The sequence below is a fragment of the Salmo trutta genome, chromosome 31, assembly GCF_901001165.1.
Source record: "Salmo trutta chromosome 31, fSalTru1.1, whole genome shotgun sequence".
NCBI classification, from domain to species: Eukaryota; Metazoa; Chordata; class Actinopteri; order Salmoniformes; family Salmonidae; genus Salmo; species Salmo trutta.
The window spans coordinates 282774-352146 of NC_042987.1; the positions used below are offsets into that span (position 1 = coordinate 282774).

General features: G+C 41.2%; 1 pseudogene; it reads right to left on the reverse strand.

Annotated features, from left to right (window-relative positions):
• Nucleotides 1-12509: 12509 nt before the first annotated feature.
• Nucleotides 12510-46710, reverse strand: LOC115169149 (epidermal growth factor receptor substrate 15-like 1; annotated as a pseudogene).
• Nucleotides 46711-69373: the final 22663 nt, after the last annotated feature.

The window sequence follows — 69373 nt, forward strand, 5'->3', positions numbered from 1 at the left end:
GTCTCATCACTACGACAACCGTGACATACAGATTGCTCAGGATTTCTCAATTTTAAAGCTCGACTGCTCTGGGAAACTTACTGAGAACTATTGCGGTCTTCAAGGACAAAAAAACATTGCTCTGCCTGCTGAGAGAAGCAGGCCCAAGATCTTCTCATTGAAGTGCAGGTATAGTTTGAAAAGACCCTGCTGGTGGTGCCTCAGATGCTAATACATTTTTTACCTGAAACAATCAAGTTATTCACTAAACATTATTCTCTCCAGACACACAAGGTGACATCGCTTTGAGACTTTTGCCAGTGGTCCTCCCAACACCAGTCTACAAGCTAGGTAGGAAGACATTCCGACCCACCTTCGAAGAGACCAGAAAGTCCTTCAAGTCCTCATATTCTGTAAGTTTAAATAGTGAATAGGCATAAGGAGATTGATGGCGAAATTAGATGATAACATTTGTAAACTTAGAATGAAAGGAACAGCTTTCTGAAATTGGTTATTCATAACCGCACACTCCAAGAGAGAGTTGTGTAAATGCACCTCATCCCCAAATGAATTGAAGATGTAGGCATCAAACAGGGATTAGGTGTTTTATATTGATATAAATGGTATACACAAAATATACACAATACATTTTGTGTGATGGCATTGTCAGTGTGCCTCCATGCTTTGCACAAGTCCTCATATTCTGAAATCTAAAAGGTTGAGACCAACATTGTTGAGTACCTGTGCTAGGTGGAAGTGACCAGACCCTACCCATTTGTGTTGGCTCTTGGGGACTGCTGACAGGTGCTTACAGTCATTAGTGGACAGGCATTGGAGCAAGGTGCATTGCTTGGGGCACTGGATGTTTGCTTCAAGTCCTATTATGTGTTTGATATCAACTTTCCTACAGAGCACAGTTTATCAGCTGCCAGGAGCAGAATCTCTTGCAGTAAGACTGTTGCGAGCATTTCCCCTTTATATTATAATGCTCATATGCTCTTAAGGCACTATTTATAGATCTGTTAATGAACTTTTGGTTTATTTTAATGCATGTGTGCCTGCTTTTTGCCTACTGTACTTGCTTGTTTACCTTTACTTCAACTACTGTTGCACAAATATTTGTATGATTAATATATATTACATTTTTTGTTCAAGATGGGCTAAGCTTTCATTATATTGCAACAATTCATTTTTAAAACAAATGTTACATCTTGGGAATTCTGAAAAGTGCTTTGAGTGAAATACAGTTGTTACTTAATGACAGTCATTAGTCTATGTCCTTAGTAGTGACCTTCAACCGTAATATTTGACACTTTCTCTATGTAACAATGTTTTGACTCGACCCAAATGTAGACCATTATTGTATGGCAAAACAGCATGGTGTGTGTGTGTGTGTGTGCTGTCCCCTACAATAGCCGAAGATGGCTGAAGTGTGGCAGTAAATGTGAATATCTACTGATTTGCTCTGGCACTGTCTGATAGACAGACCTGTGTTAATACCACTTAAGAAACACATCGTCACACACGCATGCTTTATTTTTATCAGATTGCAATCTGAGTGTGCACATCAAGTTTAGCTGAGGCCTTAGTCGGATGTTTGGACTGTTTGATTCATGAAATAATAGAAATCAATTTTAAGATGCCATAAAAAAGGATTGGTTATTTTATGAAATAACACATACTTAGACAATGTCTTTGTTTCATTGTGCTATTTAAAAAAATATATATTTTCTTGTTCGATGTGATGTATATTCCGAAATGCAGGCAATACAAAACAATTATTAGAAATGTAACATTGTATCTTGATTGTGTGTAGGGAGGGGTGGGATGGTAGGGAAGGCAATTGAAATTAGGATTAACTGAAAATATCCCAAGGATTACATTTTTTTTTTTAATTACCCAGCTGCTGGGTCAATCCCCCAACCCAACACACTGGGTTGTTTTAACACAGCGATATAGTCTAATTTACCCTGCAGCTGGGTCAAGTGGTCAACCCAAGGTGCTGGGTGTTCAATATTGACCTAGCGTATGGGTTGTTGAAATGACTCAAATTGGGCTATTTTTTAACCCAGCATTTTAAATTAAAAAAATTCAGTAACTATTTTCAGTTTCCAAATGTTTGTTTTGTCTTTTCTGATTGTTTCAGTGCATGCATTCAACAAGCTTTAGACGAAGGACTTCCATAGGGCCACCACCTCCAGAGCTCACTCAAAAAGGCAATAGTTCTGAACTGGGTTTGATTTAGTTGTTGTTAATTATCTTTAACTTCCATTGGTTGAAATCTATTGCTCGGTTATCATGTACATAATTCTGTAGTTGCCCCTTTAAACAGCCTAAGGTCAACATCGCCATAGTATTCACATTTCTCTGATGTAAATCTTGTAGCTACATACAAAGATTAAATAAACAATTTGCGAAATATCCAGTCGTTGCTCTTTTCTTCATTACCATGCTGATGATTTCAAGTTGTATTGGATTTATTTTTATCTGTTAAGACATTGAATACATGTTTAGTATATTTAATGTTTGTTTTTTTCCTCTAAGAAGTAAGTTCATGTAGATACAACTGTTAAAATGCATTAACCAAAAACTGGATCTAATTTGCATATTCAAATTGAGTTTGCAGAAAAATAGCCACAAAAAAAATGAGCTTCCCGCAAATTTGCGGCCAATTGGCCAGAAGCCTGTTTTTTTTGGTAAGGGATACTATATTTAACAACTATTTTTTTTACCTTTAACTAGGCAAGTCAGTTAAAAACAAATTCTTAAATTCAATGAAGGCTTAGGAACAGTGGACTAACTGCCTTGTTCAGAGGCAGAAAGACAGATTTTTACCTTGTCAGCTCAGGGATTCGATCTTGCAACCTTTCAGTTACTGGTCCAACGCGCTAACCACTAGGCTACTTGGCGCCCCAGTAAACATTGGATTTATTAACTAAAAAAAGGTAAGATGTGTTTTTATTGTAATTCTGGTGCTGCTCCGCAAAAAATAATGAACAGAAAGAATCGATATAAACCGTTACTTTTCTATGTTCGAATTGGTTCAGAACTTTATTTTGCTGGTTGGAACAATGGAAAGGAATGAAGATAATAATGGTTCTCTTCAGAACCAAATTATTGGAAAATTATTTTGGTCCCAACACCTGGTCACAACCATAAACTCCATCTCCCTGATACATTAAGACAGGATATGCACTTTGGTTTCAATATGTTTATTTTAATTAGGTTTTAGAGTCATAAAGCAACTGAGGAAAAATAAAATGCTACTTTTTATACCACTTGACCGAAGACGAAAAAATTATATTTTGTCAACTCCGTAAAACATTAACTCCATCAGAGTGCTGAAAAAACAATGTTGAAGCTATTCAAGTATTTTCTGTGCTAGATATAAGTATGTATACTTATAAATGTTTTATTTTCTGAATCTAGAAAAGCATGCCAAATTGAAATATGCCCTGGAGCTTTCTGAAGCGCTATAAAATAAAGTTTGGAGATTTTTATTACACATTTTAATAATCTAATGTAAGAATTCAACAATAAACACCTTTAAACACTTGTTGGACAATAAACATGGAGTCAACATCAATTAATTTGGTTGCATTTTATGGAAAGATTAAAGAATGAACAGGTTTCTTCTTTACATGGTGTGATAGCTGACACTTTGGTCTATGAAAATATATATTTAAAATGTTAATACTAAGAAAAATATTTGTGGGAAAAATGTTCAGGTTGTCCCATCTTTCAAGAATCTCTTACCTAAATTATTTACTTTAACATGCAGTACATTGGAGTCCTGTAAAAAAATATATGTTTTTGAATTGAACAACATTACCAGAAATTAGAAATACACGTATTGTTTTAGAAACATAAAGCATGCTCATCCATTATTTGTAATTTTTGGTGTATTTATGGCAAAACATATTTTGGCTGGTAAACAATGTGAGTAGCTAGTAGATTTTTCCATCTACCTGCCACAGTGGCTGGTGGACCAAAAAGTACATTTCCCACCCTATACCCAACCCTGCTTACCTGTAGGCTTGGGGCTGGGCCAGGGGCTGTGGGAGGTGAAGAGATCACTGCTATCAAATGGACTGCCACTGGGCTGAGACAGAGACAATGAAAGGAAGATAAAAACACAAAGGCCCAGTGCAGTCAAAAATGTGATTATCCTGTGTGTTATAAACACTCACCAGACAGTTTATTAGGTACACAACCCCATTCACAAAAATGGATCGCTCCTACATATGTGGTTTGCTATATAAAGCAAGCAGACAGGAATCAAGGCATTCAGTTTCAGTCCGATTGAACGTAAAATGACCTAAGCAACTTTGAGCGTGGTATGATTAGGGCTGTGGCGGTCATGCATTTTGTCAACTGGTGATTGTCATGCAAATAACTGCCGGTCTCATGGTAACTGACCGATAATTAACATAAACACGTTTAGCATCTCCTGGTTTCCATGCATAGCCTACAAGCCACTGATGCAGACCTTTGGAACATCTACATTAAAAAAAAAGTAAAGCCATTTAATATAGCCAACACCATCACAATAAATCCATTATTTATTTTAGACAGTTGTAAAGAAACATGATATGAAGAAAATGTAGCCTATTTCAGAAGAGCAGAATAGCATATTCTGAATTGTCCTTATGTTAGGCCCTGATCTGGCTATGCCATGGGCTACACTAGTTCATTTAGCAGACAATAATTACTTAGAATTCCGTGGCATTATTTTATAGCATGAAGAATACAATTGAACAAAGCTGAATAAAATAGAAAGGATATTTTCCCCAAACGATTTCCGAGGGAGTGCTCACATGGGCAATTGTGTTGAGCAGTTAACAAAGAAACAGGTCTTCCCTATATGCTTAATTTAGAGTTATTTATCCAACTTTAGTTTTGATACAAACGTTAGGCTACATGTTTTGATTTTTAATACGATGCGACAAATGATGATTTGAAAAAAGTCGCATGAAAGGCATGAGCTCTGCTGTTTCTTGCACAGGCTGCACATATTTCATCTCATTCACAATTTGACAAGTACTTGATAACATTTTCATCCATCAGACTATTCTTCATTTAATCTAGTCTTTAAATATTGCCTACTAAAATATATATATATGGAATTATTTTTAATTTTTAATTTCCCACAAAAAAAAATTCATCTGTAGCCTGCACTTGAATAGCGAATGGAGGTTACGAGCATTTACGTTTTTAATATGCAAGCATAGGCACCACGTCTATAGGGTTAGGGGAAGCTTTCCCTGAAGTAAATTTGATAAAAATTGCATAAAATCGACTACTCCTGTCTATACAGACATAATTCAAATCATTCAAAATAGGCTACTATAGCATGATTAGCTTCTTTATTTTAAAATAAGTTGTGGATTGTTTTAAATCACATTGCCTACAGTGAAAGGAAAGGCAGTGCGTGCAATTTGGGCAGATTATTGTTGAGTTGCGACTGTCTCTGAAAAGTAAAGAGGCCATGCCAAGCATTTCGCAATATTTCAAAATACAATCGCTGAAATACATAGTTTTTGAAAGCAAATGGTTATTGCTGTAAAGATAATATAATCAAACAAATAACCAGTCTTTTAGTTCTCAAAATTCTCAATTTAACTGCGCGAACAACATTATAGCATACCTTATTGGCACCAGTAGAGAGCATCAGCAAAATCCTCGGTGTGTGCGCACTGCACATATTCACTATTTATAATTGTTGGGTCAGTGCTACTTAAACGTTTTTGGAAAATAATTTCCTTCTCCGGTTTAGATGGACGTCATATTTTATTTGTGTCTCCCCATCTCGTAGGCCTATTATATGGACAACGCTGTTTTTATTGATCTATGTGTCAGTGTCAGCATAGTAGGCTACCCTGTAATTTGTCATATTAAAAAAGATTCTGCTAATGTCTCCAGTCATATAACATGTAGTAGAATTGCATGAAATGTGTTTAAATAAGATGACATTTTTCCCATGAAAAGAAAGAAGAAACTTATCCAATATAGCCTATCGCAGGGATCATCAACTATATAGAGACAGCCGCGGGCCGTTTTTTTTCTTGTCTGGATAGTCGGGGGGACGGAACATAACTAAAAATAATTTTTAGACCGCAAATTGACCGCAGCAAGAAGGCCAAAAATATACAATATTTGACTAAAACATAATCCTTTCAAATTATGCTTACATTTGTATACATCTGTTTTGTGTGGGAATACTTGGGAACAGATTTCCTAAATTAAAATCACTTGAAGCTGATTTCCTGGTGTTTTTACAGTCTATTATGTCCAACAATAAATATATATATATATATATATTTTTTTATCGAATTAAAATATGTTCAGAAAACTTGGGTGGCCAGATAAAACCACCTCCGGGCCAAATTCGACCCGTGGGCCACCAGTTGGGGAACCCTGGCCTATAGCCTAGGCCTACTCTACTCTACTCTATACAGTGGGGGAAAAAAGTATTTGATTCCCTGCTGATTTTGTACGTTTGCCCACTTACAAAGAAATGATCAGTCTATAATTTTAATAGTAGGTTCATTTGAACAGTGAGAGACAGAATAACAACAAAAAAAACCAGAAAAACGCATGTCAAAAATGTTATAAAATGATTTGCATTTTAATGAGGGAAATAAGTATTTGACCCCTCTGCAAAACATGACTTAGTACTTGGTGGCAAAACCCTTGTTGGCAATCACAGAGGTCAGACGTTTCTTGTAGTTGGCCACCAGGTTTGCACACATCTCAGGAGGGATTTTGTCCCACTCCTCTTTGCAGATCTTCTCCAAGTCATTAAGGTTTCGAGGCTGATGTGTGGCAACTCGAACCTTCAGCACCCTCCACAGATTTTCTATGGGATTATGGTCTGGAGACTGGCTAGGCCGATCCAGGACCTTAATGTGCTTCTTCTTGAGCCACTCCTTTGTTGCCTTGGCCGTGTGTTTGGGGTCATTGTCATACTGGAATACCCATCCACGACCCATTTTCAATGCCCTGGCTGAGGGAAGGAGGTTCTCACCCAAGATTTGACAGTACATGGCCCCGTCAAATGATGCGGTGAAGTTGTCCTGTCCCCTTAGCAGAAAAACACCCCCAAAGCATAATGTTTCCACCTCCATGTTTGACGGTGGAGATGGTGTTCTTGGGTTCATAGGCAGCATTCATCCTCCTCCAAACACGGCAAGTTGAGTTGATGTCAAAGAGCTCCATTTTGGTCTCATCTGACCACAACACTTTCACCAGTTGTCCTCTGAGTCATTCAGATGTTCATTGGCAAACTTCAGACGGGCATGTATATGTATTCTTGAGCAGGGGGACCTTGCGGGCGCTGCAAGATTTCAGTCCTTCACGGCGTAGTGTGTTACCAATTGTTTTCTTGGTGACTATGGTCCCAGCTACCTTGAGATCATTGACAAGATCCTCCCGTGTAGTTCTGGGCTGATTCCTCACCGTTCTCATGATCATTGCAACTCCACGAGGTGAGATCTTGCATGGAGCCCCAGGCCAAGGGATATTGGCAGTTCTTTTGTGTTTCTTCCATTCATACCAAATGTTGTCACCTTCTCACCAAGCTGCTTGGCGATGGTCTTGCAGCCCATTCCAGCCTTGTGTAGGTCTACAATCTTGTCCCTGACATCCTTGGAGAGCTCTTTGGTCTTGGCCATGGTGGAGAGTTTGGAATCTGACTGATTGATTGCTTCTGTGGACAGGTGTCTTTTATACAGGTAACAAACTGAGATTAGGAGCACTCCCTTTAAGAGTGTGCTCCTAATCTCAGCTCGTTACCTGTATAAGACACCTGGGAGCCAGAAATCTTTCTGATTGAGAGGGGGTCAAATACTTATTTCCCTCACTAAAATGCTAATCAATTCATAACATTTTTGACATGCGTTTTTCTGGATTTTTTTGTTCTTATTCTGTCTCTCACTGTTCAAATACACCTACCATTAAAATGTTAGACTGATCCTTTCTTTGTCAGTGGGCAAACGTACAAAATCAGCAGGGGATCAAATACTTTTTTCCCCCACTGTACATCAGGGGTCGTCAACTGGCGGCCGTGGGATAAATTTGGCCCGTGGGTGGTTTTATTTGACCCCAAGTTTTCTGAGCAAAAAAAACAAACTTTTTTGATGGGGGGGGATTTTCATTGTTGGACATAAAAGATTGTAAAGACACCAATAAATCAGCTCCAAGTTATTTTAATTTAAGAAATCTGTTCCCAACTAGTCTCACGTCAATTAGCCTATCAGAAGCTTCTAAAGCCATGACATCATTTTTGACATCATTTGGTGTATGTAAACTTCTGACACATTGGAATTGCGATTCAGTGAATTATAAGTGAAATAATCTGTGTCATGCACAAAGTAGATGTCCTAACCGACTTGCCAAACTATAGTTTGTTAACAAAAAATGTGTGGATTGGTTGAAAAACGAGTTTTAACTTTTTATGGATAGGGGGCAGTATTTTCACGGCCGGATAAAAAACGTACCCGATTTAATCTGGTTATTACTCCTGCCCAGAAACTATAATATGCATATAATTAGTAGCTTTGGATAGAGAACACTCCAAAGTTTCTAAAACTGTTTGAATGGTGTCTGTGAGTATAACAGAACTCAAATGGCAGGCCAAAACCTGAGAAGATTCTGTACAGGAAGTACCCTGTCTGACCATTTCTTGGCCTTCTTTGTCATCTCTATCCAAAACAGAGGATCTCTGCTGTAACGTGACACTTTCTAAGGCTCCCATAGGCTCTCAGAAGGCGCCAGAATGTTGAATGATGACTCTGCAGTCTCTGGCTGAAAAACAGTAGCGCATTTGGATAGTGGTCGATCTGAGAACAATGAGACGGGTGTGCGCGTGCACGTGAAGAGTCCATTTTACATTTTCAGTCTTTGAACGAAAACAACGACTCCCAGTTGGAATATTATCGCTATTTTACGAGAAAAATTGCATAAAAATTGATTTTAAACAGCGTTTGACATGCTTCGAAGTACTGTAATGGAATATTTTGAATTTTTTTTCACGAAACTCGCCGGCGCGTCACCCTTCGTTACCCTTCGGATAGTGTCTTGAACGCACAAACAAAACGCCGCTATTTGGATATAGCTATGGATTATTTGGAACCAAACCAACATTTGTTGTTGAAGTAGAAGTCCTGGGAGTGATTTTAAATAGCGTTTGACATGCTTCGAAGTACGGTAATGGAATATTTTGAATTTTTTTGTCACGAAATGCGCCGGCGCGTCGTTACCCTTCGGATAGTGTCTTGAACGCACGAACAAAACGCCGCTATTTGGATATAACTATGAATTATTTGGAACCAAACCAACATTTGTTGTTGAAGTAGAAGTCCTGGGAGTACATTCTGATGAAGAACAGCAAAGGTAATCCAATTTTTCTTATAGTAAATCTGAGTTTGGTGAGTACCAAACTTGGTGGGTGTCAAAATAGCTAGCCTGTGATGGCCGGGCTATCTACTCAGAATATTGCAAAATGTGCTTTCACCGAAAAGCTATTTTAAAGTCGGACACCGCGATTGCATAAAGGAGTTCTGTATCTATAATTCTTAAAATAATTGTTATGTTTTTTGCGAACGTTTATCGTGAGTAATTTAGTAAATTCACTGGAAGTGTTCGGTGGGAATGCTAGTTCTGAACGTCACATGCTAATGTAAAAAGCTGTTTTTTGATATAAATATGAACTTGATTGAACAAAACATGCATGCATTGTGTAACATAATGTCCTAGGAGTGTCATCTGATGAAGATCATCAAAGGTTAGTGCTGCATTTAGCTGTGGTTTTGTTTTTTTGTGACATTATATGCTAGCTTGAAAAATGGGTATCTGATTATTTCTGGCTGGGTACTCTCCTGGCATAATCTAATGTTTTGCTTTCGTTGTAAAGCCTTTTTGAAATCGGACAGTGTGCCCTATCATTGGATATTGGAGCGGTGTTCCGCTAGCGGAACGTATAGATGTAATTAATGACTCCAACCTAAGTGTATGTAAACTTTCGACTTCAACTGTAAGAGCGACTTCAACTTACTAACATTACGACCAGGAATACGATATTCCCGAAGCGGATCCTCTGTTGGGACCACCACCCTGGACAATGGATCTAATCCCAGAAGCCAACGGCGCCGTAGAAGGGGCAGACAGAGCGGCCTCCTGGTCAGGCTCCGTAGACGTAAACATAGCACACTGCTCCCGAGTATACTACTTGCCAATGTCCAGTCTCTTGACAACAAGGTAGATGAAATTCGAGTAAGGGTTGCCTTCCAGAGAGACATCAGAGATTTAACATTCTCTGTTTCACGGAAACGTGGCTTTCTCGGGATATGTTGTTGGAATCAGTTCAGCCACCGGCATCGCGCCGACAGAGATAAACACCTCTCTGGGAAGAGGAAGGGCGGGGGTGTATGTTTCATGATTAACGACTCATGGTGTAATCATAACAGCATACTTCTGCTCAACCGGCCTTGAATTCCTCACGATCAAATGCCGGCCATATTATCTTCCAAGAGAATTATTGTCAGTTATCGTCACAGCTTTGTACATTCCCCCTCAAGCAGACACCAAGATGGGCCAAAAGGAACTTCACTTGACTTTCTGTAATATGGAAACCATATATCCTGAGGCTGCGTTTATAGTAGCTGGGGATTTTAACAAAGCAAATTGGAAAACAAGGCTACCTAAATTCTATCAGCATATTGATTGCACTACCCCTGGGGTAATACACTCGACCACTGCTACTCTCACATAAAGCCCTCCCCCACCCTCCCTTCGACAAATCTGAACACGACGCCATCTTTCGCCTTCCGTCTTATAGGGAGAAACTCAAACAGGATGTACCAGTGACTAGAACCATTCGACGCTGGTCTGACCAATCGGAATCAACACTTCAAGATTGTTTTGATCACGAGGACTGGGATATGTTCCAGTCAGCCTATTTATAAGGAAATACATTGGAGATGTTGTACCCACTGTGACTATTAAAACCTACCCTAACCAGAAACTGTGGATGGATGGCGGCATTTGCGCAAAACTGAAAGCATGAACTATCGCATTTAACCATGGAAAGAGGTCTGGGAATATGGCTGAATAATAAAATTGTGTAGTTATTCCCTCTGCAAGGCAATCAAACAAGCAAAATACCGGTACAGGGACAAAGTATAGTCGCATTTCAACGGCTCAGACACGAGACGAATGTGGCAGGGTCAACAGGAAATCACAGACTACAAAAAGAAAACCATTCATGTCACAGACACCGACGTCTCGTTTCCAGACAAACTAAACACCTTCTTTGCCCGCTTTGAGAATAATAAAGTGCCACCATCGCGGCCCAATAACAAGAACTGTGCCCCCTCCCTCTCCGTGGCCGACATGAGTAAAACATTTAAAAACTTGTTAAACCTCGCAAGGCATCCCTAGCCGCGTCCTCAGAGCATGCTCAGACCAGCTGGCTGGTGTGTTTATGGACATATTCAATCGCTCCCTATCCCAGTCTGCTGTCTCCACATGCTTCTAAATGGCCACCATTGTTCCTGTACTCAAGAAGGCAAAGATAACTGAACTAAATGACTACCGTCATCTCCTTCACCCCTAGCACTCACGTCTGTCACCAAGTGCTTTGAGAGACTAGTCAAGGATCATATTACCTCCACCTTACCGGCCACCCTAGACCCACTTCAGTTTGCATACCACCCTAACAGGTCCACAGACGATACAATTGCCATCACACTGCCCTATCCCATCTGGACAAGAGGAATACCTATGTAAGAACGCTGTTCATTGACTACAGCTCAGCATTCAACACCATAATACCCTCCAAGCTCATCATCAGGCTGGAGGCCCTGGGCCTCAACCCCGCCCTGTGCAATTGGGTCCTGGACTTTGACGGGCCACCCCCAGGTGGTGAAGGTAGGAAACAACATCTCCACCTCGCTGACCCTCAACACTGGGGCCCCACAAGGGTGCGTGCTCAGCCCCCTCCTGTACTCCTTGTTCACCCACGACTGTGTGGCCATGCACACCTCCAACTCAATCATCAAGTTTGCAGATGACACAACAGTAGTGTGCTTGATTACCAACAACGATGAGACAGCCTACAGGGAGGAGGTGAGGGCACTCGGAGTGTGGTGTCAGGAAAACAACCTCTCACTCAACGTCAACAAAATAAAGGAGATCATCGTGGACTTCAGGAAACAGCAGAGGGAGCACCCCCCTATCCATTGAAGGGACAGCAGTGGAGAAAGTGGAAAGTTTTATGTTCCTCGGCGTACACATCAACGACAAACTGAAATGGTCCACCCACACAGACAGTGTGGTGAAGAAGCTCAGGAGGCTGAAGAAATGTGGCTTGTCACCCAAAACCCTGAATAACTTTTACAGACCCACAATCGAGAGCATCCTGTTGTGCTGCATCACAGCCTGGTACGGCAACTGCTCCGCCCTCAACTGCAAGGCTCTCCAGAGGGTGGTGAGGTCTGCAAAACGTATCACCGGGGGCAAACTATCTGCCCTCATGACACCTATAGCACAGGAAGGAAAAAAAGATCATCAAAGACAACAACCACCTGAGCCACTGCCTGTTCACACCGCTACCATCCAGAAGGCGAGGTCAGTACAGGTGCATCAAAGCTGGGACCGAGAGACTGAAGAACAGCTTCTATCTCAAGGCCATCAGACTGCTAAACAGCAATCAGTAACTCAGAGAGACTGCTGCATACATGGAGACCCAATCACTGGCCACTTTAACAAATGGATCACTTGTCACTTTAAACAATGCCACTTTAAATAATGTTTACATATCTTACATTACTCATATCATATGAATATACTGTATTTTATACCATCTATTGCACCTTGCCTACAGTATGCTGCTCAGCCATATATTTATATGTACATACTCTCCTTCACCCCTTTTAGACTTGTGTGTATATTAGGTAGTTGTTGGGGAACTCTTAGATTACTTGTTAGATATTACTGCACTGTCGGAGCCAGAAGCACAAGCATTTCGCTACACTCACATTAACATCTGATAACCATGTGTATGTGACAAAAACATTTTTGATTTGAATTTGATTTGATTATTTATTTTTTATACTTGAAGGGGTTTAAATTCTAAATCAAATAGCAAAATTATCCTTGGTATGGTCTTACTAAACCCCCCCCCCCCCATAGAAATGTTGTGCAACATGAGCCGATGGGCTCTCATGAAGTGTTTACATTGATGTCAGAGTAATTAGAGGGACAATAGAGTGCTGAGTACCAGGCCATTAGCGACTGGCAATTAGCAAGTTCAGTAGACTACTAATTACCATCTGCGTCATCAGAGCACAGTTTTGGAGAAGCCTAGTTACCGTGACTAAATGGTCACGTGGAATTTGAATCGTGACCGCTGGTGTGGAGGTAATATGGTCACCGTAACAGCCCTGGGTGTGATCGTCGGTGGTAGGCGCGGTGGATCCAGTATCTCAGAAATGTTCTGGGCTTTTCACGCACGACTATGTCTAGGGTTTACTAAGAATGGTGCAACAAACAAAAAACAACCATTCAGTGGCAGTCGGCAGTCCTGTGATAATGTCCTTTTAGTGTAGGAGCTGTATGAAAAGACTGCTTGAAATTTCTGCCTGTTTTGGTGGGATGGAGCTTTGGCCAGGCTGGTGACATCAACAGGTGGTAAATTGGTTAATAGACCAATACGAATGAGAGTTCCAAACATCTCTGCCAATAATAGCTAGTTTTCCCCTCCCCACTCAGACCACTCCCAGACAGTCCTAGCAAAATTATTGCCTGGGAAAATGCTCTTCGCTAAGAAGCTATTTTTGTTTCTTTTTGACCATTTTAATTGAAAGCAATCACAGTAAGGTACTTAATGGTTACCCAGAAATGATTTGATATTGAGATAAAAAGAGCTGCATTGGACCTTTAATATCATCAAAATCGATAAATTAAACTGATAACAGGAGGATGTCATTTCAGTACCAACATATTAAATAATTACAATAAAAAAACATAAATTATATATATTACCATTGCATATAATATATTGAATAATTCTGTTAGTATTTACCTTGATGGGAGGAGTAGGTTTTTTACTGAAGGGGTCTGCTGATGAAAACAGATCTGTCTTGGTCATCTTCTTGAAGAAGTCTTCAGACGCAGCATCCTTGAATGGATCACTCTCTTTGAAGGCATCACATCTACACCAAATGGATCAGAGGGGAGAATGGAGAAGTGCTTAGCTGGATCTGAATGATCACTAGGCAGATCTTGACAAGTGTGGCATACAGGTATAGAATGTTGAGCCTCTGGAACAAACTCTATGTCCAGTTTATTAGGTAGACCACCCCGTTCACAAAAATGGTTCGCTCCTAAAGGCAGTGAGTCACATAGCTGTGGCTTGATATAAACCGCTCAAAAAATAAAGGGAACACTTAAACAACACAATGTAACTCCAAGTCAATCACACTTCTGTGAAATCAAACTGTCCACTTAGGAAGAAACACTGATTGACAATACATTTTACATGCTGTTGTGCAAATGGAATAGACAACAGGTGGAAATTATAGGCAATTAGCAAGACACCCCCAATACCTGCAGGTGGGGACCACAGACCACTTCTCAGTTCCTATGCTTCGTGGCTGATGTTTTGGTCACTTTTGAATGCTGGCGGTGCTTTCACTCTAGTGGTAGCATGAGACGGAGTCTACAACCCACACAAGTGGCTCAGGTAGTGCAGCTCATCCAGGATGGCACATCAATGCGAGCTGTGGCAAGAAGGTTTGCTGTGTCTGTCAGCGTAGTGTCCAGAGCATGGAGGCGCTACCAGGAGACAGGCCAGTACATCAGGAGATGTGGAGGAGGCCGTAGGAGGGCAACAACCCAGCAGCGGGACCACTACCTCCGCCTTTGTGCAAGGAGGAGCAGGAGAAGCACTGCCAGAGCCCTGCAAAATGACCTCCAGCAGGCCACAAATGTGCAATAGTCTGCTCAAACGGTCAGAAACAGACTCCATGAGGGTGGTATGAGGGCCCGACGTCCACAGGTGGGGGTTGTGCTTACAGCCCAACACCGTGCAGGACGTTTGGCATTTGCCAGAGAACACCAAGATTGGCAAATTCGCCACTGGCGCCCTGTGCTCTTCACAGATGAAAGCAGGTTCACACTGAGCACGTGACAGACGTGACAGAGTCTGGAGACGCCGTGGAGAACGTTCTGCTGCCTGCAACATCCTCCAGCATGACCGGTTTGGCGGTGGGTCAGTCATGGTGTGGGGTGGCATTTCGTTGGGGGGCCGCACAGCCCTCCATGTGCTCGCCAGAGGTAGCCTGACTGCCATTAGGTACCGAGATGAGATCCTCAGACCCCTTGTGAGACCATATGCTGGTGCGGTTGGCCCTGGGTTCCTCCTAATGCAAGACAATGCTAGACCTCATGTGGCTGGAGTGTGTCAGCAGTTCCTGCAAGAGGAAGGCATTGATGCTATGGACTGGCCCGCCCGTTCCCCAGACCTGAATCCAATTGAGCACATCTGGGACATCATGTCTCGTTCCATCCACCAACGCCACGTTGCACCACAGACTGTCCAGGAGTTGGTGGACACTTTAGTCCAGGTCTGGGAGGAGATCCCTCAGGAGACCATCCGCCACCTCATCAGGAGCATGACCAGGCGTTGTAGGGAGGTCATACAGGCACGTGGAGGCCACACACACTACTGAGCCTCATTTTGACTTGTTTTAAGGACATTACATCAAAGTTGGATCAGCCTGTAGTGTGGTTTTCCACTTTAATTTTGAGTGTGACTCCAAATCCAGACCTCCATGAGTTGATAAATTTGATTTCCATTGATTATTTTTGTGTGATTTTGTTGTCAGCACATTCATCTATGTAAAGAAAAAAGTATTTAATAAGATTATTTCTTTCATTCAGATCTAGGATGTGTTGTTTAAGTGTTCCCTTTATTTTTTTGAGCAGTATATAAAGCAGGGAGACAGGCAGAGATATTCAGTTACTGTTCAATTGAACATTAGAATGGGCAAAACAAGTGACCTAAGCCACTCTGAGCGTGGTATGATCGTCATTGCCAAATGCGCCGGTTCCAGTACCTCAGAAACAGCCGGCCTTCTGGGCTTTTCACTCACAATAGTATCTAGGGTTTCCCGAAAATGGTGCGACAAACAAAAAACATTCAGTCAGTGACAGTCCTGTGTGTGAAAACAGCTTGTTAATGAGAGGTTGAAGGAGAACGTCAAAAATTGAACAAGCGGACTACGAACAGGAAAATAACGGCGAAGTACAACAGTGGTGTGCAGAACGGCATCACGGAACGGACAACTCATCGGTCCTTGTCACGGATGGGCTACTGCAGCAGACGACCACACCGGGATCCGCTCTTATCAGCTAAAAACAAGAAGAAGCGGCTCCAGTGGGCACTCGATCACCAACACTGGACAAATAAATCACTTGGTCCGATGAATCCCGATTCATGTTGCGCCTAGCTGATGGCAGAGTCAGGATTTGGTGTAAGCAGTATGAGTCCATTGTCCCATCCTGCCTGGTGTCAATGGTGCAGGCTGGTGGTGGTGGTGTAATGGTGTGGGGAATGTTTTCGTGGAAAACCTTAGGTTCCTTGAAACCAATTGAGCAACATTTCCATGCCCAAATAATTCAGTCTGTTCTGGAGGAAAAGGGGGGTACCTAATAAACTGGCCTGTGAGTGTACAGTCTTAGCCAGATAATTAAAATAGTTTCAGAATTGTTAAAATAATATTGTGTTCCAATCATGCTATGTATCCAATAACTATTTGTTGTGTTAGAAATATATGCACAAACATTCAGAACATATCAAGATAATGCACTATTGCAGCAGTATCACCTTTGAAGGGGTCTGATTTGAAGGGCTCCTATGTCTGGAAGGGGTCTACTGCTGGAAGGGGCTCTGGTGTTGATTTGTTGCTACTAAACGTGGCTATCTTCGATTTGAAAGAGTCCTCCTGGAAGATTTTTTTTATTTTACGCACGTGTAGGTAGTGCACCAAAAAATTACTTCTCCATCTCCAACTCTGATATGAGCATTGAATAAAAAGGTATCATTTCTGTCAGGTGTGAGAAACAGAATGTGATGTCAAACTAAACGCATAGTGAGAATTCCACATGAATAGCCTGTATATAATATATATTTAAGTAAGCCAAGCTCCTTCCTGTCTTGGGTGGTATTTACTTATTAGGGCAAATCATAGCAATACGTATTGTAAAAGAAAAGGACAGAGAGTGTTTCTTATTGGACTTCAGGTAGTCCCTCCCTGCTTGTCAGTTTTCTTCTGTTTGGTGCCTAATGAACAAGACCCTGGTATTGGGACAACACTACTCACCATGGCTCCAAAGCCTCCGTTTTCATTCTTTGAGAACCCTCCTTCACTCATGTCAGCCATGTTGGTCATGCTGCCAGCGTGTGTCTGGCTGTGTGTCCCTTCAGAGAGTTGTTGTATTGCTCTATAGTCTTAGTCACCTCCTGCTGACTGTCCTGGATCTGAGACAGCTTACAACGAGCCTGCATGGACAAAAGACGGTCAGGACGACAGTATAACAGCACTGGACCTTCTTGTAAAAGGGTCCCGTCTAGAAAACACCTCTAACCCTTACCTTCTAGTCACTTGTCTTGATCTGAAAGTATTGGATAGGTATAAGCAATATGGGGAATATTTCATTTATACTGAGTAAAAATATAAACGCAACATTTAAAGTGTTGGTTCCAGGTTTCATGAGCTGAAATAAAAGATCCCTGAAATTGTCCATACATACAAAAAGCTTATTTCTCTCAAATGTTGTGCACAAAGGTGTTTACATCCGTTAGTTAGCATTTCTCCTTTGCCAAGATATCAACCTGACAAGTGTGACCTATCAAGAAGCTGATTAAACAGCATGATCATTACACAGGTGCACCTTGTGCTGGGGACAGTAAAAGGCCACTCTAAAATGTGCAGTTTTGTCACACAACGCTACAGTTTGGAAGTTTTGAAGGAGTAGGCAAATGGAATGCTGACTGCAGTAATGTCCACCAGAGCTGTTGGCAGATAAATTATGATTAAATTATCTACCATAAGGTGCCTCCAACGTCATTTTTTAGAATTTAGCAGTACATCCAACCGGCCACACAACCGCAGACCACGTGTATGGCGTTGTGTGGGCGAGCGGTTTGCTGATGTCAATGCTGTGAACAGAGTGCCCCATGGTTGCGGTAGGGTTATGATATGGACAGGCATAAGCTATGGACAATGAACATAATTGCATTTTATCGATGGCAATTTAAAAGCACAGAGAAACCGTGACGTGATCCTGAGGCCCATTATCGTGCCGTTCATCCGCCACCATCACATCATGTTTCAGCATGATAATGCCCGGCCCCATGTCGCAAGTATCTGTACACAATTCCTGGAAGCTGAAAATGTCCCAGTTCTTCCATGGCCTGCATACTCACCAGACATGTCACCCATTGAGTATGTGTGTGATCGACGTGTACGACAGCGTGTTCCAGTTCCAGCCAATATCCATCAACTTCGCTCAGCCATTGAAGAGGAGTGGGACAATATTCCACAGGCAACAAACAACAGCCTGATCAACGCTATGCGAAGGAGATGTGCCACGCTGCATGAGGAAAATTGTGGTCACATCAGATAGTGGCTGGTTTTCTGATCCTCACCCTTACTTTTTTTAAGGTATCTGTGGCCAACATATGCATATCAGTATTCCCAGTCATGTGAAATCCATAGATTAGGGCCTAATGAATTTATTTCAATCGACCCATTTCCTTATATGAACTGTAACTCGTTGAAATTGTTGGATGTTGTGTTTATATTTTTGTTGGTATAGCATTGGAAGGAACATTTCCTTTTTCTGGACGGACATTAAAGTTATATTCTACTCCAAACTTAACACTACCTTAATTTAAATCAACATTTGACTATTTCCTGAACAAGAGCTATAGTATCTCTTTCCCCGTACCTTGTTGATCTCATCCTGCGTGGCCTTGAGGGACTTGATAATGCTGTCTAGCTGCATGCGTCATATTGTACCCTAATCTAAACACTAAATTAAATTATGCCAACATAGTTTCTAGACTATATCCTGAAAATGACTGATGCGCTCCCTCTCTTCTCTCACGCTTTCCCCGTACCTGGTTTATCTCGTCCTGCGTGACCTTGAGGGACTTGATGATGCTGTCCAGCTGCATGCGTCCAGCCAGCAGGCTCTGTTCTAGCTGGGTCTCGTCCTGTTGTAGTCTGTTCAGGTCAGACTTGGTACGGCTTAGCTCGTCCTCCTGAGTATGAATGTCAGACTCCTGGCTGTGGATCTGGGTCTGTAAGGATGAGATCTGGAAGGAGGGAAAAGAGGAGGAGATTAGATATAAGATGGGTAAGGAAGAATGAAAGAGTCAAGAGAAAACGAGAGATGAGAGACAGGGTGAGAAAGACAGACATAGAAAGTGTCATAACTACTCATAAGACAGCACAAAAAGAGACCGCTATCCAAGCTTCAGGAATCCCATGAAAATCAGATATGATAAGCGCTAGTGACAGCCTAAAACTGGAGACATTCCTTTTTCCTGGCCCTGCCAGGAGTTCAGGAAAAACTCCTGGCCCTAATGATGAGATCAAACCTGTTGCTAACTGACAGCAACAGGAGTCATCCAGTAAATCAATTAGATGTTATAAGCCTCTATAAGTGGGGACAATAGTTTTTCCTGTTCAGACCATAATAATATGTGTGTTGCTAACTGACCAGCGTGGACTCGTCCTGACACTGCTGCCTGACGTCGTTGAGCATGCCATCCAGCTTGTTCCTCTGCTGATCACTGTGGATCTCATAATACAGGGTTCCCCAATAGGTGGCCCGTGGGTGATTTTATTTGGCCCCCCAAGTTTTCTGAGCAATGTTGTTGAACATAAGACTGTAAAATCACCAGGAAATCCTCTCAAAGTGATTTTAATTCAGGAAATCTGTTCCAGAGTATTCCAATGAAATCAAGGTTTGAAATGACAAACTGTTTGTCAAATACTATATCTGTTTGGGATTCTTGTGGTCAATTTGCAGTGCACAAATTATTTATAGTTATGTTCCAGCCCGCCAACCATCCCCTCAAGAAAAATAAATCGGTCCGCAGATGAATGTAATTGGGGACCCCTGTCCTAATAGATAAAACCTCAGACCACAGCAAGCCCATAAATAGACATAGTGCCTTCAGAAAGTATTCATACCCCATGACTTATTCCACATTTGTGGAGTTACAGTGTGAATTCAAAATGAATTAAAATATGTTTTTTCTAACCCATCTGCACACAATACCCCATAATGACAAAGTGAAAACATAATTTTAGGAATCTTTGCACATTTATTGAAAATGAAAAACAGAAATATTCAATTTACATAAGTATTCACAAGTCAATACTTTTTAGAAGCACCTTCGGCAGACATTACAGCTGTGAATCTTTCTGGGTAAGTCTCCACACCTAGATTGTGCAACATTTACCCTTTATTATTTTCAACATTCTTGAAGCTGGTTGTTGATCTTTACTAGACAACCATTTTGGCCTAGTGTTTTTGGTTATTGTTCCACCACTGAAAGGTGAATTCCTCTCCCAGTGTCTGGTGGAAAGCTGACTGAACCAGGTTTTCCTTTAGGATTTTACCTGTGCTTAAGTCTGTTCCATTTCTTTTTTTAATCCTGAAAAATTCCCCAGTCCTTAACGATTACAAGCATACCCATAACATCTTGCAACCAACACTATGCTTGAAAGTATGGAGAGTGGTACTCAGTAATGTGTTGTATTGAATTGGCCACAAACATAACACTTTGTATTCAGGACAAAAATGTATTACTTTGCCACATTTTTTGGAGTATAACTTTAGTGCCTTGTTGCAAACAAGATGCATGTTTTAGGATATTGTTATTCTGTACAGGCTTCTTTCTTCTCCTCAGTTTTCTCCTATCACAGCCATTAAACTCTGCAACTGTTTTAAAGTTACCATTGGCCTCATGGAGAAATCCCAGAGCGGTTTCCTTCCTCTTCAGTAACTGTTAGGAAGAATGCCTGTATCTTTGTTGTGACTGGGTTCACTGATACACCATCCAAAGTGTAACTTTACCATACTCAAAGGGATAGGTGCCATATACCAATAGGTGCCCTTCTTTGCGAGGCATTGGGAAAAACTCCATGGTCTTTGTGGTTGAATCTGTGTTTGAAATTCACTGCTCAACTGAGGGACCTTACATATAATTATATATGTATGAGGTACAGAGATGAGGTAGTCATTCAAAAAAGAATGTTAAATACTATTTTTGCACACAAATTGAGTCCATGAAACTTATTATGTGACTTGTTAAGAAAATATTTCCTTCTGAACATATTTAAGCTTGCCATGACAAAGGGGTTGAATACTTATTCATTCAAGACATTTCAGCTTTCCATTTTTTATTAATTTGTAAAAATGTACAAAACATAATTCCACTTTTACATTATGGTGTATTATGTGTAGACCAGTGACATTTTTTTTATTCAGGCTGTAACACAACAAAATGCGTAAAAAAAGTAATTGGTAGTTAGTATTCAGATGACTGCTCTCCCGGTCCAGGTTACCCTGTATCTCCTGATGAATGGACACACACCAGAATGCACACCTTTTTGTGATGGTTTTAAATTAAAATGGTCAATAAGAAACTAAAATAGCTTCTTTCCAAAGAGCAATTTTTCAAGCAAGAATTTTGCTAAGAATGTCTGGGACTGGTCTGAGTGAGAGGCCTAAATTGGGAGGGAACTGTAACCTGAAAACTAGTGGTTATTGGCAGAGAGGTTTGGAACTCTGTTGTTGGTCTATTAACTTATACCGCCCAGTGATCTTGCCAAGCAGGCCAAAATTCCATCCCACCAAAACAAGCTGAATGTTAAGTGGCCTTTTATAACAGCTCTTACACTAAAATGGCATTATCATAATTTTCACAATAATATTCCAACATCAGTGTGGAAATATATATAAAACATAAGAAAATCATGTTCTGACTGCACTGGGCCTTTGAGCTAGTATCAAGGAAGTATCATGCCAATGCGGCCCTTGAAGACTAGAGCTGCTCATCCCCAATTCCAGGTGGAATTGTCACCTTATTGCTAACAGCATACAATCCTCTCAGATCTAGGGATGCATAGGGTGTAGGAGCAAGGGTTTGATTTTGGACCCATGGATTAAATGGGACATCTCTAAAGACAGTCAATTCCTTGGAGTCTCACCTGAACCTCATTGTTCTTCTGTCTGATGCCTTCCTCCTTGTCCCTGATGTCCTGCTCCAGAGTGTACTTCTCCCTACAACACCATTCACACACACATGAGCTTGGTGAGAAGATGAAATCAAATGATACATTGCTATCCCAGCCAAATACTTGGAGATTAGTTGAATCAAGCACACTAGTGCTTGGTTGGAACACAAATGTGCACTCTGGGGGTTTGCGAGGTATAGATTGAGAAACACTGCCCAAGCCAATGCTACAAGCTGCAACAGCTGAACAGCACATAATGCTTACGTGTCATTAGGTTACCTGTGTATTCCAGTGTATTAAGGATAGAGTGCTGAGGAGGCAGTGCGAAGAGAACAGTGTTTACAAAACACACATCAAGGAAAACCACCAGGGCGTCACATAGGAGATCAGCTGAGCTGGAAAAACCAGGGAGAGTGTCTGTGTCCCAAACACTCGAGGCAACTAGAAGATATCTAAACCTGTTGAGACCTCTCTTCACACTGGGCTAAGAAGCAAATTGCAGAGTGAGCATACTCAGAGCCACTAAGCCCAGTGCTCCATCAAATCTACAATTCCACAAAGTGGTCACCCTGCCACATTTTTGGGATGGGGCTGGAGAAATGTAATCACTCACCCCTTCAATAAGATTCCCACTTCTTTTAGAAGGAATTACAAAGAGTTCCTCCAGGGAGAGGGGGTTAGGGTTAGAGGGGTTGGGGGCGGAGCTCACCTCTGTAGCTGGGCGATTTCCTGACTGATGTCATGCAGCTCTTTGGTGCCTGTCAGGTCAGCTGACTCTGTAGAACTGCTGCTGTCCTGAGGGGACTGGGAAGAGGGTGGGGAGAGGGAGTGAGAGAGGGGGAATGGAGGGTAGAGGGGATAAGAAGTGGGAGAGAGAATAGGAAGACAAGAGAGAGGGGTAAAGGGGTAAGAAGGGAAGGGATATGGGAGGAAGTGTAGACAATAGTTAATGGGATAATTAGAGGGGGTAGAAAATGAGGGAGGAAAAGAGGTAAGGAAAGGGAAAAGAGTGTGTCAAGGAGGTCTAGTGGTTAGAGCATTGGGCCAGTAACCGAAAGGTTGCTGGATCGAATCCCAGAGCTGACAAGGTAAAAATCTGTCGTTCTGCCCCTGAACAAGGCAGTTAACCCACTGTTCCTAGGCAGTCATTGTAAATAAGAATTTGTTCTTAGTTAAATAAAAAAAGTTATGACAGACTTGTGTCTCCAATCAAATAGCCTAAATGGTGCCCCTATCAAATAAAATTGCGCTACGATTTGAATATGACATGATAACAAACACCATATCCTTAAAACATGACAGGTCAAAATAAAATGGACAATATGGGATGAAATTAGACTGCTGTCCGGGAGTTTCACTCTGTGGGCTAAATTGTCATAAATCAGTGATTTCAATTGTAGGCCTATTTGTAAATGTTTGACGAGCTGATCATAGCAAAGAAAATACTTCTGCATTTCCCGCTGTATAAACACATTGATTCTCATTGCAAATAAGCTCAAAATAACTCCTGATAAACTTGGGTAGCTGATATGCAGACCTTAAATAGCCAAATGATGTCTTAAGCTTTGGTTTTTACAAAGGTACGGCATGGATGGGCATTCATAAAATTGCATTGTGGGGCGACACTGTAGGCCCACATATCCTCACCACTCTCCCCTCCTCAGACTCTTACTCCTGACATGATCACCCCCCCCCCCCCCCCCGTCCAAAAGGACCACTACCCAGGCCTGGTCGTTCTGCCGTCCTAGGCGAGACAAAAAAAAAATATTCTCAAACTATTCTAGTTTTGCGGGGAGTTTTTTGTCTCGCCTAGGACGGCAGAACGACCAGGCCTGGGTAGTGGTGGTGGTCCTTTTGGACGGGGGTATCATTTCTGGAGTGAGGGTCTGGGGAGGGTCCAGTCCATTTGTGACCTTCTGCTGGATCAGCCACATGGCCAGAGAGAACTGTTCTCTAGACAGCTTTCCTGTCTGCTTGGTGTCAGCCAGGCCCCTAGGAACAAGGTTAATTACGTTACTGCCCTCTAGACAGCTTCCCTATTGGCTTGGTGTCAGCCAGGATCCTGGGAACAAATATCAATTACATTACATGACATTGTAATCAAGTTAACAGGTACTGTGTACAGGGCAGGTTAAACACAGTGGCTTACAGGGGCTGAAGCCCGTAGGGGGCCCCAAGAGGCAAAACAAATATATATAAAAATATATAGTGCCTTCGGAAAGATATATATAATACATACAGTGCCTATTCAGACCCATTGACTTTTTCCACATTTTGTTACGTTACAGCCTTATTCTAAAAATGGATTAAATAAATTTAAAAAATCTCAGCAATCTACACACAATACCCCATAATGACAAAGTGAACAGTTTTTATTTTTTTACATTTTTGCAAAAGGAAAAAAAGAGGAAAAAAGAAATACTTTTTTTACATAAGTATTCAGACCATTTGCTATGAGACTCGAAATTGAGCTCAGGTGCATCCTGTTTCCATTGATCTTCCTTGAGATGTTTCTACAACTAGATTGGAGTTCACCTGTGGTAAATTCAATTGATTGCCTTTCCAAAGCATGTCTACACACCTGTCTATATAAGGTCCCATAGTTGACAGTGCATGTCAGAGCAAAAACCAAGCCATGAGGTCGAAGGAATTGTCCGTAGAGCTCCGAAACAGGATTGTGTCAAGGCAGAGATCTGGGGAAGGGTACTAACATTTCTGCAGCATTGAAGGTCCCCAAGAACACAGTGGCCTCCATCATTTTTAAATGGAAGTAAGTACTTTGGAGGTCTTTTGAGTTGTGATCCACCATAAAAGTTGAGCTGTGAAAAAAAAATACACAGACCAAAGAATAAGTAAAAACATTATCTTGGCAGCGGAGCAAAAATGCTGCACTTTCAAAGCTAATCTCCTGCAATTCCACACATCCTGCCAATGGAGCTGAAAGAAAATGTTGCAGTTTTATAGCTAATTTCCTGCAATTCTATGCATTTTGACATGGCTAATGCTGTGTTCTTATGCTCAAAAATTATAACTAAATCAATTGAGGCCCAATTGTCCATCTGGACCCCTGCCGCAACCCACAGTTGGGAACCACTGCCCTATAGTGTACTACTACTACTGAAAAGTAATAACTACAGTACTATACTGTAGCTAAAAGTACAGACGGGTGACAATGTCTCGCTCTTCCTCTCTTGGTAAGGTTCTCGGTAGAACCATTTATAGTGGGTTCTAGGAACAACCCTTCATAGAGGATTCTAGGTAGAACCATTACGAGGGTTATATGAAAAACCCTTCATATAGGGTTCAATCTTGCACCAAAAAGGATTCCCCTGTGGAGACAAGCCAATGCATCCTATATGGTTCTACTTAACACCTTTTTGTTCTAAGAGTGTACTACTACTACTACTGAAAAGTAGTAACTACAGCCCTATACAGTAACTAAAGGTGCGGTCGGGTGACAATCCCTTTCTCTTCATCTCTCACCATATCTGTGCCAGCATGATCTGCGGAAGGCTGGATTGCATGAAGATCTCGATTACTTCCCCTCCGGTGACCAGACCATCCATGTCGGTGTCTGTCTTCAGAAAGATGTCATCGTAACATCCTCTGTCTGCCACAGGGACCACCCAGTTCCCTACTGCTGGTGGCACACAGGAGACACAAGACTATTATCCTAGTTCAATACTGGTGGTGGCTAGCACACAGAGATCAGGACAGGAAAGAGAATAAGAGTAAGACAACCAAGCTGATGGCAATAAGGAGCTACAGTCTTTGGGCTGAATCCTACATTGAGATCTGTGTTCGATGTGCATACCTTGCACTTTCACATAAATCATGCATTAACGTCAGTCAAGTACTTATTGACGCACATTAAGTCCTATGGTTGTTCTCTTGCGTATAAACTTAATGGTGTGTTTGTGCCTGAGGTTATAACTCATTGTTGGTGTGGCATCATTTCCCTTTCAATGGAACATGTTCCTCTTAAATCATCAGATAAACTCCTTACCACTACATTCAGATGGTTAAGAAGGGAACCACTCAGGGATTTAAGAGAAAACAAAGAATGTGGTCAAACAAGTCCACTGCTATAGCTATCCCTAGGTAAAGTAGGTAGAAGAAGTGCAGGTTGGTAAATAGCAGCTATGCCCTCATCAGAATGTCTTCGGGACAGTGAGGGAAACAGAACGATACCCTTCACTTAAGCACTGCCCCATCACACACACACCACCCTCTTACACTTTCTGAGATGTATTGCCCTCCTGACAGTCTGTGGACATACCATAATGCATTCTGAATGTGCTACTCAGCCATTCTCTAAATACATAGAGTGAGTCAAGGACAGTCCACAAAAACATTAAAGGCATAAGGCATCAAGTCTCACACCTACATAGGGTTCTCATCAAAAGTAGTGTACTATATAGGGATTAGGGAATAGTGTATCATTTCAGAAAGACAATGTTGTTGTGAGTGACACTGACAGCAGCGGTCCTTGCCACTACCAAGGCAGTGTGTGAATTGAAGAGTCTGTACCATACCTGTGAGGGGGCTTTGAATGAGTGTTTAGGGGAGAGACTACCAGTGCTGTTGATGGAGGTGATGCTGCCATGGGACGGGGTGGAGCGTAGGGTATCATTGAGAGGAGGAGAGCTGGTCAAACCAGACCCAGACAGACCATACAGGGCAGGCAGAACCGCCACTGCACAAGACAAAGGAGGAAAGCTGAATGTCCGAGACAGACCAGAGAGACCTGAGACAGCAGACATGGGAAGGAGGATGGAGACTGTGCCAGGTAGAGCTGTGCCAGGTAGAGCAGGTAGACTTCTTCCTCTTGGGAGGAGGGAAGGGTGGAGGGGACAGGCTCCTTCTCCATGGCCCTGTACACCAGGTGCATGGCCTGGGGGGGGGGGTGGATAAACAAGTTCAGTACTTTATTAGCCCCATTCATACCTTGCAATGGCATGTGTCCTAGTGATTGGATCATCTTGACTGGATGACGAAAAACCACGTTTACGCAAGGTGCAACCCGGCCTATTGTCCTTATTCAGGAACTTGTATTTTAACTCGATGAGCTCAAGATTCAAGACAATCAACAACCACAACAAAACAAAGACAAAAGTTCCCAACTGAACTTACCACTGAAAACTCTTCTTTGTCCAAGTGTCTATCTTTGTCCACATCACTGAGGTCCCAAATCTACATATAAAATATAACGAAATATGACCAAAATGTGACAATTTCTGTTAGAGCTACCTTCTTAGTATACTGGATCACACAGAGGGGAAAATCAGAGATACCAATAGTGATGGGGTTACGTATCGGGACATTATTTTTGACGATCTATCGTATTGTTTTGACAATATATTATTTTTGTGCTAGTTTGCTGTACCTGTCCAAAACTGCAATGTTTTTCCTTCATAACTTGTTCACCATCTTCTTTAGGGAGTCCATTTGCTTTTATCACTTTTATTTCCATGACTGATCAAAACTCGTTTTCTCATGGCTCTCTCATCCCTCTGCAGCAGACATATAGTGAGCAATATGTTGGGAACATCGAATCTCAATAAATCAAATTGCATTTGTCACATACAACAGGTAAGGAAATGAAGTAGTAGTTAAATGCTTACTTACAAGCCCTTAACCAACAATGCAGTTCAAGAAATAGAGAAAATATTTACTTAATTAACTAAAGTAAAAAATATTATTTGTAATAGTTATCATTTTTGGGGGGGCATCTCATCTAGTTATCGTCATAGTTTTAGTCAGGAAAAATACATTGTTGATTAATATTTGTATCATAGTTATTGTTGACGAAATGAACACTGACTTAGACCATGCCTATTTCAAGCTTATCCTTCACATTTTTTAAAAGTTTTTCAGAATATTTAGGCACGTTAGCTGGCTAAATCATTGATTCTGCTTTGCAGTGTACGCCTCTGGTCATTGCTGAAAAGATTGATAAGATCAAGTTTCTACAGCTGTTTTAACATATATGATACTGCAAAGAGATGTTCCCTACAAGGACATTAATGTTTGTGGAAAGTAAATAAAGTAACACTCACAACCTTGGGAGCTGCTAGAGTCTGGATGAGGTTGTTGAGACTGATGTCGTTGCCACCCTGAGCAGAGGCCACCAACCTCAATGCTACAAAGAAACCCTGGAAGAGAGGAACACAGGAACTGGTCAGTGTTTCTTGTGGGAAATCATCAGTTAATTGGTAATAAGAAGTAATCATTGGGCACTTTACCCGCTTGTCCAAGAAGCCCTTCCTTTCTGGATTGGCCAAATCCCAGATCTGAAAATAGGAAAAGAATATGTTGTAACTGTACTCAGGGCTCTAAATGAACACTGGTGCGCCCAACTTAAAAAAGTTAGGAACATATAAGAAGCCCGGAATGGTATTTATAGCGGATTTTGAAAAGGCATTTGATAAAGTAAGGATTTTTTCAATTTTGGTAATTGTCTTATAAAATGGGTAAAAATAATGTATAGCAACCCCAGGTGTAAAATAGTAAATAACGGCTACTTCTCAGAGAGTTTTGAAATGTCAAGAGGAGTTAAACAAGGGTGTCCGCTGTCACCATATCTATTCGTTATGGCCATCGAAATGCTATCTATTAAAATCAGATCAAATAACAACATTAGAGGATTAGAAATCCAAGGCTTAAAAACAAAGGTGTTCATGTATGCCGATGACTCAAGTTTTATATTAAGTCCGCAAGCTAGATCCCTGCCATGTCTCATTGAAGATCTAGATAACTTTTCTGTACTCTCTGGACTAAAACCTAACTATGATAAGTGTACAATATTAGGTATTGGATCCTTAAAAAATACAACTTTTACATTACCCTGCAGTTTACTTATAAAATGGGCTGATGGTGAAGTAAACATACTCGGTATTCATATCACAAAAGATATAAATAAGCTCTCCACAATGAATTTCAATAGAAAACTTGTAAAAAAGACAAGATCCTGCAACCATGGAGAGGTAAATACCTGTCTATTTATGGAAAAATTGCCCCAATTTACTCCTTAGTCATATCTCAGTTTACTCACTCACTTATGGCGCTGCCTACTCCTGATGATTCATTTTCAAATCATATGAGCAAATAATATTTCGCTTTATCTGGGACGCTAAACCAGACAAAATAAAGCGTGCCTATCTATATAATGAATATAAATTGGGAGGGTTGAGATTATTAAATATAAAAGCACTAAACCTCTCTCTTAAAGCTTCACTCATTCAAAAGTTGTATTTGAACCCTAAATGGTCCTCAAATAGATTACTAAGAAAAACTCATCCATTGTTTAAAAATGGCCTTTTTGACTTTGTGCAGATTGCCATGTCTCATTTTCGATTAATTGAAAATGATACTTTTTTCAAAGTATCTCTCTTTTTCAAACAAGCATTGCAGAGCTGGCTACAATTTCAATTTCATCCCCCTGAAAAGATAGAACAAATACTATGGCTGAACTCAAATGTGCTAGTTGATAAAATACCTGTATTTATGGGAAAGATGTTTGAAAGGGGTATTTTGTTCTTAAATTATATTGTAAATTGGAATGGAAGTTATCAGAATTGTACATAAGGGTCTGCTCAATCCAAGAGTACAATCAATTGATTACAGCATTACCCCAAAAATGGAGGAGGCAGGTGGCAGCGGGAGGAGGTATGGAACTGGTCTGTCTGCCTAATATAAAGGATCACAATTGGCGTAGGAATAAAAAAATAGCATAAATAGGAAAGTATACCAATTTCATTTGAGGACCAGGATGTTGACAACTGTGCCATACAGATTGCAAAATAGTTGGGAAGAGATTTTTGATGTACCGATTCCATGGAACAGGGTGTATGAGTTGATATATAAAACAACGCAAGATTTAAGACTTATTATGTAGAATTCTTGCCACCAACAACATGTTGACTATTTGGAGCATAAAATCATCGATGCTCTGCAGATTTTGTTGTGAGGATACAGAATCAATAGACCATTTATTTTGGTATTGCCCTCAGGTAGCCTGTTACTGGTCTCAGGTTCAGGAACGGCTGAAAATGTATAGCATTGATCTAAAATTGACCCTAGAAATAGTACTGTTAGGAGATCTGGAGAGACCAGGTCAGTCAATTACTAATATACTAATACTCTTAGTAAAAGTATTTATCTTCAACTCGCAATCTGTGGATTCTATTCGATTAGATAGATTGAAAATGTACGTTAATCATCACAGCATAGTTGAAAGATGTGTATTGCGTAGAAACCCGAAGTGGGTGGCTAGCAGAGATAGATGGGATGGGCTGAGGGAGGCTGAGGGTTTGTATGTGGAATTGAGGACAAGTGGGAGTGGAGTTGCTGTGTGGGAGATAGAATGATGGTCAAAGATAAAAGTAAAAAAAAAAAATGTTTAAATCAAAGTCTAAATAAAACATAATAAAAAGTACATGACACTAAGTGGCAGTGTTTTTACAACTAATGCCGGTTTGCCTGAGGCTGATGCAGTGCAGGTGTTTGTATACATGCATATACACACACACTCTCATTCAAATAAACACATACAAAAACACACACATACATGTAATAGTGCCAGACATGCACACAAACAAATCAAATTTTATTTGTCACATACACATGGTTAGCAGATGTTAATGTGAGTGTAGCGTAATGCTTGAAATGCTTGAAACATATACAGTTGGCATTGCTGTTATGATTTTAGTTGTCCTTGGTGTCCTTTGTTTTAAATGTATTAATTTTAAAAAATGTTGCATTGTTGTTTGCTGTTTTCTTCTGTCTTTTCCTTTTTAGTTCATTCTCTTGGTTGTTGGTGCATTGGGGGTGTTCTTGGGGGGTGGGGAATGGAATTAATTGTATTTTATTTTAATTTTTTTCCTATGGGGGACTGTGGAAGGGGTCTCGAATGGTTGCGGGACAGCTATTGGGGAACTGTGAGGGGGATCTTGGAGGGTTCGGGTGCACGTTTTTTGGCCTGGTGGTAGATCGGTCAACATGCCCTTGAGCAGGGCATTGACCCTGAATGCTTCTGTGTGTCGCTCTGAATGGGAATCTTTTGGATGACTGGTATGATGTAGTTGTTGAGCAGCTTCAATGCAAGTATATTGTATGTTTTGAATATTCAATAAATAAATATTATTAAAAATAAAAAGTTAGGAACACAACATAAAATCTAGGAGCACAATACTTTGCATTCAGAAAGTATTCACCCCCTTTACTTTTTCCACATTTTGTTGTTTTCAGACTAATTTTAAAATTGATTGAATTGAGATTTTATGTCACTGGCCTACACACAATACCCCATAATGTCAAAGTAGAATTATCTTTTTAGAATTTTTTATAAATTAAATAACAATAAAAAGCTGAAATGTCTTGAGTCAATAAATATGCAACCCCTTTGTTATGTCAAGCCTAAGAAAGTTCAGGAATAACATTTGCTTATAGGTGCTACACAACATTTTTTATGAATATTTGCATTCCAATGTCAGAAAATGTCCACAATATATCTGGTGCTAATAGTGGGATGATAGTGTTTCACAATATCACTTACTCACCAGTGTTGTGACATTCACCAATTGATTTCTCCCACCGGAGTGGCATCTGTTGTAAATATTTGTGTTTTCTTATTTTTATATATCTCATGTGTCTTTGTTCTACCTAGTTATTTTTTTGTATTACATTGTAATTGATTACTGCATTTTGGGGGTTAGTGCTTGCAAGAAAGGCATTTCACTGTACTTCTGCATGTGACATGAAAATAGGACATTTGTTGTCAAGATGGGAAAGCTGTTCTGACTTTGTGGCTGTGTTAAATCGCTCATTTCCTGGTTGCTAAAATTCTACACTGTTTGCTTAATTTCAGTTCATGTGAGAAAACAAGCACTGAATAGTGTAGGGAATCATTGTATCTAAATCACTGTGAAATATATTTACAATAACCAAAAATATAATTTTTACAGCTGTTTGAAGCTGGTGGATAAAAATAAACAGGATAGAGCTAAGCACAGGCAAAATCGTAGAGGAAAATCTGGTTCAGTCTGCTTTCCAACAGACACTGGGAGACAAATTCACCTTTCAGCAGGACAATAACCCTAAATCTATGAGGCTAAAATGCCTATTTACTCTGTTCCATCTGACTGCACAATCTATTGTCTCATCAGCCCAGCCAAGCAATTTATAAATCTCAACTATAAAAAGCATCTAGACATTTTCACATTTCATTTAAACTAATATTTAGTTTTCAACAGTGTAGATTTGAATAAACCTTGCTGTTTGTCTCTCCGACATTTGCAACATTAATCCCCACAACATTAATTCAAATTCGATCTCCAGCTGTCCCATAGTATGGGTCAGAAGTTTACATACACTCAATTAGTATTTGGTAGCATTTCCTTTAAATTGTTTAACTTGGGTCAAACGTTTTGGGTAGTCTTTCACAAGCTTCCCACAATAAGTTGGGTGAATTTTGGCCCATTCATCCTGACAGAGCTGGTGTAACTGAGTCAGGTTTCTAGGCATCCTTGCTCGCACATGCTTTTTCAGTTCTGCCCACAAATGTTCTATAGGACTGAGGTAAGGGCTATCTAATGGCCACTCCAATACCTTGACTTTGTTGTCATTTTGCCACAACTTTGGAAGTATGCTTAGGGTGTCCATTTGGAAGACACATTTGCGACCAAGCTTTAACTTCCTGACTGATGTCTTGAGATGTTGCTTCAATATATCCACATCATTTTCCTTCCTCGTGATGGCATCATGTTTGGGAAGTGCACCAGTCCCTCCTGCAGCAAAGCACCCCCACAACATGATGCTGTCACCCCCATGCTTCACGGTTGGGATGGTGTTCCTCGGCTTGCAAGCATCCCCCTTTTTCCTCCAAACATAACAATGGTTATTATGGCCAAACAGTTCTATTTTTGTTTCATCAGACCAGAGGACATTTCTCCAAAAAGTATGGTCTTTGTCCCCATGTGCAGTTGCAAACCGTAGTCTGGCTTTTTTATGGCGGTTTTGGAGCAGTGGCTTCTTCCTTGCTGAGCGGCCTTTCAGGTTATGTCAATATAGGACTCGTTTTACTGTGGATATAGATACTTTTGTACTTGTTTCCTCCAGCATCTTCACAAGGTCCTTTGTTGTTGTTCTGGGATTGATTTGCACTTTTCGCATCAAAGTACATTCATCTCTAGGAGACAGAACGCGTCTCCTTCCTGAGCGGCACCAAGGAAAATATTCAGATTACAAAGTTATAATTTTCCTAATATAACTTTCCTATATTATAACACTATATATTATATTATTTTATAGTATAGGCCGATTATCTTCTGGTTTAAATGGTGTATTTTACCTCGCGTCCAGTCTCATTCCAAACGTCGTAAATTGTTGTATCTGCACGAATCCAGCCTTTACTAAAGTCATCCATACATCAATTGTCTTAAAATAATTTATTTACTAAACTAAGTAATTCACAGAAAGCATACAAACAGTAATTATCGTCACAAAGAATTGGTAGAGTAAAGGCCCTAGTGGGCTAAACAGGCATGGCGGCCTGTTAAACAAAGGGTCATAAAGGGCAGCTGAGGAGGCACACAGAGTTTATTAATATTAACAATTAATATGCTAATCCTTTGCACATGAAAGCTCACTCATTCGGGAACAATTGCAATCAATATATATTTACGCTCAGTGTGTCGGTTCCGTATTTCACTGAAAGAATAAACGTTTTGTTTTCGAAATGATAGTTTCCGGATTCAACCATATTAATGACCAAAGGCTCGTATTTCTGTGTGTTATGTTACAATTAAGTCTATGATTTTATATTTGATGAGCAGTCTGACTGAGCGATGGTAGGCAGCAGCGGGCTCGTAAGCATTCATTCAAACAGCACTTTCGTGCGTTTGCCAGCAGCTCTTCGCTGTGCTTCAAGCATTGAGCTGTTTATGACTTTAAGCCTATCAACTCCCGAGATTAGGCTGGTGTAAACGATGTGAAATGGCTAGCTAGTTAGCGGGGTGCGCGCTAATAGCGTTTCAAACATCACTCGCTCTGAGACTTGGAGTAATTGTTCCCCTTGCTCTGCAAGGGCCGCGGCTTTTGTGGAGCGATGGGTAACGATGCTTCGAGGGTGGCTGTTGTCGATGTGTTCCTGGTTCGAGCCCAGGTAGGGGCGAGGAGAGGGACGGAAGCTATATTGTTACACTGGCAATACTGAAGTGCCTATAAGAACATCCAATAGTCAAAGGTATAGGAAATACAAATGGTAGAGAGAGAATTAGTCATATAATTCCTATAATAACGTCAACCGAAAAATTCTTACCTGGGAATATTGAAGACTCATGTTAAAAGGAACCACCATGTTCTGAGCAAGGAACTTAAACGTTAGCTTTTTTATATGGCACATATTGCACTTTTACTTTCTTCTCCAACACTTTGTTTTTGCATTATTTAAACCAAATTGAACATGTTTCATTATATATTTGAGGCTAAATTGACTTGATTGATGTATTATATTAAGTAAAAATAAGTGTTCATTCAGTATTGTTGTAATTGTCATTATTACAAATATATATATATATATATATATATATATATATATATATATATATATATATATATATATATATATAATTTTTTATTATAATTTTTTTGTTGTTGAATAAATCAGCCAATTAATCGGTATCGGCTTTTTTTGTTCCTCCAATAATCAGTATCGGTATCGGTGTTGAAAAATCATAATCGGTCGACCACTAAACTGAACCAATAAAACGAACGACCAGGAGGCTTGGGTAGCAACCTTAGATTTGTGTCGGGACTATATCTTACAGAAGGCTGAAATAAACTCAGCAAAAAAAGAAACGGCCCTTTTTCAGGACCCTGTCTTTCAAAGATAATTCATAAAAACCCAAATAACTTCACTGATCTTCATTGTAAAGGGTTTAAACACAGTTTCCCATGCTTGTTCAATGAACCATAAGCAATTAATGAACATGCACCTGTGGAACAGCTAAGACACTAACAGCTTACAGACGGTAGGCAATTAAGGTCACAGTTATGAAAACTTAGAACACTAAAGAGGCCTTTCTACTGACTCTGAAAAACATCAAACGAAAGATGCCCAGGGTCCCTTCTCATCTGCGTGAAGGCATGCTGCAAGGAGGCATGAGGATTGCAGATGTGGCCAGGGCAATAAATTGCAATGTCCGTACTGTGAGGCGCCTAAGACAGCGCTACAGGGAGGCAGGACGGACAGCTAATCATCCTCGCAGTGACAGACCACATGTAACAAAACCTGCACAGGATCGGTACATCCGAACATCACACCTGCGGGACAGATACAGGATGGCAACGACAACTGCCCGAGTTACACCAGGAACGCACAATCCCTCCATCAGTGCTCAGACTGTCCACAATAGACTGAGAGAGGCTGGACTGAGGGCTTGTAGGCCTGTTGTAAGGCAGGTCCTCACCAGGCGACAACATCACTTATGGGCACAAACCCACAGTCGCTGGACCTGACAGGACTGGCAAAAAGTGCTCTTCACTGACGAGTCAGAGTTTTGTCTCACCAGGGGGGATGGTCGGATTCGCGTTTATCATCGAAGGGAATGATCGTTACAATGAGGCCTGTACTCTGGAGCGGGATCGATTTGGAGGTGGAGGGTCCGTCATCGTCTGGGGCGGTGTGTCACTGCATCATCGGACTGAGCTTGTTGTCATTGCAGGCAATCTCAACGCTGTGCGTTACAGGGAAGACATCCTCCTCCCTCATGTGGTACCCTACCTGCAGGCTCATCCTGATATAACCCTCCAGCATGGCAATGCCACCAGCCATACTGCTCGTTCTGTGCATGATTTCCTGCATGACAGCAATGTCAGTGTACTGCCATGGCCAGCGAAGAGGCCAGATCTCATTCCCATTGAGCACGTCTGAGACCTGTTGGATCAGAGGGTGACGGCTTGGGCCATTCCCCCCAAAAATGTCTGGGAACTTGCAGGTGCCTTGGTGGAAGAGTGGGGTAACATCTCACAGCAGGAACTGGCAAATCTGGTGCAGTCCATGAGGAGATGCACTGCAGTACTTAATGCAGCTGGTGGCCACACCAGATACTGACTGTTACTTTTGATTTTGACCCCCCTTTGTTCAGGGACACATTATTCCATTTCTGTTAGTCACATGTCTGTAGAACTTGTTCAGTTTATGTCTCAGTTGTTGAATATTGTTATGTTCATACAAATATTTACACATGTTAAGTTTAGTATAAATAAATTAATCAAAATCAAATTTTCAATGAAAATATGTAAATCATTATATGAATATGTTGGTAACCCGCTGTATAAAAGTGATAATGCCAGAGGAGCCGGTGTTTGGAGGACTTCGTCTCGGGCCTAACAACACACATGCCAATATATCCTCCAAACACTGGCTTCTCTGGCATTATCACTTAAATAGCATATTGGGCCTATATTAATTCTAGCTACTTTTGAAGCACATGTTGTGCTCTAGAAACTAATATTCAACTCCAATAAAGAAATGTGTTTATTATAAAAAGCTACATTGTGTAAATCACTACCTATTGAGATGCATTACATAGAAAATGCAACTCTGTCACCTTAAGAGCCTCAAGAGTGATGACACGCAAGAGATCATTCATTGCTATGATCATTGACCTTCGAAAGAAGCTATCCCTGTTTCCCTTCTTTCTGTGCCCCCAAATGTATAGATATGCGGGTAGCTAAAGAGCTAACAGGACTGAACAAGATGCAAACAAATGCCCATAGTGGTTTCGGAACGACCCGTGAAATGGTTTAACAGGGCCTAAAAACTAAACTAAAAACTTTCTGGTTCTACAGCCACTCAGAATTCTTATCAGCCGATACATTTATTCGCCAAAAAACACCAAAAACTAAGAGAAAACATTGTTTGTTAGTTTACTTTCTTCAGGTTTTCGGATTTTCCCTCTCATAATCACACTTTTTTATTTGTATAGAAAACCAACTAAATCGGATGTTCCAAGTCCACAACGATTCTTGAACCACATAACAGAGTTCAGTGTGTCAAATCGGAGGGCCTGTTGTCCGGAGCTCTGGCAGTATCTATGGGTTCAATTCTCATGGGCCGACTCTTTCTCTGTATATATCAATGATGTCGCTCTTGCTGCTGGTGATTCTCTGATCCACCTCTATTCTGCCCTTGAATTGCGTTCCCATGGAAAACTAGACAGATAGCTAACAACTAAGTCTTCAATAAAACTCCCAAGGCGTGACTTTTCTTGAATGAATATTGAAAACGTTTATGTTGTGAAACATAAAATACAGAAAAGAAAAATCCTGAAAAGAATATACTTTAGTATTCAATTCAAATCGACATACTGTAGCTGTACATTATACATTTCAAGTTGAAGTTGTATGAAAATACAAAACACATGCTGAGGGTACCATGCATCTGGCATGACGCCAAACCATGTAGCTAATTGTTACTCATATGGTACTTGGCTAACTCCTTTCATTACTCTAATAATGTACAACCATCTCTGTAGAATAACAAAGCATATTACACTAGAAACAGTAACAAAACTACAGTATTGTATGTTTTACAATTCGTTTACATGACGCACGAGCAAAGTAATACAGCTGACGGCATAAATGAAAAGCATTGCAATTTGTGAGAGTAAATACAACCAACCAACATTGATATGTAAGCAACTCTACAAATAACAAGATTATCATCACTAGCTAAATGCTTGAATCGAACTTACAAACAAATATTTCCCGAGGCTGAAGCGTGACAAGAAATAAAATCGAAGAATTTTCATTTTGGGGTGTAGCATGAGACTTTGGTAAGCGGTGTTTCTGTAGAACACGTGATTGCAGAGTTTTCTAAACAAATCACCACTGGATTGATGCAAATGATCATGACACCAGGCATGCACTAGCTACTTTGTAGTTAATATAGAAGGTTTTAGGGAAAGCCTTTCCATCTTCCAGAAGACGGTTATCATTATTAGCATCATCGCTAAACTGTTACACAAGGTAGTAGACAAACACACACAGGGGTATTCCTGCTTTAACTCTTCAGAAAGTTGAAGGAAAATACAAATCACTGATCCATTTTGTTAATGTATTATGATAATCGTGGGTATATTAATACATTACCTCCATCTCCACCGCACTTACTGTCTCGACCTCTGAAATCTCGGCTATGAAAAGCCAACTGACATTTACTCCTGAGTTGCTGACCTGTTGTACCCTCTATAAACACAATGAGTATTATTTGACCCTGCTCGTCATCTATGAACATCTTGAAGAACGATCTGGCCTTATTGGCCATGTACTCTTATAATCTCCACCGGGCACAGCCAGAAGAGGACTGGACACCCCTCAGAGCCTGGTTCCTTTTCAATACCAGAACATGAAAAACGGTTCAGCACTAGAATTTGTTACTTTCGGTACTTTAGTCAAATGTTTCTCACGTCATATACAGATTGAGAGGATCAAGTCGGTCTAGTAATTTGTCGGAATCTTCTCAAGGGGGAAGTAGTAAACTAGCCTGGCAACTTTTGCTTGAATCTGACACCGCGCAATTCACTTTTGAGAAGCACGAGAAAGGAAAAAAAAATGTTGACAGCATGGCTTCTAACAAAAACATACCTCCATGTCCGCTGCTTGTTGACAAAACTGACTCCAGAAACGAACTATGGGAATACTTTGCTTACAGAGCAGATGGTGAAGGCCAGCCCACCAAAACAACTACGCAAAAGTTTTACAATGCATTGCAAGGGAGGTTAAGTTGCAAAACAACATAAAAAAAACGTTTACACATGACTTTCGGAATGTAACATTCTACTAGCAAGTACATTTGAAATATTTTTGAGTAACAATGACATGAACATATATTCAGCATGTCATTCATGTAAGCATTCTAATATGACAACACAAAAGTCATGTGAAATGCATTCACAATGCACAAATGCACACACAGCAATATACGTATTTAGACTACTTCGCGTTTGTGTGGGAGTTGAAATGCACTCTGGGAATCGTAGTATGCTGTGTAAAAGCCATTGCATTTCTATGGTGTGTAGACTCTTGCAATAGGCCTATAGAAGCTTCAGAAATTAGCTTCAAAATGTTTTTATGTAATTTTGGAACTTACCGAAAAGTATTCAGACCCCTTGACAATTTCCACATTTTGTTATGTTACAGCCTTATTCTAAAATTGATCAATCTACATACAATACCCCATAACGACAAAGCAAAAACAGGTTTAGACATTTGCGCAAATTTATAAAATGTAAAAAAACTGAAATATCATATTTACATAAGTATTCAGACCCTTTACTCAGTACTTTGTAGAAGCACCTTTGGCAGCGATTACAGCCTCGAGTCTTCTTGGGTATGACGATACAAGCTTGGAACACCTGTATTTGGGGTGTTTCTCCCATTCTTCTCTGCAGATCCTCTCAAGCTCTGTCAAGATGCATGGGGAGCGTCGCTGCACAGCTATTTTCAGGTCTCTCCAGAGATGTTCCATTGGGTTCAAGTCCGGGCCACTCAAGGACATTCAGAGACTTGTCCTGAAGCCACTCCTGCGCTGTCTTGGCTGTGTGCAGAGGGTCGTTGTCCTGTTGGAAGGTGAACCTTCGCCCCCAGTCAGAGGTCATGATTGCTTTGGAGCAGATTTTCATCAAGGATCTCTCTGTACTATGCTCCATTCATGTTTCCCTCGATCCTGAGTAGTCTCCCAGTCCCTGCCGCTGAAAAACATCCCCACAGCATGATGCTGCCACAACCATGCTTCACTGTAGGGATGGTTCCAGGTTTCCTCCAGACGTGACGCTTGCAATTCAGGCCAAAAAGTTCAATCTTGGTTTCATCAGACAAGAAAATCTTGTTTCTCATGGTCAGAGTCCTTTAGCTGCCTTTTGGCAAACTCCAAGCAGGCTGTCCTGTGCCTTTACTGAGGAGTGGCTTCCTTCTGGCCACTCTACAATAAGAAGACTCAAGGCTGTAATTGCTACAAAATGTGCTTCAACTAAGTACTGAGTAAAGGGTCTGAATACTTTAATGTGATAATTAAACTTTTATTTGAATACATTTGCCAACATTTCTAAAAAACAGTTTTTGTTGGTCATTATGGGTATTGTTGTGTAGATTGAGGAGGGGGAAAAATTATTTAATCCATTCTAGAATAAGGCTGTAAAGTAACAAAAAGAGTCTCAGATATTGTTTTGCATAAAGACATTTCAGATATACTTCTGTTATTTAATATGGTGTTTTATTTTGAAAGAAATTGAATATAGTGGCATCATTTCGGTACCGAGTATAGTGATACTAAACCTGGTATCGAAGTCAAAATTCTGGTATTGTGACAACACAACGTGTGTGTGTTGGTCCTTGCTACTCACCTTTCCCAAGGTACTGTCTGAGAGGCCTGATTTATTTAGGAATTGAGCAGCATCTGCAGCTCCTACTTTTCCTGTGTTTCCCAGATCCACCTGCAATGGAGGATTGACATGGAGGTCATGTAACGAATTGGGTTTTCTTCTGTATATAGCTACTTTGCTCATTCGTTCTGCATTTCACTACATTGGAACTGTAATATAATGCAATGCAGAATGAACAACAAGAGTGGCTAGCTTCTGTAGAGACATAGCAAGTAAATGGACTAAACCTTAAACAAAACATGAATGGCACAAATTATCACACTCAGCCGTGGATATTTTCCTGTCTGTAGACCTCGTACGCTGGGTTTCCACTCGATAACTACAAGGAAATCAAGAAACGTCAGGGGAGATGTAGTGAAGAAATGGAACCTTTACTTACACATTAAGGCCTACTTACAGTGCCTTAAGAAAGTATTCATACCCCTTGATTTATTCCACATTTTGTTGTGTTATAGCCTGAATTCAAAATGGATTAAATATAATTTCTCACCCATCTACACACAATACCCCATAATGACAAAGAGAAAACATGTTTTTAGACATTTTTGCGTATTTATTGAGAATGAAATACAGAAATATCTAGTTTCCATAAGTACTTTGTAGAAGCACCTTCGGCAGTGATTACAGCTGTAGAGCTTTGCACACTTGGATTCTGCAACATTTGCCCATTATTCCATTCAGAAGTCTTCAAGCTCTGTCAAATGGGTTGCTGATCATTGCTAGACAAGCATGTTCATGTCTTTCCATAGATTTGCAAGTAGATTTAAGTAAATCTACACAACTCCAGTGTAGATTTGGCATTGTGTTTTAGGTTATTTTCCTGCTGAAAAGTTAATTAATCTCCCAGTGTCTAATGGAAAGCAAACTGAACCAGGTTATCCTCTAGGTTTTCCTCTAGGATTTTGTCGGTGCTTAGCTCCATTCTGTTTATTTTTTATCCTGAAAAACTCCCTAGTCCTTAATGATTACATTGTTACTCTAACTTCCGCAACGCATACAATGCCCTCCCTCGCCCTCCTTTCGGCAAATCTGACCACGACTCCATTTTGTTGCTCCCAGCCTATAGACAGAAACTAAAACTGGAAACGCCCGTGCTCAGGTCTTTCCAACGCTGGTCCGACCAATCTGATTACACACAAGTGTGTAAAAGGTAGTTGTTGTGAAATTGTTAGATTGGTTGTTAGATTACTTGTTAGATATTACTGCATGGTCGGAACTAGAAGCACAAGCATTTCGCTACACTCGCATTAACATCTGCTAACCATGTGTATGTGACCAATAAAATTTGATTTGACAAGTATACCCATAACATGATGCAGTCACAACAATGCTTTACAATATGGAGAGTGGAACTCAGTAATGTGTTGTATTGGATTTGCCCCAAACATAACACTTTGTATTTAGGACAAAAAGTTAATTGCTTTGCCACATTTCATGCCTTGTTGCAAACTGGAATCCCTGAGCGGTTTCCTTCCTCGCCGGCAAAGGAGTTAGGAAGGACGCCTGTTTCTTTGTATCCAAAGTGTAATTATTAACTTCACCATGCCCAAATGGTTATTCAATGTAAGTTTTTCTTACACATCTACCAATAGGTACCCTTCTTTGCAAAGCATTGGAAAACCTCTCTGGTCTTTGTGGTTGAAGCTGTGTTTGAAATTCACTGCTCGACTGAGGGACCTTACAGATAATTGTATGTGTGGGGTACAGAGATGAGGTACTCATTCAAAATTAATGTTAAACACTATAAATGCAAACAGAATGAGTCCATGCAGCGTATTATGTGACATGTTAAGAACATTTTTAATCCTGAACCTATTTAGGCTTCACATAAAAGTGGTTGAAGAATTAATTTGTTAAAAGAAAATCTGAAAAAATTAAAAACTCAATTCCACGTTCATATTATGGGTTATTGTGTGTAGGCCAGTAACAAAACATCTCAATTGAATCAATTTTCATTCAGACTGTAACACAACAAAGTCAAGGGGTGTGAATACTTTAAAGATGTAGCCTACGTTGTCACAGCTAAAGTTACAGCAAATTAAACAGTGTCTAAATCATTGTCACTTATGTCATGTCTTCCATGACAATCTAACTAAAGCAGCCCACATAATTTGATACTCTAGATGAAGTAGAGCAAGTCAATAGCCAAAAGGAACAGAAACTGTGTAACCAGTGAGGATGAGGAAAATCAAAAAGGAAATGACAGCTGAGCGTCACTAGCAGCTAAACTTTGGTAACTTGCCAGTTGCCAGCAAGCTAACTTCAAATTGATTACATTTTAGTAATTTAGCAGACACTCTTATCCAGAGCAACTTACAGTAGTAAATGCATACATTTCATACCATGCATTTTTATTTTATTTTTTGTACTGGTCCCCCATGGGAATTGAACCCACAACCCTGGCATTGCAAACACCATGCTCTACCAACTGAGCCACAGGGAACAGGGAACCACAGGGAACCTGATTAGTAGCTAGCTTACTGTTTCACAGTGTTACTGACACAACTACGATAGTGAGCATGGTCAATGTGATTCAGGATAGTAGAAAAACATGCAGCTAGCTAGCAACCAAATAACACAACTAACTAGCTAGTAGTAGAGAGGAAGAGGCGAACCGAGAGGTTTTACTCCTCCCAAAAGCTGCCCACGAAGTGAGGAATTTTTGTATGGAGGTCAACGAGAGCATTGCATTTGGTCAACAAAAAAGGGAATTGCTCATTTGCTACGTGAGGCTTATTTGATCAAATATAAGTTTCGTGCATTTTGGCAACTTTGAGGAAAAAAACGACTTGTGCCTGTTGACATAGACATAGATAGAGGACTCATAATAGATATAACCTGTTTTACCATGGACATTGCCAGGGCATAAAATTACCTTTTTGGTCCAGCAGCCACTGTGGGAGGTAGATTTTAAAACCTACCAGCCTCTCAGATTTTTAAGCAGACCAAATATTTTGTTGTTGCTAAAATTACACCAACAAAACTCACAAAACACAGATGAGCATGCTTTGTAACATCTAAAACAATACATGTATTACTAGTATGACAATGTGGTATTTTGCTTCATTTCATTTTTGTGACCGGAGTCTTTTAACCAAAATATCACAGATGAGACAGAAATGTTCACCTGCCCCTTTAACCTGTTTGGGATAGGGGGCAGTATTTTCACGGCCGGATAAAAAACGTACCCGATTTAATCTGGTTACTACTCCTGCCCAGAAACTAGAATATGCATATAATTAGATTAGGATAGAAAACACTCTACAGTTTCTAAAACTGTTTGAATGGTGTCTGTATAACAGAACTCATATGGCAGGCCAAAACCTGAGAAGATTCCATACAGGAAGTGCCCTGTCTGACAATTTGTTCTCCTTCTGTGGCATCTCTATTGAAAATACAGCATCTCTGCTGTAACGTGACATTTTCTAAGGCTTCCATTGGCTCTCAGAAGGCGCCAGAAAGTGGAATGACGTCTCTGCAGTCTCTGGGCGAAAAACAGCAGGGGTTTTTGTGAGTGGTCAGGCAGGGAACAATGACACTGGAGATGCACGTCCACGAGACGACTCCATTTTTTTCTTTCAGTCTTTGAATGAATACAACGTCGCCCGGTTGGAATATTATTGCTATTTTATGAGAAAAATAGCATAAAAATTGATTTTAAACAGCGTTTGACATGCTTCGAAGTAAGGTAATGGAATATTTAGAAATATTTTGTCACAAAATGCGCTCGCGCGTCACCCTTCGGATAGTGACTTGAACACACGAACAAAACGGAGATATTTGAATATAACTATGGATTATTTGGAACCAAAACAACATTTGTTGTTGAAGTAGAAGTCCTGGGAGTGCATTCTGACGAAGAACGGCAAATGTAATCTAATTTTTCTTATTGTAAATCTGAGTTTTGTGAGGGCCAAACTTGGTGGGTGTCAAATTAGCTAGCCGTGATGGCCGGGCTATGTACTCAGTATATTGCAAAATGTGCTTTCGCCGAAAAGCTATTTTAAAATCTGACACCGCGATTGCATAAAGGAGTTCTGTATCTATAATTCTTAAAATAATTGTTATGTTTTTTGTCAACGTTTATCGTGAGTAATTTAGTAAATTCTGAACATCACATGCTAATGTAAAAAGCTGTTTTTTGATATAAATATGAACTTGATTGAACAAAACATGCATGTATTGTATAACATAATGTCCTAGGAGTGTCATCTGATGAAGATCATCAAAGGTTAGTGCTGCATTTATATATGCTTGCTTTGAAAATGGCTGTGTGATTATTTTTGGCAGGGTACTCTCCTGACATAATCTAATGTTTTGCTTTCGCTGTAAAGCCTTTTTGAAATCGGACAATGTGGTTAGATTAACGAGAGTCTTGTCTTTAAAATGGTGTAAAATAGTCATATGTTTGAGAAATTGAAGTTATAGCATTTTTGAGGTATTTGTATTTCGCGCCACGCTCTACCATTGGATATTGGTGAGGCGTTCCACTAGCGGAACGTCTGTCCCTAACAGGTTTTAAGGGTGGGCGGTTACTGTGGTAATGAAACTCTAGTCATGTTTGTGCCTGAGAGATGGAGTGTGACTAGTAGAAGCGTTGTCTTTTCTTCCCTAGCAGTTGAAAGTCAAACATAGAAAAACAACCAAGCGTGTGAACAAAACAATGTAAATAGCCAAGAAACACAAGGATAAAGTCTCACTTCAGTAGACTTTCATTTCAAGTAAATTAGAACAACTTTTACATCTGTGCACAGCACTTCTAAAAAGTAATCTTTCACTCAGCTCTTCACATGCGCACATACCCCTGCCAGCAGTTTTGCAGCTCGTGGTGGAATAGGCTATATAGGATTTGTAGTTCTTTGACTTTGTGTGATTAATTTACCAGTTATGAAACAAAACAACAGAAATACTTTGAAAACAGCTACTGCAGCATTTATTTTTTTATAAATGGGATCATACTTGACAATTTTTATTCACAAATGTGAGTGAAATGTGAAGCCCTGACCAACCGCCAACGAGGCTGGTGAAATGGACATCTTACCTGCCAACTACAATATCTATCTGCATTTGGCTGGTGGCGGGTGTAAATTTTAGGCCCTGGACATTGCCATTGGGGGCTTCCACCATTTTCAAGTAGTCCACTGGATGGGGATGATTTGGGAGCAATCAGCCAATAAAGAAGAAGAAAATGGACTACTTCAAAATGGAGATAGTTTGGGCAGTGCCATTAAAGCTGTCACAGACACTATAATGGCAAAGATAAAGATGAGTCCTCTATCTATCTCTATGGACTGTTGTTCACACACATATATGCCCTCTCATTGGTTAGAATGGTCAGGTGTCATTGGCTACCACCTGACCATTCTAGCCATAGAGAACCTGCAAGTAAGCATTTTGTTGGACGGAGTATACCATATGTTTCCTGTACAGAGGAGGCTGATGGGAGGTTATATAGGAGGATGAGCTCATTGTAATGGCTGGTGGGGGAAGGCTCATTGTAATGGCTGGAATGGAATAAATTGAACAGTATCATACATGTTTGACTCCGTTCCATCAATTCCATTCCAGCTATTACAATGAGGCAGTCCTCCTATAGCTCCTTCCATCCAACTTGATCTCGCTTCCTCCCACCTCCCTTCCATCTTTGAGGACATGTATTTCCATTGTTAGAGTGGTCAGTCGAGTATCTTGTCAATTTAATAGACAATCTTTGTTAACGTTAGTAGCTACATGGTCGGAATCCTGTGTAAGATACAGGCAAAAATGCTAACAGCTAACGTTAACTAGCAAGGGGATCCGCAGCAATATTTGACCTCTCGGCTGATGGCTACCATATGATAAAATGCCTTTCAATATTTATTAAACTAACTAATGTACACCATTTTCCCATTACAAAAACCTTCGGGAAAGTATTACATTTGTCAAGTATTTAGCATTACCTGGGTGAGAGTCATGAGCGCCGCCATTTTTCCTGCAGTCTCGGGAGCGCGCATACTCTTGAAGTGGACACGCGCCTCAACACTGACAGCTCAACATTGGGTGCGTTCGTAAATTCAGTCTGGAGTGCCAGAAAATTAGTCTGGAGTCCGTTCGTAAATTCGGAGCGCACACTGGACGTTCTGGCCGAGGAGTAGGGTTGATCCGAGTGTTCTGACCTCACAACGGCAGTCAAGCACACAAGCTAACTGGAATAAGTTAGCTAGCAGAACACCAAATGAAAGAACACCTCATCTGACCATTTTACTTGCACTAGCAGAGCTGGTTAGGCTGTTTTCATGTTATCCGGAGCGTTGGTGACTGTAACTGTGCTGCTGGCAACAATTTAATAAAGTTTTTTTGCCAATGTTTACTGACACTGACCATATTCAACGGGTGTTGAGCGTTTGTAAATTCATCAGTTGTTCTGCGCTCTGACGCGCTCAAACGAGAGTGCTCTGAAATCAGAGTAGATAGCCAGAGTGAATTTACGAACGCGGCCATTGTTGACATCAGCGGTGAGGGTCATGACTGCACACGGGAGGAAAACGTGTTCTTTTCTCAGTGACAAAGAGAATAAAAATAGAAGTTGCATGCATAACGATGGAGAATACAATAGAATCGACCTTTCGTTGTCATAAAGCTTCTGAAAAAAAATCTGTTTGCTAAGACATTGTCATTATTATAGGACACATACATTAAATTAATGGGAATAAATACTCAAGTTGGATCACTTATTGCGGAGGCATTTTGCTCACTTACTGTACTACTTATTTATTAAACGGACGCAATATTGTTCTAGTTGTTCTAATTGGTGTTTCTCCACACTAGAGAACCAGCAGTGGGGAGAGCTCGGTGGAAAAAGGACGTGTTGAACGGATGACTTATCTGACAGACGACAGAAGAAAGGAACAGAATACCACTTGGGAATGGTAAACACTGATTCTCACCACCACCAGAAATGAGCTCTCCACGAACGTGGTGACACACCCGTGATTTATGTTATAGTTAAAAGTTACTCACCTTGTTTTCCTTGTTCCTGTGAATATTTGTTGTCCTTGTGAGATCATCCCTTATTGTGTGGGCATGTGCGAGAAGAAAAGATACCTCAATAGAGTACTTTGTTTTACGTCAACCTGCTCCCGACTCGTTTATTCCACCTTTCCACTTTAAAGCAACAGGCAAAATACTTGGTCCGCTCACATGAATGATTATATTTTCACTCTTTAAACATTAAATTGTTAAGAAAGTATTTCCAAACAATGACTAAGGGATGTCATCATGACAGACATTTAACCAGTAACTTGGTGAATCAATGAGGGGGGGAAACTACATGAAGCATAGAGAAGAGATGACAGGGGGATATGGCTTACAGTTACACAGTATTGGACTGATTGTGAGCATAAAGCACTTAGCTAACATACTAGCCAATCAACCATGACATACAGGATTGGGAGGACCTAAACTCAGCAAAAAAAATAAACGTCCTCACTGTCAACTGCATTTATTTTCAGCAAACTTAACATGTGTAAATATTTGTATGATAACATTCAACAACTGAGACATAAACTGAACAAGTTCCACAGACATGTGACTAACAGAAATGGAATAATGTGTCCCTGAACAAAGGGGGGGTCAAAATCAAAAGTAACAGTCAGTATCTGGTGTGGCCACCAGCTGCATTAAGTACTGCAGTGCATCTCCTCCTCATGGACTGCACCAGATTTGCCAGTTCTTTCTGTGAGATGTTACCCCACACTTCCACCAAAGCACCAGCAAGTTCCTGGACATTTCTGGGGGCAATGGCCTTAGCCCTCACACTCCGATCCAACAGGTCCCAGACGTACTCAATGGGAATGAGATCTGGCCTCTTCGCTGGCCATGGCAGTACACTGACATTGCTGTCTTGCAGGAAATCACGCACAGAACAAGCAGTATGGCTGGTGGCATTGTCAGGATGAGCCTGCAGGAACGGTACCACATGAGGGAGGAGGATGTCTTCCCTGTAACGCACAGTGTTGAGATTGCCTGCAATGACAACAAGCTTAGTCCGATGATGCAGTGACACACCGCTCCAAACCAAGACGGACCCTCCACCTCCAAATTGATCTCGCTCCAGAGTACAGGCCTCTGTGTAACGCTCATTCCTTCAACGATAAACGCAAATCCGACCAGTGAAGAGCACTTTTTGCCAGTCCTGTCTGGTCCAGCGACGGTGGGGTTGTGCCCATAGGTGACATTGTTTGGTGAGGACCTGCTTTACAACAGGCCTACAAGCCCTCAGTCCAGCCTCTCTCAGCCTATTGCGGACAGTCTGAGCACTGATCGAGGGATTGTGTGTTCCTGGTGTAACTCGGGCAGTTGTTATTGCCATCCTGTACCTGTCCCGCAGGTCTGATGTTTGGATGTACCGATCCTGTGCAGGTGTTGTTACATGTGGTGTGTCACTGAGAGGACAATCAGCTGTCAGTCCTGTCTCCCTGTAGTGCTGTCTTAGGCGCTACAGGGACAACACATCACTGAGTAACTGCATCCTTATTTTCAAGCATGGTGGTGGCTGCATCATGGTATGGGTGTGCTTGACATACCAGGGAGTTTTTCAGGATAAAAATAAACAGAATAGGGCTAAGTACAGGCGAAATCCTAGAGCAAAACCTGCTTCAGTCTGCTTTACACCAGACACTGGGAGAGGAAATCACCTTTCAGCAGGACAATAACCTACAACACAAGGCCCAATCTACACTGGAGTTAGTTGCCAAGAAGATATTGAATGTGGACAAGTTACAGTTTTGAAAAAAATCTTCTAGAAATACTGTACTATGGCAAGACTTGAAAATTGCTGTTTAGCCAAGATTTTGACAAAGCTTGTAGAATTTTGAAAATAATAGTAGGCATGTACTGTATAATACAGGTGTGCAAAGCTCTTAGAGACCCAAGAACACTCACAGCTGTAATTGATGCCAAAGGTGTTTCTAACATGTATGGACTCTGAATACTTATGCAACAACTATATTTTATTTATTGTTTTTGAAGAAATAAAAAATAAAAAATAATTCCACTTTGACATTAGAGTAATTTGTGTAGATACATTTTTTTCTAATAAAAAATGACAGTTAAATCAATTTTTAATCCTACTTGTAAGACAACAAATTTGAACAAATTCAAGGGGTCTGAATACTTTTGCCTAGTGCCTTCAGAAAGTATTTTTACCCCTTTTACTTATTCCACATTTTGTTGTGTTACAGTCTGAATTCAAAATTGATTAAAAAAAAATAAAATCCATCTACAGACAATACCCCATAATGCCAAACTGAAAACACTTTTTTAGAAATCTTTGCAAATGTATTGAAATCCAAATAATGTCTAATTTACATAAGTATTCACACCCCTGAGACATTTTAGAATCACCTTTGGCAGTGATTAAAGCTGTGAGTCTTTCTGGGTAAGTCTGTAAGAGCTTTGCACACTTGGATTGTATAATATTTGCATTTTATTATTATTTTCAGAATTCTTCAAGCTCTGTCAAGTTGGTTGTTAAACATTGAGAGACAGCCATTTTCTAGTCTTGTCATAGATTTTCAAGCTCATCTAAGTCAAAACTGTAACTACTGTAGGCCACTCAGAAATATTCAATGTCATCTTTGTAAGCAACTCCAGTGTATATTTGGCCTTGTGTTTTAGGTTATTGTCCTGCTGAAAGGTGAATTTGTCTCCCAGTGTCTGTTGGAAAGCAGACAACCAGGTATTCCACTAGGATTGTGCTTAGCTCTATTCTATTTCTTTTTATCCTAAAAAAAACCTCCCAAGTCCTAGCTGATGACAAGCATAACCATAACATGATGCAGCCACCACCATACTTAAACGTATGAGTGATTATTTAATTTAACTAGGCAAGCCAGTTCAGAACAAACCTGGGCCAATTGTGCACAGCCCTATGGGACTCCCAATCACAGCCAGATGTGATGCAGCCTGGATTCAAACCAGGGACTGCAGTGACACCTCTTGCACTGAGATGCAATGCCTTAGACCGCTGCTCCATTCGGGAGCCCACATTGGCTGATGTAAAAAGGGCTTTATAAATACATTTGATTGGTTTGATTGAATGGCTGTGATTGGAGAAAACTGAGGATGATGTGCTTGCCCAAAACATAATGCTTTGTTTTCAGGACATAAAGTTAATTTCTTTGTCACATTTTTTTGCATTTTTACTTTAGTTCCTTATTGCAAACAGGATGCATGTTTTGGAATATTTGTATTCTGTACAGGGTTCCTTCTTTTCACTCTGTCAATTATGTTAGTATTGTGGAGTAACTACACAGTTGTTGATCATCCTCAGTTCTCTTTCACAGCCATTCAATAAAATAAATCAAATGTATTTATAAAGCCCTTTTTACATCAGCCAATGTTATAAAGTGCTATACAGAAACCAAGCCTAAAACTCTCTAGTAAGGCAGGAACCTAGGGAGAAACCAATATCTGAGGGGTCCTCTTCTGGCTGTGCCAGATGGAGATTATAACAGTACATGGCCAAGATGTTCAAATGTTCATAGATGACCAGCAGGGTCAAATAATAATAATCACAATGGTTGTTGAGGGTGCAACAGGTCAGCACCTCAGAGTAAATGTCAGTTGGCTTTTCATAGACGAGCATTCAGAGTTAAAGACAGCATGTGCGGTAAAGAGAGAGAGAGTCAAAAACAGCAGGTCCGGGACAAGGTAGCATGTCCGGTGAACAGGTTCCATAGCCGCAGGCAGAACAGTTGCATTAAACTCTGGCATTAAACTCTAACTGTTTTAAAGTCACAATTGGCCAAATGGTGAAATCCCTGAGCGGGTTTCCTTCCTCTCCGGCAACTGAGTTAGGAAGAACACTGTAACGGCTGTCTGAAAGAGTAGACCAAGGCGCAGCGTGGATAGTGCTCATCATGTATTTATTTCTAGTGAACACTTAAACAAAATACCAAAAACGACAGCCAAACAGTTCTGTCAGGTAATACTCACGAAACAGAAAATAACCACCCACAAAACCCAAAGGAAAACAGGCTACCTAAGTATGGCTCCCAATCAGCGACAACGATGTACAGCTGTCCCTGATTGAGAGCCATACCAGGCCAAAACAAAGAAATACAAAAACATAGAAAAAAGACATAGAATGCCCACCCTAGTCACACCCTGGCCTAACCAAAATAGAGAATAAAACCCTCTCTATGGCCAGGGCGTGACAAACACCTGTATCTTTGTAGTGTCTGGGTGTATTGATACATCTTCCAAAGTGTAATTAATAACTTCACCATGCTCCAAGGAATATTCAATGTCTGCTTTTAACATTTTTACGTATCAACCAATAGGTGCCCTACTTTGTGAGGCATTAGAAAACCTCCCTGGTTTTTGTGGTTGAATATGTGTTTGAAATTCACTGCTCGACTGAGGGACCTTACAATTATCTGTATGTGTTGGGTACAGAGATGGGGTAATTATTCAAAAATCATGTTAAACACTATTATTGCACTCAAAGTGAGTCCATGCAACTTATTAAGTGACTTGTTAAGCACATTTCTACTCCTGAACTTATTCAGGCTTGCCATAACAAAGGTCTTGAATTCTTAAGAAATTAATACATTTCAGCTTTTCAGTTTTAAAAAATTAATTAATTTGTAAAAATATCTAAAAACATAATTCCACTTTTGACATTATGTGTTATTGTGTGTAGGCCAGTGGCACAAAATCAACATTTTATCAATTTGAAATTCAGGCTGTAACAACAAACAGTCGAAGGATGTGAAATCTTGTCCATTCCCTTTTTGTTATTCTTCTGATGAAGGCCACTGACGGCCGAAACATGAATCTTTTAACTTGAATAAAACAATGTGAGGGAAGAGCGCCCTTCTCAAATCGAACATTAATCTGCGCTGCTCGGTCATGTTTTGAACAAGGCGGAGTGGTGCATCGTCCAGAAACATACAACTCCATTTTAATGCCCATGATTTTAGAATGAAATGTTCAACAAGCTGGTGTCCACATACTTTTGGTCATGTAGTGTATATTCAATACAGTACAGTAGCTACTAGCTAACTTAGTCCAGTTAGGCAAGCAAACTAGCTAACGTTAGGTTACCTCTAATTGAGAATTTTCCGTTTTGTTAAAGGAAAAAATCTATGGTATCGTATTACTTCTCAGCTGGCGTCGAAATGGATTACCCATTAGTTCAGACTGAAAATCCCTCTGATAATCTTTGGCCACTTAAGCATCAATTTTGTGCTTGATTATAATTAGCACAGCCAGGCACAGAACACCACACCAATAATGACAAATGTTAGTGAAAAAAAAATCATTATGTTGTTTCGTTGTTCTTGTTCTTCTATGGTATGTTGACGATTACACAATTTAATGTGCATCCCGCCACCTACTATGTGGGATGGAAACAGGATTCCCCCAAAAACCTGAACTACCACAAAATGACCAAATAAAAATGTAATAAATAAAAAATCTAACAACTTTTCTGTTAAAAATAAATAAATAAAACCGATCTGATCCCTATACAGGTTTAAATGGGAACCTGGGAGGGCGGGTCCTCCGGCCCAAGTACCCCTTGCAAGTCTTCTGATGTAAAATCCTTGTGCCCCAAAAACTTTTATTCTGCAGCCACAATAATGTCTAGTTTCTTTGACTTCTTTGAGACTTGTGCTGTACAGTTTATAACTGTGGCAATGAATGCAACAATATCTACCTTTTTAACACACAGGGTATATTTTGTCTGGCAGCAAACATTTACTACAGGTTATGGTGTGTCCACTACCATCTCTTCATTGGCATCACTTGTTTCCTCAATTATTTTAATCGCCTCAACATAGGAGATTCGATTGACCACTCTAAATTTTGTCACCTCAATTTCCTTCAACCTTACAGGGCACTCCAGGAACTCAGGATCATGATCACCACCACAATTGCAACACCGTCGTCCTTCTACACACCGTTCTTCAGTATACTCTGTTCATCTGCACACACTTGAAACATGGCCAAATCCTTTACAATTCTTACACTGCAGTGGTTTGGGGACGAAAGCTCACATGCATAGGTAATTGCTCAAAAACAACAGGACAGACAGACTTTATAATTTTTTTCCATTCACCCAGCCTGTCAGGTACCGGGCACCATACCAGGAATTATCTTCAGGTATTCAACCTGAACATCCGTCATCATCCCTGAGATGACTGATGGGTGCTCTACTCCGATGTTCAAAACACAAAACTTCTGTTGTCCAGATTCTTTTGGGGCCCACTGTAATTTTCATCTGCTCATCAGAAATACAATTAATCAAAATAAGACCACTCCTGGTCACTTTGACAGACTCCACCTTTCATTGCCCTACCCTATGCTTTGACCTCTTTCTCCCCTCTCTCTCCAGATTAAATCTTGCGACTTGTGACAGCCAGCCGCCCAACAACCTGCCCTATCCCCTCCTCTCTTCTCCAGACCATTTCCGGAGACCTTCTCCCTTACCTCACCTCGCTCATCAACTCAATGTCCCTTCCATCTTCAAGAGAGCGAGAGTTGCACCCCTTCTCAAAAAACCTACACTCGATCCCTCCGATGTCAACAACTACAGAACAGTATCCCTTCTTTCTTTCCTCCCCAAAACTCTTGAGCGTGCCGTCCTTCGCCAGGTCTCTTGCTATCTCTCTCAGAATGACCTTCTTGATCCAAATCAGTCAGGTTTCAAGACTGGTCATTCAACTGAGACTGCTCTTACATTTACATTTACATTTAAGTCATTTAGCAGACTCTTCTCTGTGTCACGGAGGCTCTCCGCACTGCTAAAGCTAACTCTCTCTCCTCTGCTCTCATCCTTCTAGACCTATCTGCTGCCTTTGATACTGTGACCCATCAGATCCTCCTCTCCACACTCTCTGAGTTGGGCATCTCTGGCGCGGCTCACTCTTGGATTGCGTCCTACCTGACAGGTCGCTCCTACCAGGTGGCATGGCGAGAATCCGTCTCCGCACCACATGCTCTCACCACTGGTGTCCCCCAGGGCTTAGTTCTAGGCCCTCTCCTATTCTCACTATACACCAAGTCACTTGGCTCTGTCATATCCTCACATGGTCTCTCCTATCATTGCTACGCAGACGACACACAATTAATCTTCTCCTTTCCCCCTTCAGATAACCAGGCGGCGAATCGCATCTCTGCATGTCTGGCAGACATATCAGTGTGGATAACGGATCACCACCTCAAGCTGAACCTCAGCAAGACGGAGCTGCTCTTCCTCCCGGGAAAGGACTGCCCGTTCCATGATCTCGCCATCACGGTTGGCAACTCCATTGTGTCCTCCTCCCAGAGTGCTAAGAGCCTTGGCGTGACCCTGGACAACACCCTGTCGTTCTCCGCTAACATCAGGGCAGTGACCCGATCCTGTAGGTTCATGCTCTACAACATTCGCAGAGTACGACCCTGCCTTACACAGGAAGCGGCGCAGGTCCTAATCCAGGCACTTGTCATCTCCCGTCTGGATTACTGCAACTCGCTGTTGGTGGGGCTCCCTGCCTGTGCCATCAAACCCCAACAACTCATCCAGAACGCCGCAGCCCGTCTGGTGTTCAACCTTCCTAAGTTCTCTCACGTCACCCTGCTCCTCCGCACACTCCACTGGCTTCCAGGTGAAGCTCGCATCTGCTACAAGACCATGGTGCTTGCCTACGGAGCTGTGAGGGGAACGGCACCTCCGTACCTTCAGGCTCTGATCAGTCCCTACACCCAAAGAAGGGCACCGCGTTCATCCACCTCTGGCCTGCTCCCCTCCTTACCTCTGCGGAAGCACAGTTCCCGCTCAGCCCAGTCAAAACTGTTCGTTGCTCTGGCACCCCAATGGTGGAACAAGCTCCCTCACGACGCCAGGACAGCAGAGTCAATCACCACCTTCCGGAGACACCTGAAACCCCACCTCTTTAAGGAATACCTGGGATAGGATTAAGTAATCCTTCTAACCCCCCCCCTACCCTCCCCCCCAAAAAAGCTATAGATGTACTATTGTAATAAGAGCGTCTGCTAAATGACGTAAATGTAAATGTACCTCATCCCCTTACTTATCCTCTTGCTCTTTTGCACCCCAGTATCTCTACTTGCACATCATCATGTGCACATCTATCACTCCAGTGTTAATGCTACATTTTAATTATTTCGCCTCCATGGTCTATTTATTGCCTTACCGCCCTACATTTGCACACACTGTATATGGATTTTCGTATTGTGTTATGTTTGTTTATGTGTAACTCTGTGTTGTTGTTTTTGTCGCACTGCTTTGCTTTATCTTGGCCAGGTTGCAGTTGTAAATGAGAACTTGTTCTCAACTGGCCTACCTGGTTAAATAAAGGTGAAATAAAAAATAAATAAATAAAATAATATTAGACTATCAATTTTTTTTCACTCAAGTCCAGCCAGAGATCCACCCAGAACATAGTCACATACACACATTGGAAAAACAAATGCATAGGTGAATGTACATTTCTCATCAACATTTCTAATACTGTATATTTACAAATACTTCTGTTAGACGGGTAACATCTATGAGTTATTTTAAAGAGTGTTTCTCTCACTTTCTTTGTGAGCAGATATTTCTATAATAAAGTCCATACCTTTTGATCAATTTTCCTCATCAATCTACACACAATACCCAATAATGGCAAAGCAAAAACAGGTTTTTAGAAATTTTTGCAAAATGTATAGGAAATAAAAATCGCTGCCAAATGTTCTTCAACAAAGTACTGAATAAAGGGTCTGAATACTTATGTAAATGTATCAAATTTGCAAAAATGTTTAAAAATCTGTTTTTCTTTGTCATTATGTGGTATTGTGTGTAGATTCATGAGGGAAAATAACAATTTCATCAACAGTGTAGTGGTCAGATTACTTTCCAAATGCACTGTATCTTAATACCTGTAACGGAATTATGGGATACTAGTAGATGAAAAAAACCTGAGCTGTGAAGAGGTAGAAGAATGGACTAATTGGCAACTTTGCCTCACTCTGTAATGACAGATGCTTGGAGCCGAGAAGCAGGTACAGGGAGTGAACATTTTATTAATAAACAGACATGAAACAGGACAGGACAGCGTCTGGACATGAAAAACATAATGACATTAATGCTGACCTGGGGATGAAACAGAGGAACGGACAGATATAGGGAAGGCAATCAAAACGTGAAGGAGGACAGGTCAAATCAAATCAAATGTATTTATATAGCCCTTCTTACATCAGCTTATATCTCAAAGTGCTGTACAGAAACCCAGCCTAAAACCCCAAACAGCAAGCAATGCAGGTGTAGAAGAACGGTGGCTAGGAAAAACTCCCTAGAAAGGCCAAAACCTAGGAAGAAACCTAGAGAGGAACCAGGCTATGAGGGGTGGCCAGTCCTCTTCTGGCTGTGACGGGTGGAGATTATAACAGAACATGGCCAAGATGTTCAAATGTTCATAGATGACCAGCAGGGTCAAATAATAATAATCACAGTGGTTGTCGAGGGTGCAACAGGTCAGTACCTCAGGAGTAAATGTCAGTTGGCTTTTCATAGCTGATCATTCACAGTATCTCTACCGCTACTGCTGTCTCTAGAGAGTTGAAAACAGCAGGTCTGGGACAGGCAGCACGTCCGGTGAACAGGTCAGGGTTCCATAGCCGCAGGCAGAACAATTGAAACTGGAGCAGCAGCACGGCCAGGTGGACTGGGGACAGCAAGGAGTCATCAGGCCAGGTAGTCCTGAGGCATGGTCCTAGGGCTCAGGTCCTCCGAGAGAGAGAAAGAAAGAAAGAATTAGAGAGAGCATACTTAAATTCACACAGGACACCGGATAAGACAGGAGAAATACTCCAGATATAACAGACTGACCCTATCCCCCCAACACTTAAACTACTGCAGCATAAATACTGGAGGCTGAGACAGGAGGGGTCGGGAGACACTGTAGCCCCGTCCGACGATACCCCCAGACAGGGCCAAACAGGTAGGTTATAACTCCACCCACTATGCCAAAGTACAGCCCCCGCACCAGTAGAGGGATATTCTCAACCACCAACTTACCATCCTAAGACAAGGCCGAGTATACCCACAGACGGAAACGCACGAGGTGGCTAAAAACAGACCTCCCTCCCATCTTCCACCAGCTTGCTACCTATGGCCCGGCTAGCTGTCTGAATCTCACTGGACCCTCTGATCACTCGGCTAAGCATGCCTCTCCTTAATGTCAATATGCATTGTCCATTGCTGTTCTGGTTAGTGTTTATTGGCTTATTTCACTGTAGAGCCTCTAGCCCTGCTCATTATACCTTATCCAACCTCTCAGTTCCTCCACCCACACATGCGATGACATCTTCTGGTTTCAGTGATGTTTCTAGAGACAATATCTCTCTCATAATCACTAAATGCCTAGGTTTACCTCCTCTGTACTCACATCCCACCATACCTTTGTCTGTACATTATACCTTGAAGCTATTTTATCGCCCCCAGAAACCTGCTCCTTTTTCTCTCTATTCTGGACGTCACAGACGACCAATTCTTATAGCTTTTAGCCGTACCCTCATACTTATTCTTCTCTGCTCCTCTGGGGATGTAGAGGTGAATCCAGGCCCTGCAGTGCCTGGCTCCACTCCTACTCCCCAGGCGCTCTCTTTTGATGACTTCTGTAACCGTAATAACCTTGGTTTCATGCATGTTAACATTAGAAGCCTCCTCCCTAAGTTTGTTTTATTCACTGCTTTAGCACACTCTGCCAACCCGGATGTCCTAGCTGTGTCTGAATCTTGGCTTAGGAAGTCCACCAAAAACTGTGAAATCTTCATCCCTAACTACAACGTTTTCAGACAAGATAGAACGACCAAAGGGGGCGGTGTTGCAATCTACTGCAGAGATAGCCTGCAGAGTTCTGTCCTGCTATCCAGGTCTGTACCCAAACAATTTGAACTTCTACTTTTAAAAATCCACCTCTCCAAAAACAAGTCTCTCACCGTTACCGCCTGCTATAGACCCCCCTCGGCCCCTAGCTGTGCTCTGGACACCATATGTGAACTGATTGCCCCCCATCTATCTTCAGAGCTCGTGCTGCTAGGTGACCTAAACTGGGACATGCTTAACACCCCAGCCATTCTACAATCTAAGCTTGATGCCCTCAATCTCACACAAATTATTAATGAACCCACCAGGTACAACCCCAAAGCCGCAAACACTGGCACCCTCATAGATATCATCCTAACCAACGTGCCCTCTAAATACACCTCTGCTGTTTTCAACCAAGATCTCAGCGATCACTGCCTCATTGCCTGCACCCGTAATGGGTCAGTGGTCAAACGACCTCCACTCATCACTGTCAAACGCTCCCTGAAATATTTCAACGAGCAAGCCTTTCTAATCGACCTGGCCCTGGTATCCTGGAAGGATATTGACCTCATCCCGTCAGTAGAGGATGCCTGGTTATTTTTTTTAAATGCCTTCCTCTCCATCTTAAATAAGCATGCCGCTTTCAAGAAATTTAGAACCAGGAACAGATATAGCCCTTGGTTCTCCCCAGACCTGACTGCCCTTAACCAACACAAAAATATCCTGTGGCGTTCTGCATTAGCATCGAACTGCCCCCGCGATATGCAACTTTTTAGGGAAGTTAGAAACCAATACACACAGGCAGTTAGAAACGCCAAGGCTAGCTTTTTCAAACAGAAATTTGCTTCGTGCAACTCCAACTCTAAAAAGTTCTGGGACATTGTAAAGTCCATGGAGAATAAGAACACCTCCTCCCAACTGCCCACTGCACTGAGGATAGGAAACTCTGTCACCACCGATAAGCCCACTATAATTGAAAATTTCAATAAGCATTTTTCTACGGCTGGCCATGCTTTCCACCTAACTACCCCTACTGCATTCAACAGCACTGCACCCCCCACAGCTACTCGCCCAAGCCTCCCCATTTCTCCTTCTCCCAAATCCATTCAGCTGATGTTCTGAAAGAGCTGCAAAATCTGGACCCTTTCTTTCTAAAATTATCTGCCGAAATTATTGCAACCCCTATTACTAGCCTGTTCAACCTTTCTTTTGTGTCGTCTGAGATTCCCATAGATTGGAAAGCAGCTGCTGTCATCCCCCTCTTCAAAGGAGGTGACACTCTTGACCCAAATTGCTACAGACCTATATCCATCCTACCCTGCCTTTCTAAGGTCTTCGAAAGCCAAGTCAACAAACAGATTACCGACTATTTCGAATCCCACCGCACCCTCTCCGCTATGCAATCTGGTTTCAGAGCTGGTCATGGGTGCACCTCAGCCACACTCAAGGTCCTAAACGACATCGTAACCGCCATCGATAAGAAACAATACTGTGCTGCCGTATTCATTGACCTGGCCAAAGCTTTTGACTCTGTTAACCTCTTATGGCTAGGGGGCAGTATTTTCACGGCTGGATAAAAAACGTACCCGATTTAATCTGATTATTAGTCCTGCCCAGAAACTAGAATATGCATATAATTATTAGCTTTGGAGAGAAAACACTCCAAAGTTTCTAAAACTGTTTGAATGGTGTCTGTGAGTATAACAGAACTCCTATGGCAGGCAAAAACCTGAGAAGGTTCTGTTCAGGAAGTACCATGTCTGACCATTTATTTGCTTTCTTTGACATCTCTTCCAAAAACTAAGGATCTCTGCTGTTACGTGACAATACCCACGTCTCCAATGGGCTCTCAGAGCCCGGGAAAAACAGGAATTACGTAATTCAAAGCCCTGGCTGAAACAAAGGAGAGCAAAAGCTAAGTGGTCTCTCAGTGGGGAAATACTTACGCTCGCGACCCGCCCCGCCCCCGGCTTTCGGTTTTTCCCTCAGTTTACAGGCACGCAGATTCCCGGTCGGAATATTATCGCTTTTCTACGAGATAAATTGCATAAAAATTGGTTTTAAACAGCGGTTGACATGCTTCGAAGTACGATAATGGAATATTTAGAAATTTTTTGTCACTTTCTGCGCCATGCTCGTGACCGTGATATACCATTGGGATAGTGTCTAGAACGCACGAACAAAACGTCGTTGATGGAACATAACGATGGATTATTTGGGACCAAACCAACATTTGTTATTGAAGTAGAAGTCCTGGGAGTGCATTCTGATGAAGAACAGGAAAGGTAATAACATTTTTCTTATAGGAAATGTGATTTTGGTGAAGGCTAAACTGGTTGGGTGTCTAAATAGCTAGCCCTGTGATGCCGGGCTATGTACTTAGAATATTGCAAAATGTGCTTCATCCGAAAAGCTATTTTAAAATCGGACATATCGAGTGCATAGAGGAGTTCTGTATCTATAATTCTTAAAATAATTGTTATGCTTTTTGTGAACGTTTATCGTGAGTAATTTAGTAAATTCACCGGAAGTGTTCGGTGGGAATGCTAGTTCTGAACGTCACATGCTAATGTAAAAAGCTGGTTTTTGATATAAATATGAACTTGATTGAACAGACATGCATGTATTGTATAACATAATGTCCTAGGTGTGTCATCTGATGAAGATCATAAAAGGTTAGTGCTGCATTTAGCTGTGGTTTTGTTTTTTGTGACATTATATGCTAGCTTGAAAAATTTATTTATTTTATTTATTTTGCTCCTTTGCACCATATTATTTATATTTTAACTTTGAACTTACTTCAAACTACAAATCTACCATTCCTGTGTTTTTCTTGCTATACTTTATTTACTTTGCCACCATGGCATTTTTTGCCTTTACCTCCCTTATTCTCACATCATTTGCTCACATTGTATATAGTCTTATTTTTTTCTACTGCATCATTGATTGTATGTTGTTTTACTCCATGTGTAACTCTGTGTTGTTGTATGTTGTCGAACTGCTTTGCTTTATCTTGGCCAGGTCGCAATTGTAAATGAGAACTTGTTCTCAACTTGCCTACCTGGTTAAATAAAGGTGAAATAAAAATAAATAAATAAAAAATAGCCCACAAAGATCTCCGCCATGGCACAACCCAAGGGGGGGGGGGGGCGCCAACCCAGACAGAAAGATCACATCAGTGACTCAACCCACTCAAGTGACGCACCCCTCTTAGGGACGGCATGGAAGAACACCAGTAAGCCAGTGACTCAACCCCTGTAATAGGGTTAGAGGCAGAGAATCCCAGTGGAGAGAGGGGAACCGGCCAGGCAGAAACAGCAAGGGCGGTTTGTTGCTCCAGTGCCTTTCTGTTCACCTTCACACTCCTGGGCCAGACTACACTCAATCATAGGACCTACTGAAGAGATGAGTCTCCAATAAAGACTTAAAAGTTGAGACCTAGTCTTTGTCTCTCACATGGGTAGGCAGACCATTCCATAAAAATGGCGCTCTATAGGAGAAAGCCTTGCCTCCAGCTGTTTGCTTAGAAATTCTAGGGACACTTAGGAGGCCTGCGTCTTGTGACCGTAGCGTACGTGAAGGTATGTACGGCAGGACCAAATCGGAAAGATAGGTAGGAGCAAGCCCATGTAATGCTTTGTAGGTTAGCAGTAAAACCTTGAAATCAGCCCTTGCCTTAACAGGAAGCCAGTGTAGAGAGGCTAGCACTGGAGTAATATGATCACATTTTTTGGTTCTAGTCAAGATTCTAGCAGCCGTGTTTAGCACTAACTGAAGTTTATTTAGTGCTTTATCCGGGTAGCCGGAAAGTAGAGCATTGCAGTAGTAGAAGTGACAAAAGAATGGATACATTTTTCTGCATAATTTTTGGACAGAAAGTTTCTGATTTTTGCAATGTTACGTAGATGGAAAAAAGCTGTCCTTGAAACTGTCTTGATATGTTCGTCAAAAGAGAGATCAGGGTCCAGAGTAATGCCGAGGTCCTTCACAGTTTGATTTGAGACGACTGTACAACCATCAAGATGAATTGTCAGATTCAACAGAAGATCTCTCTCTCTACACTCGTCAGTTTTAGCTTTAGCCAGCACCATCTTCAGATTAGCCTTAACGTAGGTAGCCCTGCCCCCTGGTAAACAGTGTATGATCGCTAGATGATTCATTTTAAGTCTAATGCTACGGGTAATGGAGTCGCCAATGACTAGGGTTTTCAGTTTGTCAGAGCTAATGGTGGGAGGCTTTGGCGTCTCAGACCCCATAACGGGAGGAGTAGAGACCAGAGAAGGCTCGGCCTCTGACTCCGACTCGCTGCTTAATGGGGAGAACTTGTTGAAAGTTTCTGTCGGCTGAATGAGCGACACCGTTTGAGCATTCCTACATCATTTCCCTCCAGAAGCCATGAGAAAGTTGTCCGGCTGCGGGGACTGTGCGAGGGCATTTATACTACTATTGCTACATACTGGTGGTACAGACGCTCTTTCATCCTTTCCTACACTGAAATTACCCTTGACTAATGATTGCGTCTGAAGCTGGGCTTGCAACACAGCTATGCTCGCCGTAAGGCGATCGTTCTCCTGTATATTATGAGTACAGCGACTGCAATTAGAAGGCATCATGTTAATGTTACTACTTAGCTTCGGCTGGTGGAGGTCCTGACGAACCACATCCAGATAAAGTGTCTGGAGTGAAAAAGTTGAATGAAAAAAAAGTTGAGCGAGGGGAAAACTAAAAATATAAACGGTAATTAAAAAGTAAAAACCGTAAAGTTGTCAGTTAGCAAAGTAAGGTTAGCAACAAAACGCACAGCAGCATGTAAACAAGTCTGCAAGTTGTGACCGGATGTAACATAGCTAACTAGTTACTTGCCGATTGTGTAGTGGAGGATAAAAATAACTGTATGCCTATGGATGTGTAGCTAGCTATGATATGTAGTCGATCTGTGTATGGACCCTAAAACGTTTGGTATGAATATTAGGTATGAATATTAGTTATATACCTATCTATGAACCTCAGCTATCATAGTTGTTGTATCAACTTCAAGTCTGAATGGCATTAATGAAGTCTATGTGTAACCGGTGTGAAATGGCTAGCTACTTAGCGGGCTGCATGCTAATAGCTTTTCAATCGGTGACGTCACTCTGAGACCTTGAGTAGTTGTTCCCCTTGCTCTGCAAGGGCCGCGGCTTTTGTGGAGCGATGGATAACGATGCTTCGAGGGTGGCTGTTGTCGATGTGTGCAGAGGGTCCCTGGTTCAAGCCCAGGTAGGGACGAGGAGAGGGACAGAAGCTATACTGTTACATATGGATAGAGTAGAATATAATAACTTTATTGTGCCAAGGATGCAAGTCTTATATACATGCACTGTAGTTATTACCACGCATGAGATTCCCACATTGTAGCCTGTACATTGAATATATTCACAGATCATGTACTCTTCTTTGGCAAATAAAGGTGCGGTTCAGGTATGAATCGCGGAGACATTAATTATCAGTCATATCAAACTCCATTATTTATTTATTACATTATTTATTACAAACTCCATGTATGTATTACAATTATACACTTCAACAGTGTTTACACATTGTAACTATGCAATAGGCTAGAAACATGATTGATTTGTAATTCATATATACAGAAAAAAACTATGCATATCGAACTTCCGTCATCTGCATTAATCTGAGAACACAGGATAGTATTTCAATAAGATACTTAATTTCAACCAGTGGAGAATGTGAAACGCTTTATTGAAAGAAGTTCATTATCCAGGTGTTATAAATACATAATAAATGCATTATAATTATGATAATTGTAATATTATAAATAAAAGTTCAATCTGTACTTCAATGCACATATGGTGTGCATTATAAAACGCGGAAGAAAGACAAAGTGGGGAGAGAGGTGTAGAAGACAGAAAGGGAAAGAGGTAAGAACAGCGGCAGAGAGCATATGATTAATGAATTACAGTGCTACCCTAATATTCTCTCAGTTCATCACAGTTGCGGTGTCTCCTAACCAGCCTTGGGCCCCCAGTTGGCCCCAAGGTTATCTTAAGAGCGGGTGAGGTGGCGATGACGAGACTGGCTTCCTCTCTCACATCAAAACATACCTGCAGACGAGTGACAGATTGATAGAGAGAGAGCATGATTAAGCCTTGTTTTTTTATTCTAACACGGTCAGTCACTCTGGGACTACTACATCTCTGTCTGTATTTCAATGTGAAGCATCTCTTTAATAATGCTTCCTGTTGACCTGACCAAGTGACATCTCACCGATGATCATGCTGTGCTCTCTGTGTCAGCCAGTTCAGATGTGGGAAGGGTTCACCAAAACAGCTGATATTACCTAGAGGATTTAGGGAGAAGGGGGAGAGGGATGAAGTGTAGAAGAGAGACTGTTATTGTGTGTGTGTGTGGTCCCACCTGGTGTCCACACTAAGTGACTACAGAGTACTTTATGCTGAAAAACAGACATGAGGACAAACATTAAAAGATAATGTCAATAGAAGACACTGTATGTGACGCAGACACCCATTGGAGTGTACCTGAAACATTTAAATATAGAGGGCTATTTGTCTCACCACTTGGTTATTGCAAGGCTAACCCCCAGGGAAATCATGACTTGGCAGCAACAGATAGTCCAGTGAAAATGTCTGTGTTTATCTGGTGTAAATCTGAAAATTAGCAGCTGACTTCTTAAGGGTTTTTTAATTAATGCATGTGAGACAGGTTCCATGTACAAGACAGGCAGAGAGGAAGAGAGAAAAAGAACACAGAACAGTTTCATTTCCTCTGGTTATGGACACTTTTGCCAGCAATAAAGCTTCCACGGCCTGTTCCTCGGACAGTGAACATCTGGCAATATCTACATTTTCGACCCCTTGATCAGCTCGCTCTCTGAAAGTAAAGAAAACAGCTTATTTTTTTATAGATATAAAAACAATAACTGAGATATGACCGTTCAATGTAAAGCAGCAGATGTCCTTTTTAGGATATGTCAGTACAGCCCAGTGCTGCTTACCTGAGATGACATCTTCGTAGGTGTCCGCTTTCAATTCCTTTGTGTCGGAAAAAAGTTGCTTTCAGAACAATTATTTTTGATTGAAAATAAAAAAAGGTTTTGCTCTGGACAAAAAGACACAAATGTACCTCCATAGCATATGCCTGTGAATAACCACACCTTCATACAAATGTGCTACTGTATGCAGAATTCTTGACGCACAACCAAAGATGCTGCCATATCCTGCCAGCACGCCCACAAGCGAGCCACTTTGGAGCAGAATGATGACGCGTGAAAGAGGGAAAGGAATGAGATGGGAACAGCAATTTGTTGCAAATTGGGGAGGGGGGCTAATATCTGAACAATAGACTATTCAACCTTTACTAAAGAATAGTCTAATAGCCGAGCTAGGTGTGAAAACCCCCCTCCTATCACAGACCAAATTTTCCCTAACGATCTAGGGGTAGCTTGCTATTCAATGTAATAAATAAAGTAAGACTTTTCAAATAAGTTACCTTACACGTTATGTTGGCTGACAATTTGTTAGCTACGCTGTCCTTACGAACCACATAGCATATCATTACAGCAGTATGTACCGGTATGTTAGCTATCTACCTAACATTAGTAGTTATACATCAGACTTGCCAGTATATTAACTATAGGCTATCTAACTACCCAACGTTTATTGACTTGATTATTCTCGTCATTCTTTGCTTGGAAATTTGCTCTGGCTATTTATAGGTGGGACAATAGAATGAGTCAAAATTCACCCAAGACTGAAAATAGCTTAAGAACGTTGGCTAAACTGGAACACTAGCGCGAGCCCATTAATAATTAATATCATCGAACGTTCGCAGAGCCTGTTTTGACTGGAGTGATGCTTAGAATTCCATAAAAAGGATACCTTTTTATTTTACTACTACAATCTGTTCGTCGGACGAAACTGGAAGAAAGTAAACATCCACACCTCGATGGTGTCAACTGTGCTTATGTCTGCATAATGAAAAAGTAGGTAAAAAATTCAAACTTCTGACTATTTCTGGTCTAGAGATCGATGACAAACGAGCTCGCTGCACAGACTTAAATCAGTACAAAGAGGAGATTCTCCTGATTAAAATGGTGTCCATGTAACAGTTTTTGCTTCTGTCCCTCTCCTCGTCCCTACCTGGGCTTGAACTAGTGATCCTCTGCGCACATCGCCCACAGCCACCCTCGAAGCATCGTTACCCATCGCTCCACAAAAGCCGCGGCCCTTGCAGCTCAAGGGGAACAACTACTCAAGGTCTCAGAGAGAGTGATGTCACCGATTGAAATGCTATTAGCGCGCACCCCATTTCATAGCCATTTCATACCGGTTACACCCGACTTGAAAAAAATATATATACACAGTGAGATATTTGGCGAAAAGACCGGCATGCCTCTCCATAGGGGGGAGCTCAGCGTTCCAAGGGCAAAAAGTATTTGGGGGCTAGCATTTGATGACAACCGATCTAGCTGCCCAGGCTTACATAATTAGAAAGAGGATCTCCGTTTCAATTGGTGACGTCACTCTCTCTGAGACCTTGAGAAGTTGTTCTCTTTGCTCTGCAAGCGTCCGACTTGAAAAAATTTAAATATAAGCGTTGCGAGATATTTGGCGAAATAGACAGACATGCCTATATTTCCCCCATAGGAAACAAGGGAAAGACCGCAGAGTTCCAATATTATTTTTGTTGTTTACATTTGAACTATAAGACACCATGTGCAGGTCTCATTGCCAACAATAGCGAAGCAGGCATTGTGATGTTGAACAATAAACTGTTAAAAGAATGTTCGGAAGGCGAGTTGGTGCCACGGTGCTCAATAGAACTAATAGGAGCTGGCAGGGGGAAAAATACACTAAAATAAGGCCTGTTTTTTCACAATTACTTCAAAACAACGGCAAGCAGTTGGGAAATATGGTCATATTATGAAACTGGGCTCCACGGAGGATGCAATTAACTAGTTTTTATCAGAAAAGAACGTTATTAAAAATGTCATGTGTCTATCTACATGGATTTCAGAGCACTCTTGTCTGAGTGTACCAGAGCGCAGAATACCAGAGCACAGTAGCCTAATAAACAATTAACCACATTTAAAATAAAGATAAAAAAATAGTCTTTCAAATGCAGATGTTGATTTAGTTATGGATCCCAAACGAATTATTATGGGAATAAATATGACTGATTTACAGAAATATTGGAACAGAGTTGTCTAATGAAGGCAAACAATTTAGAATCCTCCAATCCTGTAGCATACCCCCGACAATCACGTTGTACAGCGCCATATTTTCCATTCCATCCTAACGGAAACCCTTAGGGTTTAGTTTTCGTTTTTTCTCTGCATGGAATCACCATAATATTAATAAAATTAATTAAGACACATTTCTTAAACTCAATCCCATATTCTGTTATCTCTGGTAATGCCAACGTGGAATACTATCAAATGCTTCTCAAAGATGCCCTCTGGTGGTCAAACTAGCAATAACTTGCAGTAACAGAAGAAATGGCTGAGAATTAAATGACATGCCACAGAATGCTGTGGCATGTCATTTAATACTGCACACAGGGTGTGCCGCAGTATGATGCAACTTTTAAAGGAGGAACCACTGTACTTGGTGGAGCCTGGCTAGTGATAGTTTTTAACAGTCTGATGGCATTGAGATTGAAGCTGTTAATCAGTCTCTCGGTCCCAGCTTTGATGCGCTTGTACTGACCTCGCATTCTGGATGATAACGTGGTGAACAGGCCGTGGCACGGGTGATTGATGTCCTTGATGATCTTTTTGGCCTTGTGACATCGGGTGTTGTAGATGTCCTGGAGGGCAGGTAGTGTGCCCCTGGCGATGCGTTGGGCAGACCGCACCACCCCTTGGAGAGCCCTGCAGTGTAGTTGCCGTACCAGGCGGTGATACAGTCTGACAGGATGCACTCAATGGTGCATCATTAAAAGTTTGTAATGGTCTTCGGGGCCAAGCCAAATTTCTTCAGCCTCCTGAGGTTGAAGAGGCGCTGTTGTGCCTTCTTCACCACACTGTCTGTGTGGGTGAACCATTTCAGATTGTCAGTGATGTGTAGGCCGAGGAACTTGAATCTTTTCACCTTCTCCACTGGCCCTGTCGATGTGGATGGGGCCGTGCTCCCTCTACTGTCCATGATCAGCTCCTTCATTTTGTTGAGGGAGAGGTTATTTTCCTGGCACCACTCCAACAGGGCTCTCACCTCCTCCCTGTAGGCTGTCTAATCATTGTTAGGAATCAGGCCTACCACTGTTGTGGCGTCTGCAAACTTGATTGAGTTGGAGGCCACACAGTCATGGGTAAACAGGGAATACAGGAGGGGGCTGAGCATGCACCCTTGTGGGGCCCCTGTGTTGAGGATAAGCATAGTGGAGGTATTGTTTCCTACCTTCAACACCAAGGGGCCATCCGTCAGGAAGCCGAGGACCCAGTTGCACAGGGTGGGGTTCAGACCCAGGGCCCCGAGCTTAATGATGAGCTTGGAGGTTACTAAGGTGTTGAAGGCTGAGCTGTAGTTAATTAACAGCATTCTTACATAGGTATTCCTCTTGTCCAGATGGGAGACATTTTGAGAGAAGACTAGCGAGGGGCTAATGCACTTTGGAAAGGAGAAGAAACAACTTGAAGGGAGGAAGTTCTGTCAGTGTTTCTATTGTATCTTTATTACAATCAAAGAACAGAATATGGAACGAAGTAATCTTAATACAACAAAAAATGATGTACAAGTTTCAGTAAATGATATTCAAGGTATAACAGAGCA